Here is a 72,089-nt window from a genome sequence, read left to right as displayed (position 1 = left end):
GAACCCAAAACCGAGCCTACATGCAAAACATAATATGGTTCGAAGGGACCTCGATTCTACTCTTTCTGATGACCCCTAGAGACCTCGATTTCACTCTTTCTGATGACCCCTAGAGACCTTGACTCCGACGATGGACACCCACATTTAAGGTAAACGACCCCCACTTTTCTTAATATTTTGTTTTGGTTTCCGAAAAAATGTTAGAAAAGGGTTGTTCGATGTTCGAAAAAAAGTAAAAAAATTAGAAACTTCTGATGTTTATTGCTTAATTTTCTGAATATGGAAGAAAAACTCTAACATGGATCGTTTTTTTTAAGAATCGGGCACATGGGTTCTGTTTGTAAATTCTCTATCGGTTTCCTCTACCTCAAATGACCCCAGACAAACAATCTTTATTCCAGACGACAAGACTCGACTCCCCTACCCCAATGGAGACCCGATGCAGAACTAGGTAAAGCAAAGCTAATTTCTCTCCTTTCTCGTTCTTTACTGCTTGATTCAAAAAAGTGTTATTTACTAAGACTAACATCGATCCCTTTTCTTTGAAAACGGAACCCGACGATGATGAAACAAAGTCAACAAGACTCCCTACTTTCGCATAATCCAAGTGAATTCCTAATCCCTCTCTATTTTTAGTTTTGAATAATAAATACACAAAAAAAACATATTGGAAATAAAAAATAAATGAAAGAAAAATACCTCGAAAAAGTGTGTATTTTAATTGCTTTCTCTGTTTTTTTAATTCTGAGATTACACCTCGTTTTTCTTTTGTATTCCTTTACACTATGAAGTTGTTGATATCTAACAGGGTCCTCGGCTCTTAGTCCCTTCTTTTCTGAAATGCTTTCCTTCGTTTCTGGTTGCCTTGTTCAATTTCCCTCTTGTCTGCAGGTTCTTCTCATCGATCGTGCCCTTTTTTTTCTTTTGGTGGTTTGCTGATATATCTCTCATCCTTTCCCCGCTTGTTAACCCCCCACTATCTAGTTATTTAAGTGCTAAAAACCAACCTCAATTTTTCTTCTTTTTTTGCAAGCAACAGCTGATGACCATTGGGCTTTAGATAGGCCTTCAACTGGTTTGGGTCAGGGGATAATAGGTCTTGTAACATAGCTTGGGATTTGGACCCAAATTGGGTATATTTGTAATAGCCTACAAAATAATAAATTAAATTAATATTTAATAATTATAAAAATTAAAATAACAAAATAAAATAAAAATCCCGGACAAAATAAGTGTCTACACTGATATCAATAGTTTTTTATGAACTTCATATTCAGCCTTTGATTGAGACAACTATTGGGAAAGATTCAATAAAGAAATTAAGGGTATAGGAATTACTTAAAGTAATTCTTTATAAATTGGGTTAATGATATGTGAAGGGTTCTCGAGTCAAATATTTATTTGTATATCGTTTTGTAACTTTATCATTACTTTGATTTATAGTATCTTATTATGGAGTCCCGATTTTTTTCTAAATCACTTTACACTCTTATTCTAAAAACTAACTTTTTTAATTACCATAACTGAATCTCAAACTTTGTGACATTACAACAACTCACATGTATACGGGTAAAGTACAAAAATGATCTTTATTATAGGAAGTTATTTGTTGAGTTTTTCAACTATTAAAAGTTACATAATTGTCTCTTAATTACAGGAAGTTGCTTTGGACTCACTACTAAAAGTTTACAAAATGATCACTCGACTATTTATTATGTTTCAAACTCTTCTTTTTATGTTAAAAACTGATAGCAGTCTAAGATGGACGTTAACTTGTGTCGGAATCGTCTTTCGGTTGAGCCCTGGAATTGGGCTTCGACTTGGAATAAACGGGTTAGAGTCGCCACCGACCAATTTAGAGCGAATTTTGGTGGGTCGGACACCATCTTACCTGATCTGCGCTTTTCCAGAAATATGTCGGCTTCGGGAGTCGGTTACGGTCAAGGAAGGATTAGCACCCTTGAACCGCCATTTCGGTACCAATTAATTTGCCGGTTGTCTTTAATTGCGAAAATTGAAAAATTTAAATTTAAATTTGAAAATCTGATTCGAGTTACTTACCTTTGACCGATTAAATTTCTCTGAAGAAGATAAAAAATGTTAGAGAAAAAAAATAATAATAATGATAAAAATAATATGTATATATATACATATGTATATCTAATAAATAAAATATAATACTAAAATAAATAAAATAAGAGAGAAAAAAAGGACCAAATTAAAATAACAATAACTTAGAGGTACGATTTAAGAGAAATTGAATTAAAAGATCGAATTATGGGATCCAGAAAGGTTCTTACAAAATATGAGGGATTAAAACAACAATTTACCCTCTTTTGCTCAGAAACACGCGGGTTTTATGAGTTGGATCGGGTCACACAAGCGGGTCGGGTTGGCTTAATGGGTTGATATATAAGCCTCTCAAACCCCAAAAATCTCCCATTTCCTCTTCTCCTCTCAAATGTTATATTTCCCCCTTTCCAGAATTCTCTCAACCCACCATAGCCCGACGAGAATCCGGCCACCCCTCCGGTGGTCATCCGCCGTCGCCTCCGGCCGCCACCGTCGGCAGCCGGAGAAAACCAAAAACACCTAAAAGACTTCTCTTGACACCGTCAAACCAAAACCGTAGCCCAAATCACAAGAACCCCTATAGATCGGCGTGGATCTAGGAAAAGAGCTTCGGCTTTTTACCTTCTCCGGCGACCGTTCACCTTTCCAAACGATGCTCCGGTTGGCTTTCGGCGTGTAGTGGTTTTTTACTGCTTTTTCCCTTTTTGCATGTGCGTTTGGCTCACTATTGGTTGTTGTTTTTCTTTTGGTTTTGACTGTGTTTGATGGGGTTTTGTATCTGATGTTTCGGCTTATGATGGTTTCTCGATGATGGTGTGTTTTGGTACTGTTGGTCTTGTTGTGACCGGTTCTTGGGTTTTTACTGACTGATGATTTTCGTGAGTCTTGGTTTACTCCGATCTTGTTGAGGTTTGGTGAACTGTGTTCATGGGTTCCCGTCCTCCCCGTGGCAGTGTTGATGCCTTGATTTTATAGGCTCCCATTGGGGCCATTTCCGGTCGTGGTTGGAGTTGATCCCGGATATTCTGGGGTGGTTTTCGGTGATCTCGGATGGTTCAGTCCGAGTAGCACCGATTTTGGTGCTGCACGTGGCCGGAATCCTCAGCTGACCGGTGACTTAAGATCTTCTGGAACCCTTGATCTCGACCTTTGGATTGGGTCAGATCCAACGGTCTAAGATCATATACGGCGCTGGACATACGTGATAACCCTAATCTGCTGTTGGGTTGGTTCAGGCCCGCTTAACCAATTTTGAACCCTGGACTTGGATAGATTGGACCCCAAACGAATCTGAAACAAAAGAAATAAAATAAAAATAAGTAATAATAATAAATTAAAAAGAAAAAGGTAAATAAATTAAAACAAAATAAGAACATTTTCTAAAAATCTATATAATATATATTTTTAAAAACATTTTAAAATTATATATTATATATTTTTAAAAAATATTTTCAAAATTATATAGTTTTCTAAAATGTTTTAAAAACTATATAATATATATATATTCAAAAATGTTTTAAAGACTATATATTATATTTTATTTTCAAAAACGTTTTAAAAAACTATATAATATATAAATGTTTTCAAAATGTTTTAAAAACTATATATTATATGTATTTTCAAAAACGTTTTAAAAAACTATATAATATATAAATGTTTTCAAATATGTTTTCAAATATATTTTCAAAAACCATTTGCAAACTATATATCATATATTTTCAAAATGTTTTCAAAATTATATAATATATAAATAAAACAAATAAATAAATAAATAAAATATGGACGAAAATGAGTGTCTACAGCTGCCCCTCTTTGTCCTTTTTCGTGGACGAAAAATAGGACAAAGACAAAAAGACAAAAAGACACAAATTTTCGTTCGGTAAAGTTGAAAATTGACTCTGAAAGAATAACTCCCTGTCGAATCAGGTTGCGGATGACTCATCCTTCACTAATTCGAAATGATACGGAATTGAAACCGTAGCTCGAAGTTTGAATCGGGATGCGGCTTCTCGTTGCCCAATTGTAGTCAACCTCGGTCTTCTTCTCGGATTAAAGACCTTGGTTAAAATTCGACTGAAAAGTAGTTCCTTGACTCCACCATGTGATTGACAGGCCCTTGAGCTGAATAAAACCAAACTCGAAAGGTCCTCGTCGACATATGGCTTTTCTCGACTTAAACTATGCTGCCGAAAAACAGTTTCTTGTCACTAAGGCACGGTTAACCCAGGTCTTCTTCTCGACTTGAAAACCTTGATTGCAGCCGGACAGTAGTGTGATTAAGGTATCATTGAGCTGAATAGAGTCGAACTCGACAATTTTATTGACAAATAGCCCTTCTTGCCTTGAACTATGTTGTAAATGATATGACCTTGAAGTTGAGTGTAATCGAACCCGGGGGTCTTTGGCAGATAGCCCTTCTCGACTTAAGCTATGCTGCAAATGATGTGCCTTAGAGTTGAGCGTAGTCGAACTCGAAGGTCTTTTGGTCACAGATAACCCTTCTAGCCTTGAGTTATGTTGTAAATGATGTGCCCTCGAAGCTGAGTGTAATCGAACCCGGGGGTCTTTGGCTGATAGCCCTTCTCGACTTAAGCTATGCTGCAAATGATGTGCCTTAGAGCTGAGCGTAGTCGAACTCGAAGGCCTTTTGGTCACAGATAACCCTTCTAGCCTTGAGTTATGCTGTAAATGATGTGCCCTCGAAGCTGAGTGTAATCGAACTCGGGGGTCTTTGGCAGATAGCCCTTCTCGACTTAAGTTATACTGCAAATGATGTGCCGCTGAGCTGAGTGTAGTCGAACTTAAAGGTCTTTTGTTGGCAGACAACCCTTCTAGACTTAAGTTGTGCTGTAAATGATGTGCCCTCGAAGCTGAGTGTAATCGAACTCGAAGGTCTTTGGCAGATAGCCCTTCTCGACTTAAGCTATACTGTAAATGATATGCCTTGGAGCTGAGCGTAGTCGAACTCAAAGGTCTTTTGGTCACAGATAACCCTTCTAGCCTTGAGTTATGCTGTAAATGATGTGTCCTCGAAGCTGAGTGTAATCGAACTCGGGGGTCTTTGGTAGATAGCCCTTCTCGACTTAAACTATGCTACAAATGATGTGCCGTTGAGCTGAGCGTAGTCGAACTCAAAGGTCTTTTGTTGGCAGACAACCCTTCTAGACTTAATTTGTGCTGCAAATGATGTGCCCTCGAAGCTGAGTGTAATCGAACTCGAAGGTCTTTGGCAGATAGCCCTTCTCGACTTAAGCTATGCTGCAAATGTTGTGCCTTTGAGCTGAGCGTAGTCGAACTCAAAGGTCTTTTGTTGACAGACAACCCTTCTAGACTTAAGTTGTGCTGCAAATGATATTCCTTGGAGCTGAGCGTAGTCGAACTCGAAGGTCTTTGGTTGGCAGATAACTTTCTAGCATTGAGTTATGCTGCAAATGATTTGTTTAAAAAAATGGCTTCCCTTAACGGGTCGAAGCCGATCATGATTCTTCAGGTGGTTCCTCTAAGCGAGAACCAAGTAAGACAATCTTTGGATGACTCCCATTTTATGGGAAAGCCCGTTGATGAATTCTGACAGCCAAATATCTTCCGTTGTGGAATTGAAATCTGGCTTGAAGACATAAACTGGAAACATGTTGCTCATTGTTGAGTTGAGCTGAACTGGATTTGTTCTGAATTGGTTCTCGAACCTATCCAAAATTGATTCTGAGATCTGCATATATGTCAAGTCGGTTGAGGTGTAACTTCTTGCTGCTGAGTTACACCATCGTTCTTTAAAGGTGCTTGCAAGTCGAGTAGCCTTCATCCTGAAGTCGAAGCTTTACTCTGAAAGCTGCAAATTTATGTATGCTAAAATGATAAATGTGATGCACCTAAGTATGTCTAAGATGCATGCAACATGAATAAATTATGTGTTATTTCTTGGATGGAGTCTTGTGCTTTGTCTGCCAATCTGGTCCTTAGAATCGATCGTGCCCCATTCTCTTTTCCGGGCTTTGGCTTTACAGACCTTTCATACCTGAGAATGTCCTGTTTGAAAATGTTTTTCTCATTTTTTTCTTGTTTTAGGAGGGAAAAGGATGAAAATTCTGTAAAATATTATTCGTAATTGAATCAAATTGTAAACATGAGTTCAAAGTATATCAAAAGAATCAATAACTCTTTTTAATGCTTTCAAAGTTATAGCACTTTGACAAATGTTCGAAAGGATGAGTTGTCTTTAGGTTGACCTAAGGTTTCGGCCATAAAAAGGTCGTTTTTCGGTTATTGCAACATGCTTTGGTATTTCAATTGGGTGCGGACAAAATGACGCAACTAGCATGATCAATTACTAGAACTTTTATTTCGGTCCTCTGAAATCTTCCATTTGTTCAAGCTTTGTAGGCTCCTCTAACGAAGGTAGTGCAAAAATATCGGTCTAAAAATGAAATTCTTGAGTGCTCGTGTGTAGTTGACTATAACAGGTGTTCCTTAACTCCCTTAGTCCATCATTACCGAAAATTTCTTGCCTAGATAAATTTGATTTAATTCGACGTTATATGGCTATCTGAATCCATAAAGCCGGGGCGTTTAACCAATTGCTTTAGAGGGAAAACTTAACACTATAATCAGTTTTATCAAGTTAACTGAAGGGTTCATCTCATCACAAAGTCTTCGACCGGACAAAAGCAGTGGAGCAGACACCGAATTGCCAAGTGTCCGAGCAATGTCATGGTTTGAATGCAATCTATTCATAAAGCCAGGGCTTTCGAGTTTCCTCTATAACCAATTGCCTTAGTGGAATAACTCAGTTTTACGGATTTAATTTCTTAAGATTGTAAAGAAGAACCTGTTATAGTCTAGGTGTTTTGTTGAAAGTCAAAAAATTTAATTTTTAGAGTTCAATTTCCAAGCAACTGACCTAAACTAGATTCACCTGCTCAACTATTCCATCTGTGAAGATCATTATCATCACTGAACGGCTTAAATAAAAAGTATAGTAATCGTCATATGCAAACGATGCCCCATGTTGTTCGTACCTTATGAAAGGAAAAGGTTATATTGGTTAATTGCAAGAGTAGGGTATGGTTTGAGTATATATTCTGGGTAAGGTCAAAGTCCTTGTTTTTAAATCATGTTACTTCGTCAAAGATCTGTAACTTTGAATCATTTATAGAGTTTCTTAATTCAGATGATATTCAAAGAATTGCGAGTTTGCAAATGTGATTCATTGCTTACAATCTTTAAAGTAGCATAAATTTATTCAAATATCCAATGAAAGTTCAAAAACAAGTCCCAAACATGAAAAAAAAGCAAAAACAAATTCAAACAACATGTCTCAAAATTGAATAAGGCCTCATCAGGATACCCCACTTGCCATGACTCTTTCTGCTTTAGGAGTGTCATTGCTTTCATCGTAAAATTCCAGCTCTTACTTGTCCATCATTAGTTGGATCAAGGCTCTAAATTCTGTACATTCTTGTACATCATGTCCATCTTCATTGTGATAACAACAATAACTGTCACTTTTGGAATCTAATGTGCCAAGATGTGGTGCAAGAAACCCCTCATTTATCATTTGCCTCCATACCCAAGCAAGAGGTAACTTCACTTCGGAAACTCTGGTTTTGGCCTTTTTACCTTTTTCCTCGGTGACTGCACTTTTCTTATTCTCTTCATGATTTGGTTAGGGGTTATGTGCAACGTGGAGTGATTCTGAATTATTAAAATGAATCTAACCCCTGTTGCGCATCCTTTGGATAACCCTCTTAAAGGGGAGGCAATTTTTGATAGCATGCCCTGGAACACTGCCATGATATTCACACTGCGCATTTTTGTCATACCACCTGGGGTATGGGGGCTTTAGAGGTATCTCGAGATAGGGTGACACTACATGTGCGTCAAACAGTTGTTGGTAGAGCTCCTTGTATGTCATGGGAATGGGATCAAAATGCTCTTTTTCCTTCCTTGGTTTTTGCCTACAAAAGGGTACGACTGGAAACGACTTTGAAATGTTGATGATCTCTCTTTCTTTCTTCTTCAGGGGAGGCTTTCCACCCGTTCTACCTCCTGGGTTAATGGTAATTTCTACCCTCGTTGTTTTGACCTCTTCTTCAAATTTCGGAATGCGATAACTATCTGAATTATCTTGAAGTCCTGGTAAGATTCTGGGTGAGACAACCACTTACGGGGTAAGTGGCATGGTTACCCCTTCAGATGAGCCTGCCCCAGGCACACTTGTCTAACGTAAGCCAATTAACTTGGCAACGATCTGATCGATTAAGGACTCTTGGCCTTTCGTGATTGCATCTAGGGTACTCTGGCTATTCTGATTTATCTTTTTTTCTAACTCTCTCTGGAGCTTCAACATGTTCTCTTCGATCTGAGTAATTATGGCTTCCATCTTCTTTTCGGTTTGAATAAGGATGACACGTGTCCGAAGCTTGTGGAGGTATGTCCAGTGTTTGTACCCTTCCGTTATGAAAATATCTTATTAGTTCATGTGAATGCAGTGAAAAAAAGGAGAACTATGCGAAATATGCAAGAATGCATGATGCATGAAATGTTCGAGGCATTGATCCGAAAAATGTGTATGTTATTATAAATAATTCTTATTGGGGACAAAAGTGTTTTATCTTTTAAGAGACAAAAAAAAAATATTGACAGCTTCTGATATGTCGACTAGTCTTCTACCTTCGTCTGTCACCGATTGAATAACATGTCGAATCGCTCTGGCTTCTCTGGGTGAACCGTACAAATGTCGAGTTGCTTTTTTGTACTGGCCTAAGAAGTCTCGAATGACTGCATCTCTGGAATTTATCTTTTGTTGAATTGTTCCCAACGAATACGTCATTGGAGCCCCCAATTGATAGGAACTACGTGAAGTCATTTGTTTGAATTCGTCAGCAATGGTCTTCAATTCCAGCTATCGTTTTGCCATTGTTGTCTTTGAAGGGACTCCCAAGATCAGTAACCTTTATCTTGCCCCAACAACCTCTGCCAGTCAGTTCTTCAAAGATAGACTTTCATTGTGCTTGATGTAGACCCGCTTCACTCTGAGTCCTTTATAATGCAGCAAAGTGAAATACTCTTTAGTTATGGGCACCACGTCTTCTGGTTTGAAGGTGACACATAGTTGCCTTATCCTCTGCATTTTCATCTCTTGTATTACAACCCCTTTGTCCATTAATGCAGATTATTCGAGTTTAACAAACACGTTTTTGGTGGATCAACACCTCTTTTAGATGATGCAAATGATGAAAAATGCAAAAGAACAAAAATGAAAGGATAAAATGAAAAAAAGTTAGTGAAGTAAAACAAAACAATAATAAAATGAAAAATCCTACCCCACATGATATCTACCCGAACATGCTTAGTATTCCTACCCGGACATGATCTCTATCACGCATGTTAATTTCAAACAAATCCTAACCGCATATTTGTCTAGTTCGCATGCTTTGAACAGAAAGTAAAGTAGGAAATAAAAATAGCATAGGGTTTGGAATGAGGTTTTGGGGTAGGCTCTAATTCCATGTACTCTCCCGATTTAGGTTCTAAAAAGGTACTCGAGTTCTCCTTGCCGGTGCCCCCTTGGGCTTGCCAGACCCTTAGTCCTAAGACCATCACAGGCTTGTGTGAACTAAGTTAAACTCGAGAGGACACATTCTCTTATGCCCGCACGGTGAATAAATCCACACGAAGACATAAGGTATATGAATCCCGAAGGCTACTTGCTAGGCCCGTACGGTGAATAAATTCACACGAAGGCGTCGCTTTCACCTCCACTTAAATAGGGTTCGGAGCTCGGGTATAGAGATTGAGATGAAAACTTTGAAAAATCTGAAATCATTAAAAAATGTTAGTACAACTATTTATTTGAAAAATAATCAAAGGTAAATAACTGGAATCGAATAAATAAATTTAAATTTACCATTTTCGCATAAAAAGACAACCGAAAATTAATTTCGGCCTGACTCACTTACCTATCCCCAGCGGAGTCGCCAAGCTGTCGGAACCGTCTTTCGGTTGGGCCCCGGAATTGGGCTTCGACTTGGATTAAACGGGTTAGAGTCGCCACCGACCAATTTAGAGCGAATTTTGGTAGGTCGGACACCATCTTACATGATCTGCGCTTTTCCAGAAATATGTCGGGTTCGGGAGTCGGTTACGGTCAAGGAAGGATTAGCACCCTTGAACCGCCCTTTCGGTACCAATTAATTTGCCGGTTGTCTTTAATTGCGAAAATTGAAAAATTTAAATTAAAATTTGAAAATCCGATTCGAGTTACTTACCTTTGACCGATTAAAATTTCTCTGAAGAAGATAAAAAATGTTAGAGAAAAAAATAATAATAATGATAAAAATAATATGTATATATATACATATGTATATCTAATAAATAAAATATATACTAAAATAAATAAAATAAGAGAGAGAAAAAAGGACCAAATTAAAATAACAATAACTTAGGGGTACGATTTAAGAGAAATTGAAATAAAAGATCGAATTATGGGATCCAGAAAGGTTCTTACAAAATATGAGGGATTAAAACCATAATTTACCCTCTTTTGCTCAGAAACACGCGGGTCTTATGAGTTGGATCGGGTCACACAAGCGGGTTGGGTTGGCTTAATGGGTTGATATATAAGCCTCTCAAACCCCAAAAATCTCTCATTTCCTCTTCTCCTCTCAAATGTTATCTTTCCCCCCCTTTCCAGAATTCTCTCAACCCACCATAGCCCGACGAGAATCCGGCCACCCCTCCGGTGGTCATCCGTCGTCGCCTCCGACCGCCACCGTCGGCGGCCGGAGAAAACCAAAAACTCCTAAAAGACTTATCTTGACACCGTCAAACCAAAACCGTAGCCCAAATCACAAGAACCCCTATAGATCGGCGTGGATCTAGGAAAAGAGCTTCGGCTTTTTACCTTCTCCGGCGACCGTTCACCTTTCCTGACGATGCTCCGGTTGGCTTTCGGCGTGTAGTGGTTTTTTACTGCTTTTTCTCTTTTTGCATGTGCGTTTGGCTCACTGTTGGTTGTTGTTTTTCTTTTGGTTTCGACTGTGTTTGATGGGTTTTTGTATATGATGTTTCGGCTTATGATGGTTTCTCGATGATGGTGTGTTTTGGTACTGTTGGTCTTGTTGTGACCGGTTCTTGGGTTTTTTGTGACTAATGATTTTCGTGAGTCTTGGTTTACTCCGATCTTGTTGAGGTTCGGTGAACTGTGTTCGTGGGTTCCCGTCCTCCCCGTGGCAGTGTTGATGCCTTGATTTTATAGGCTCCCGTTGGGGTCATTTTCGGCCGTGGTTGGAGTTGATCCCGGATATTTCGGGGTGGTTTTCGGTGATCTCGGATGGTTCAGTCCGAGTAGCTCCGATTTGGGTGTTGCACGTGGCCGGAATCCTCGGCTGACCGGTGACTTTAGATCTTCTGGAACCCTTGATCTCGACCGTTGGATTGGGTCAGATCCAACGGTCCAAGATCATATACGACGCTGGACATACGTGATAACCCTAATCTGCTGTTGGGCTGGCTCAGGCCCGCTTAACCAATATTGAACCTTGGACTTGGACAGATTGGACCCCAAACGAATCTGAAACAAAAAAAATAAAATAAAAATAAGTAATAATAATAAATAAAAAAAGAAAAAGGTAAATAAATTAAAACAAAAGAAGAACATTTTCTAAAAATCTATATAATATATATTTTTAAAAACATTTTAAAATTATATATTATATATTTTTAAAAAATATTTTCAAAATTATATAGTTTTCTAAAATGTTTTAAAAACTATATAATATATATATTTTCAAAAATGTTTTAAAAACTATATATTATATTTTATTTTCAAAAACGTTTTAAAAAACTATATAATATATAAATGTTTTCAAATATGTTTTCAAATATATTTTCAAAAACCATTTGCAAACTATATATCATATATTTTCAAAATGTTTTCAAAATTATATAATATATAAATAAAACAAATAAATAAATAAATAAATAAAATATGGACGAAAATGAGTGTCTACAACTTGCTAATTGAGATATAATAAAATCTGATCTTATTATCTCAAATAATTATAATATCTCAGTCAATAGGTTAACTTCTAACTTAAACAACCATTAAATTTAATCAGAAAATGACGAGTTTAAAATATAATAATTAGTCGAATGATTATTTTGTAACTTTTAATAGTCGATAATTCAACAAAATAATTCTCATTAGTTAGAAAAGAATAATATTCTATAGTCGGGATTATTTACTTTTTTTTTTTTGACAAATGGTTAACTCTGGAATCAAGAGTACGTGGAAAGCTCGATTTGAATTTCTGGCATTACTCTTGGTGAAAAATGACATTAAAGCATAGACTTTTGCTCCTTGATTTAATTTGGTGGAAAGCATAGACGTTATTTAGTTTGTCCTATTTTGAAGGGAATTGAATGCGTTAGTACAATTGTTATTTCGAGGACAACTGAAATGTAAATAATTCAGAATTCAATGTTGAATGGTGGTGTAGTGTGCTGTCACGTTGGGTTCTTTTCTATATTTCCCCAAACATACACCAAAATAGGACAAACTTTCCAACTACTAATTCAGAACGATACTCTTGATGCAGCATATCAGGGTTTGCAACTCGGTGAGTTTCGGCGCAAGAGAGAGAGAACCAACTTGTTCATGTTTTTTATGCCCCTAAAGTAAGATTTAGACATCACAGTTATCAGCAAGTGGGATATGGAGGAAACAAAGATAAAAAGGGTAGGTCCTACGTCTATCTTAACCAAAGATAGGCCAAGAAATGACATCAAAGGTTGAAAAAGAAGTCTAAAAACCTATCAAGCTCCATAAAACACAGACAAATCCAAATGCAGCTGAGCAACATACTGCAACCAGAGCTTCATCTATTCGGATTAACGTACATGAACTGTATGCAGAATCGATATTATGCACATAGAGCACCAATGCAATCGTCTAGGATATAGCACCAAGAAGAAGGTGCAGACTGCAGACAACCTCATATTAATCCCAATCTTGTAACTACTTTGACAGATGATATTGATAGCTAAAGCACAACATAGCAGCAAAACATAAACATCAAACAATTGTTGATAAGGAAAGCTATACCATAAGAGACAGTCGTGCGAGGCCGAAGCAAATGGCATCCCTTCACCCTCTACAAACATCGGAAGCGACCATAGCCGCCCGATCATCGACGAGTATAATGATTCTCGACAACAGCTCCAATATGGGATGTCTTTCCACTCCGTCATCCCGACACCATTCATCTTAACTCCCTTAACCCCATCATGTCCAGCTCAACCATCATCAGCTTCTCAAAGCATAAGTTCAAGTCTTCATCTCCCACTTCGGCAATCATTTTTCAATCCCTCTTTTTCCCCTTAATCCTTTAACCATGAAAAGAATGACAGAAACGGATCAATTAAAAACTTAAAGCAATCCAACCTATTTGATTGCATCATTGTAAAGTAAACATTTCCAGCAAAACAAGAAATCACAATTTCATAGCATAAAGAAGATTGGAATTTGAACATCAGCTTCAAAATCAGCAGCTCGATTTTATAACAAAAAACATGGGAGCAAAAAAAAATGTTGTCGGTTATATTTAAAATCAGTCCGTTTCAAAATACGATATTTAAATTTTACTAAACATATATATTTACAAATGAATAATTGATCCGTTCATATTTTTATTTATTAAAATATGTATGATATTTTAATTTAACATTTAATATTTCTTTTATTAAAAATTTAAGTACAAACAATTTAATATGTTGTTTATTATTTATGTTATAATGTTATTTATTTTTATAAATTAAATTTATATGTTGAGTAAAAACATGCGATATAAATGAATTAGTATATGTTACAAATTTAAAAAATGAATTGAATCGAATTAGGTAACTAAAATGATTTAAACACTTAAGTGTAATGATTATTTTGAAAGAAAATATAATGGAGCGACGAAGATAAAACCGACAAAATAGTTGATTGACTAAATATTTAATTTACTTATATTATTTTTAACGTAGTTAACAATCTAGAGTAAACAAGGTAACGTTTTAAACTTTAGGGCACAAAATACCTCGAAAAATATTTTAGGAGACAACTCGATACAAATGACATACTCTACGGGATAACGAAACATTTAAGCCATTTGAAAAAACAAAAAGTGTCGTGGATATTGGTGAATTTGTTTCCCGTAGCTAGTGGTTGTGGAAAAGGATCCACAAAAAAGTAATCTTTGAACTTCATTCAAAGGATAGGAACATATAAGAGTCTTCTCCTCTGATCTAAGCTATCATGAACAAATGATTCCACTGTTCATCATTGGAGAAAATAAAGGAGACTAGTGAAGAATGCACGTATTAGTGAAGGTGAACAAATGTTATATCTGAAATTTCATTTTAAAATTTATTTATGTATAATTTTTATATATACGTATGTCCTAAAAAAATATTTTGGATTCGCTGGTCTTCATCCTACAACAATGATCAAACACAGTACGTTTAATGTGTTTTCAAGCACGGGTGGAGGTAGATAATTTGGTAACATTCGTAGAGTAAGGCCATTTCAGTAAACTCACAGCTTTTCCGTCCTAAAAATCACAACTGCTAAATCCCCCACTTATAGCGAGGACTGGCTGTGAATCCCATAATTCCCTAAAGACCCTCATAAAACACCACAAAGCTGTTATTTTTATTCATCCATTCATGATGAATCGTAAAACTCAGTAAAACCAATATTTTCGATTCTCTTCTTCTCCTTATGGCGCCATAACTTCACTATTACAACACACAGACCCTTTATTCCCGGACTCGGAGCCCCGAAACCCAAAAGGAAATAGTCATGAGAGTGATAGCCTCTGCAAGGTGTTGTTCAAGGACGAGGAGGCTTAGTTTTAGGCTCCATAATCCCTTGCGCGCTCTTTTACTTTCTCCAGTTCTATTTGAAGCGACACCGTAAAGACGCGGATGACCAGAACAATTCGGATTCCTCGGCTCAAAACCCAACCTCCCATTCGCCCTCGTTCGGGAAGTTATCGGAGCTTCCTGGGTTGACACGAATTATTCTCGGGGTTTGTCATCGCCGCGAAGTCAGCGTGGGCCAGTCTCTGTTTCGGGTCGGGTTAATGGGATTGTGTAGGGTGCGGATTCTCCGTATTATGTGGGATTGAGGCGGGCTAAGGAGGAGCCGTATGATGGACTCAGTAATCCAAATGGGGTCATCCAGCTGAATTTAGCAGAAAACAAGGTAGGTTCTTTTTTCTCTCTTTTTTTTAATATGTATTTATTGAGTGATTGCAAGGTAATACCAGTTTATAACTATTCACAAGGTACACTTGTATTTGCTTTTTTTTTCAGTTGTTATTGGATTTGATTAAGCATTGGCTAGCAGAGAATGCGGAGCAATCCATATTGAGAAACGGAAAAGAGCTGAGCATTAGCAGGATTGCCACTTATAAAGTGGTAAACATTTTTCAATTTATCTGTTTGCTTTTGTACTTTAGTTTAATGCTATCATTCTATTCACAATCAGACTATCAGCTTATTGAATTGGTTCTCCTTTTATGTTTGCTTTTTACTTTTTATTGTATGAACTTGTATTCAAACGTCAAATAGTTCACATGATTATCACACTTCACGTTTAGCCTTTTAGATGACTTTAAGATGTTTGCAGATTCAGATTGGTTGAGTGATAATACAGTTACTTAGAGCTATAGAGACTGCTTGCTTACGACTATGGTTAACGGTTTATGCTATCTGTTCCGAAATTTTAGTCGAGTATAATGCTTGTAATTCGATGAATCATGTGAGAGTGAGGTCGCAAACACCAAATCTATGAATTCTACTATCGGAGGTCTGAGTATGGGCCAAGTTTGTTTCTTAGTGAGCTCGAAGAGGACTTCTGGTTAAGTGTTGTATGTGCAATAGTAGAGGGATGAAAAACAATAAATCTTACTTCTTCTGCTCTTGATTCTTATTCAGTGATATATGTATTGTTTGTATATGCAAGAACCATCTTTAAAGCATGTAAAGTGCAATGAGGCCTTGCAATTTCCAGTTCAATGCACCTCGCTTTCTCATTAATTGAATAAATGTATGCCCTTGATCATAAAGTAACCTCTTCTCAATTGGAGAAAGAAAAAGAATACAAAAGAGAAGGGAGAAATTTATTTACAATTCATGACATGTCATTACTTTGCAGGCTGTGGCAGGATTCATGTCTCAAGTCATGGAGAAAGCTGTTTCATTCAACCCTTTACAGGTAGTGCTGACGGCTGGTGCGACTCCTGCAATTGAGATCCTTAGTTTCTGCTTACAAGATGCTGGAAATGCATTTCTTGTTCCAACTCCTTATTACCCCGGGTAATATTTCTCTGTTTTGACGCTTTTCGTTCTGGTAAGCAGCTATCTTACAAGGAAAATAATGTTCCGAACAAAATCTGCAGTTTTGATAGGGATATAAAATGGCGAACTGGGGTGGAAATAATACATGTTCCCTGCCGAAGTGCTGACAATTTCAATTTAAGTATAGCTGCTCTTGATCGAGCATTTGACCAGGAAAAGAAACGCGGACTTAAAGTGCGTGGGATAGTAATATCAAACCCTGTTGGCAACCTTCTAAGTCGAGAAACACTTTACAGCCTGCTAGATTTTGCCAGAGAGAAAAACATCCATATTGTCTCTAACGAACTATTGGCTGGTTCTACTCGTGGAAATGACGAATTTGTGAGCATGGCAGAACTCCTTGACCTGGATGAACTCGGTCAGAATAGAGTTCATATAGTGTATGGTTTGTCAAAAGACCTTTCTCTTCCAGGTTTTCGAGTTGGTGTTATCTACTCATATAATGAGGAGGTTGTGGATGCTGCTAAAAAGTTGGCGAGGTCTCATCTATTTCTGCCCCAACTCAGTGTTTGCTTATCTCTATGCTATCTTATGCAAATTTTGTTCATTGATTACCATCAACAGAGAGAGGCTTCAAACAATGTATGCTCAGTTTGTGGCTGGGTTAAAAGAACTCGGCATCGAGTGCATAAAGAGTAGCGATGGTTTCTACTGTTGGGTTGATATGAGCAGGTTAATCCGCTCTTACAGCGAGAAAGGCGAACTTGAGCTGTGGGATAAGTTGTTGAATATAGGTCAGATCAATGTAACTCCAGGTTCTTGTCATTGTATTGAACCTGGATGGTTCCGCTTCCGTTTTACTACATTGACAGAGAAAGATATTCCTGGAGTCATGGATCGGACTCAGAAAGTTTCTGAAACCTGTAAATTGAATAGATGAAATGCTGTTATTTTACTCTATGATTTCAAATAATGTGCAGATTTGTTTTTGATTGAAAGCTCAATTCTACGACACTATTGTTTGAGAATGGTAGACCAATAAACCCCATCAAGATCTTGATATTCATCTTTGGGGAAGAAACATGTTTATGTTACTGATGCTGCCATTGATGTTAACTTTTAGAACTTGCTTTCAGAGTCCAAAGAATTGAACAGATGCTTACACAAATGGATACATTGTTTTTCTTTTATTGGACAAGATTAAGAATAGAGGAACGAATCAATGGTGGCAATAGCTAAACGAATACAGAAGAATTAACTTTTTGGGGGGTCTATTATTTTTTACCTTAACTAGCAGCAACTGTGTCTGTGTCCCCTTTGCAGTATTAATCATATCTAACATTTCTTTGAACTTTAACTATGGTTCGATTCCAGATCGGATGGACTCGAGAACTTGAACAACTTCAGCCATGCTAGGTCTTCTTGAAGGAACCTCCGATGTACAGATCAACCCCAACTTCATAACCTGTATTAATTCGTTTTCTGCACCGTACAGCCTTCTATCGAAGCAAGCTGAAGCAGAGCCCCTCTCCAACAATCCTCTAACATATTCACACAAAATCACTACCTCGTTTACTGTTGGACTCTCTACCGGTTTCCTCCCAGTTACTAGTTCTAAAAGAATCACTCCAAAGCTATACACATCACATTTCTCGCTAAGTCTCAAACTTTGAGCCAACTCCGGTGCAACGTATCCCACTGCATTGTGAAATTTAGTTAAACCATAATTATCCAAAATCGGAAGCAATTTTCCCAATCCATAATCAGATAGTTTGGCCTCGTAATTCTCGTCTAAGAGTATGTTAGTTGACTTGATGTTGAGATGGAGAATTGGAGGTCTACAATCATGGTGAAGATAAGAAAGTGCTCTTGCAGTTCCAAGGGCAATATGAAACCTTCTAGACCAATTTAGTTCGGTATTCCCAACACCTGAACTAGTTCCGGGATAATTCATTCCGTGAAGATTATCATAGAGATTCCCGTTCAGAATGAATTCAGATAAAATCAACTGCATTGAAGAGGACCAGTAGTAACCTTGAAAAGCAACCAAGTTCAGATGTTGGAGGTTACCTAGGCGTCCGATTTCTTGTTCAAATTCGTCTTGGTTTCTAATTCTCCCTAGAGTCTCAAGCTTCTTTACTGCAATTGAGATCCCTCCTTCAAAGCTAGTTTTGTAGACTTTTCCAATCGACCCTCCACCTATTAGGCACTCTTTGTCGAGCAAAGCTTTGGTGCCAGCTTCCCAATCTTCATATTTAGAAGGCAAACTTTTGCTAAAGAGAACTAACTTCCCGATTATAACATTCGAATCTGATGAACCCGGTGGTGTGCTCTCAACAACCATCTCCACTTCCTGCTTTTTACTCTTGCGTGCCCTGATGTTCATGATAGTTACCACACAAACACCTGTAAGAATCACAGCAGCAGCAACAATGGCAACAATTGCGGAAACACTAAGGACCTCGGTTCTACCGGATGTGGAAGGCGTGGCACTGCCTGAACAGGAAGCCAAAGGGAAACCACAGAGCCCAGGATTGTTTGAAAATGCTGATGCACCAAACGACTGGATGGTCTGATCGTTTGGAATGATACCAGAGAGATTATTGTAGGAAAGATCAAAATGAGTTAACATATTCAAGTTCCCAAGTGAAGGGGGGATCGACCCGGAAAGTGAGTTCTGTGAGAGATCAAGCAATTGGATTTTCGATAAGTTCCCGATACTCGATGGGATACTTCCATTCAGCCGGTTGCGATGTAAGTCAAGAACTTCCAGATTCGACATGTTGTAAATCGTATCAGGAATATGTCCCTCTAGCATATTCCCAGAAACATCCCTGCAGCAGCATGATACAACTTTCTTAGAATCAATTCAAAGCAACGCCATAGAAAATCTGAAGTACAGTAGGATAGCGCTTATACTCACAGTTCACGCAGAAACCTGCAATTGCTTATATCCTCAGGAATTTCACCAGCAAAGTTGAGATTGTGCAAATCTATGACCTGTAGCAACTCAATGCTTCCAAATCCCGCAGGGATTGTCCCACTTAATGAATTATTAGCCAAGCTAATTGCCAAAAGCCTTCCCAGATCCCCGATATTAACCGGTATGGTCCCATTAAGCTTGTTGAACCCCAAGTCCAAAACTTTGAGGCTCTTACAGTTTGAAACGCTTGTCGGGATTTCCCCACTCAAACTGTTCCACGAAGCATCCATGAATTCCAATGTCCCACTACAGGTTCCGATCACAGGAATCTCTCCAATGAACTCGTTATGTGAAACATTGAAATAAGTAATGTTCTTCAATTCAAGAACTCCTAGTGGAGCCAACCCTGTGAATGAGTTTCTGCTAAGATCCAAGCCTAGTAAGCTTTGGCATTTCGATACCTCTTCCAACACACTGCCGCTTAATGCATTGCTACCAACAAATACATATTTCAATACTGAGATATCACAAATTCGAGAAGGCAATTCACCGGTAAGATTGTTGAATGAGAAATCAAACCCTTCAAGCTTACTACAATTCGCAATGGATCCCGGAATCGAACCCGAAAGTCCGTTATGAGAGAAAGAAACATACTTTGTTTTGTAGCAGTTCTTAAACAAAGCAATAGGAATTTCTCCGGTATAAGCATTCTTTGAAAAATCAAGAAATCTAATGTTAGGCAAGTCACCAATGAAATCTGGTATGGAACCAGATAATGCATTTGAGCTCACATTGATCTTCCATAATGTTTTCAGTAGTGAAAATTCTTGCGGGAGATTACCTGAAAATCTGTTGCCGAACAATGTCAAGACTCTGATGGAGCTTAAACCCGACAAGGCAGCCGGCAGTTGACCGCTTAGGCTCGTGTTCCACAGGACAATCTTGTCCACAAATCCTTGTGGATTGCAAAACACACCACTGAAATCCACACAAGGGTTACCATTTGGGACCCACGATTTCAAGCTGTTGTACGGATCATCGGTGATGTTTCCTCTGAATTGGAGCAAGATTTCCTTCTCAGTGGCGGCCGAAGAAACGGTGAAGAGGGTACTGATTCCGAAAGAAGCAAGAATCAGGAAGAGCAAAGCACGAGAAACTATAAACCCACGGATCCTTTTCATGCTCGAAAACAGCACCAACAACACAGAAAGATTGTGTCTAACCGTTGGACATTATCGAATCAGATTCAATTGCAGAGCTTGTTGTTTGCACTTGTAAAAACCCACATTTTACTTGCATTTGTTCAACAAAAAACAACAGAGCAACCCATTTTAACCCACACTCTCTTCAATGAATCAAAGATCTCACCTTTCTCTTTCTGGATTTGAGCTAAAAATCTCAACTTTTTTTTGCTCTTCCAGGTCTAGACTCTAGACAGGGTAAAGAAAGTGACAAATAATGAATAATGGGAGAAAAAATGTAATAAAAATGGCGATGACCAACAAGTGAGAACAAATGTAAGGGAAGCTGGCTTGGCTGGAAAGGAGAACAGGTGAGCAAATTTAATAGTACTAACCATATATGAAAAACATTTATATCTATAGGGTTGCCACCAACAGAAGCTTAACCACGTGCATGTCCGTTTCTTTCCGCCTTCAATCTCAGTTCTTTTCAATTCCATTACAAAAATAAAACCCTCTCATTTTTTGTTTTTGGGTTTTAACTCTGTAGAAAAGTAAACAACTTGAAATCCCCAAATTGGTCTTGCTTCACTTACCACCATGTAAAGGTAGGGTCATGGTTTTTGTCCCTGAAATTACAAGCATTTATTCTCTCACCAACCGGACCATTTCATCACCACCTAATAATTGTCAGAGAAATGGAATATGTTTAGAAGAAAAACTAAGGTGTAATGACAAAATCAGCCCTCAATATTTGTATAAATGATCACTTTAACTTTATTTTCTTTTTGTTCGAACATTTTAGATCAAATGTTTCATTTTTATCAAAATAATATATGTTGCATAAAAATTATTAATTAAATTATAGTAAACACATATTATTGATATAATATTTTTAAATATATTTAATTAGTGATGTATCAAATATTATATCATCAATTGAGTGATTTGATATATATCACGTCAATACTTTAATAATGTGATCAATAATCAAACACATATTAAAATGTCAAGTCAATAACATATGTTAATCATTAATCAATTAATAATTTTTACTTTAGTATTTTGGTGATGTGACAAATAATTAAATAATGTAAAAATATCACGTTAATAATATGCATTGATCATTAATCAATTAACGATTTCTATCTAATAAAAATTATTTTAACCAAAAATAGAGCTTTTGGAGCTAAAATATTAAAAGAAATAAATATTAAAATAATTATTTATACAAACATTAGGGGTTACTTTTGTCAATATACAAAAACGAACCATTCACGTAGAAACCCAAGGAATTTTTAGTTCTTGGCTTTTTTGGGTTTATTTTTGGTCTTTTGTTGACTCATGAGTTGTGCCTTTCTTTCCTTTTTACAGCATTAAAGACTCAAGTTCCCTTGTATCCGTTCTCAATGCGACTCATTTGTCGTTAAATTTTGTTAGAGAAGGTGTGAAATTTATTTCCATTTCCTTTTATTTGTTCCTGTATAAGCAGAAATTTTAGAAGGAAAAATAAAAAAAAAGGCTTCAGCATCTACCCTTCTCAGAAAGTCCAGATTCCTGGTAAAAATAACCGAGTTTTAATTTACTTTATTTAACTCGAGACTCTTGTCTTGTTGCATTTGACCTGGTACAAGGTTTTTGGTAGAAGAATGAATCAAAGTTGAGGAGACAAGTACAGAAAGAAAGACTAAAAAGTAAATTTTAAATAAAATAGTGAAGATTAGGTTAACGTATATGAAGAACTTAGTAGCATGGCCTTGGACCTTGTTTTAGTGCCTTTGGCTTTGGAGGGATACATCTTTTTCATGGCCATGTGAGCATATCAACGTCATTCAATACTTTAACATCATAAGTGGCATAGACAGTGCTTCGGATGAAACACTCTTCAATGGAATGCCAGACCACCATCTGCACCATCTCTTCTTTCTCCCTCAATGCCTTTGCATATTTTCATCTCTTCTTCTTACTTATATCTTTGGCTTTTTAAACTTGTACTCTCATGATTTTTTTTCTTCATATTAACGTTCCTTTGTAACAACGTTAAATAGGTGACGATATTATAACATGATATTATCATCTCAAGATTAAAAACAAATTAATAGTTAATTCACTACGAGTACTTAAACTATGATCCTTATTGCACGAAATAATTTACCTCAGTGATTAAAGGAATAGTTGTTATTGTTCTTAGATATCACAAGTTCGAGCACCAGGCAGTTGCAACATGGTGGTTGAGTATTCATTATCAAATTATTGATAATATGCCCACTAACGTTAGGAGGATAATTTTGACATTATGCCTATTCTAAATCAGTCTTCAAACTTTTGAACATTATAATTTCATCTCCAAACTATTACTCACATTCTAAATTGGTCTCAAAATTTTAAACATTTCAAATCCATCTCCAAACTATGACCCTTATTCTATATTGGCCCCCAAACTTTTGAATATTTCAATTTCATCCCCAAACTTCTAAATGATTTTAGGAGATGTTATTTGAAAGTAATGGCTGTTCTTTGCTAAGATGCTCCAATTTAATCATGTTCTTCTATTTAGTTATGAACATCGACAAATATCAACTATTTTGGGCAAAAAGTTATAGTAGCTCTTCTGTATGTCTTGTTTCAGATGGTTGAACAAAAAGAGGATAGTGTATATTTTGAAGCAATCAAATTCCATTCTTTCTATGAATATGTTGTCCATACTACTTATTTAATGTAATGTTGTTCTTCCTTGAGGACCTGAGTTCAATCATTGGTGTACGATTTCAAATAGGCTCAGAAAAATTCTGAACATATAAATCACCCAGATTATTAAAAAAAACATAACAGCTTTTCTAGTATTAATTGATATTTGACGTAGGTCTATGTTTTTTCTTTTTGATCGATGCTACCAAAGATTAGTTCTTTCTATCTTGTCTAAAAATACTGTAGAGTTTATCCTGACAAATGTGAATCTATGAATCAGGTGCTGGGATTATGCTGGTATCATGTGTCTCTCGAATTATGCTATACATTCTTGACAGATCTGCCACTTAAGCATTGTTATGACATCGTTATCTACAACTACTGTTGTTTTTGTTACACCGATGTTGTCTCTCCTGCTTATTGGGAAAAGACTGCCCGTCGATGTCATGGGAATGGTTTCTAGCATTCTGCAGATTGTTATTGCTACCATTACAACAGGATTGCTTCTGAATTGGTGATATGCTAACCCCAAAATGTGGTTGAACTTGATAATATCTTTTAAGTTATCTAATGTGCTTGTAGGCTGTTTCCCGTCTTTGTAACGCCAGGAGGCCATTTTTGCCTCTGCTTTCTGAACTTGATACGGCTTGTTCTGTTGGAGCACTGGTCGCTGTTAACATTAACTCGGTTTTGTCCCCTTTTGGTTTAACTCATCTGTTGCTCATTGTTGCATTCCATTTTCAGCATTCATTGCCGGTTATTTCTTCAATGGTCCGATGTGAAAGCCTTGCAAAGAAGTCTATCCTTTGAGACACAGGTGAGAACCCTTTTTCTTCTTTTCCATCTTGTTCGTTTGCACTATTGCTGATATATTTAGTATTGCAGGAATGCAAAACAGTCTTTTGGTACTTGCCCTTGCTAACCGGTTCTTTCGGGATCCACTTGTGAGCGTGCCTGCCTCCAGCTATCTCCGTAAGCATTTTTGTTGCCTTTTCCCCCAAGGAATCATATACAACATTTGCTTTTGCTAATATGGTCCTTTTACTTCACTACAATCCATATCCCATCTTCTCAAAAGTTCTTTCTCATGTCTATTTCGAGGGTTTGAAATGGTTAGCTCCGGTTAAAACGGATCGTTCATAACTTGATCCTTAACCGTCTCGATTTTGGGATCTGCAAACTGTAATCATGTCTTTGATGGGCAAAGAAAACTGAATAACGGGAGAATGATGAGTTCATATGCCAATCCTTTGTTATTTGATTCATAAACTTTTGCTGCAATGCGAAGTTGAAAAAAAATGGATCAGCTTCCTGAAAATAGAATGAAATCCTTGTGTACGGTTTCATTCCTGACAAGTGGATAATTAGAATCTTTTTCCTCATTTCCTCATTTCCTTGTTAGCATTTATTAAATTTGAATATGTAATCTGCAAGGAGCTAAGCTAATTACATTAGTGGAAGCAAGGAACGAAATGAAAAATCGCCTCTGAAAATTTTATGTGAAATTTGGTACGACCAAAAGTGTTGATGCTGTCATAAGTTTTAAACCACACCCTCGTCTGAACCTTATCTTCTTCAGAACTACCCCAACTATTTAATTAACTTTACTGAAACTAATGTATGCAAAGTAAATCCGCCCAACTAAAGAAATCACAGCCAAAATCTCCAACAATGGCAAACGTGACCGTACTCTGCACTCCTAAACCCATATTCAAACAGATTCATACTATTCCAACTCTTCGTCACCCCGAAATTCCTCAGAAAACCAGGCCACGGACCCGAAAGCTGTCAACAGAGGGCTTAATTTTGAACCCGAAACCAACGATTGGCATTGTCGGGTCAGCTCTGGCCTTGGCTCTTGCGGCTTCGGCTTCGGCCTCCGAGTTGCCGCCGTTGTTGCTGGGCACTTCTTTGCAGCTCAGTGAACCCGCCAATGCCTTGTCTCTGCCCACTTGGGCCATACACGTCTCCAGTGTTGTTGAATGGTGAGGATATTTTCTTCTCTTAACTTCGGATATTTGGTTTCTTCTTCATGTGCTCTGTTTTCATGGGTACTTTGTCAATCTTGGGTCCTTTTTTTCTTAATGGGATTATCTAAGCTTAGAAAGAAAGGGATAGTCTGTGGAACAAATTAAGATTTGAAACATCATTGTTAGAGAGGCATCATAATAACTCCTTGTAAGGCTCTCACTTGATGAAACACTATTGACTATTCTGATTCCCTTTGTATCCTCTGAATTGAAATCATTGATGAGGATGCTAATGAGATTGTCTTGACAAAAGGATAACAGCAATGGCTTTGGTGTGGGAATATGGAGAGAAATCTGGGTTTGAATCATGGAAGGGTCTCTCTTGGGGTATGGTGAGTTTTTCCTCTTAATCTTGTTAGTCCGGATACTTTCTTATAGTCTACCATTGTCTAGATAAAGATAAGTTTTTTAATTGACGCATTAATCGTCTTGGAACCAGTTTTTTTGTGCTCTCATATCCATTGGTAGTTAAGTTTCTGCAATGACATTATTCTATAGCATTTTTGTTCTTTGCTCTTGTTGGGAAATCCTTCCAACAGATTCATTTATCAATTACGGGGGATGGAGTCATATCTATTTATACAACTCAGTGTGATAGGTTTGAATGATATGTCATATCAAGCATCTATAGGCTAAGTTTCTACTTTTGTCTGATTTAATTATTTGTTTTAGGTACCTTTACTTGGTGGAGCATTTTGTGCATGTACATGGCATTTCTTTTACAATTCCGAATCTCTTGAGGTGAGAACCGACAAGTTACTCTGCTTTCTTATCCTTCTTTATGGAAAAATGCAAAGACTAGTTTGAATTAATTGAGATACAGTGATGAATTGATAAAGAAACACTACAATGAAAGATTTGGCTTATATTGTCGGTTTTGTAGTTTTTGCTCCTGTATGTCCTCAATGCTTATCATGATGAACAAACAAACTTCATAAAATTTTATATTCAAAATTGTGAACCAGAGATTTAATGCATAATACTAGTGTTACTGAAACGTTGAATATAATGTTTGATAAACAAAATGACTGAACACAGAGCCTGAACTTTGGGGTTAATGAATTGGATTTTTCTAGCAAGAAATATGCTTAATAATTTCAATATGCATATTCTTATCATTACCATAAATTAGTATTAGAATCCATAAAAGTCACATTATTCATGTTATGGATGTGCTTTTGTTATGCATTCTTATATGTGTTGCCAAAAAGTATTTGCATAAGATGATCATACTCCTGCTCAATAACAATTAGACTGCTTTGCTGATGAGTGATGACTAATATTTCTAGCTTATGAGCTTGTGCGTTTGATTTGAATAGGATGAGTCTGGAAACAAAACGTCTTAAACCACTCTATTCTGCCAATAAATTGCAGGTATTGGTTGCTCTCCAGGCTGCGTTGACAGTAATAGGTAACGCCACTATGTGTTTAGCTGCATTTCGTATCTGCAAATCGTCAGATAAAAGTTCCCAGAAACAATGAAGTTTCCACTCCTATAATCCACTGAATGTGCCCAAAGGAATATTCAACATTGCACTGCTGTGTGTTATCCTTCTATTGGAAAGCTCAATTAGGCCAAGTTCCACTTGATAGCTACAACAATAGACCTTTCGCAGAAAAGAGATAGAAAGATGGAAGTTTCCCCATTGGTGACAAAATCAGATTTCACAAGGGAAAAAGTAAACATTACACTATCTAAATGTTAGGCATTTTCCTCTCATGCTTCTCTGGGAATGGCTATAAACAGCCTGAGAATAAAATGTTATCACTGTATCTATTATGAAAAACCTCTCCCTTGTTGCACCTGGTCAGTTTGTTAACCAATTGGTTTGACTTGAACCTCTCTTCTGGGATTTAAATTATAGTTTCTTGAAAAATCTTTTACTCCATTAACATGTGACAGTTATTGTCAATATATATTTCTTGTTCTCTGAGCTACTTATCTTTTATGATTTTCTTGTTGAACAATAATCATAGATTTGCTTGAAGAGTTTTAAAGGGCAATCATAGTTGAGTAATAAAAGCAAGAGATATTAATGTGATAATTTTTTTCAATGATAACATACCATTGTACATTTCAGCATCACCGTTAATTTGATAATGACAGATGACTAAAATTGAAACCAAAATTTAACGTTAGGGATGATTATGAAAAATAAAAAATTAGGACAACAAAGTGAGACAAAGATGCAGATTACAGCCTAATAAAGAAAACATTGAAATTTCATCATTTATCTTTAATCAGGAGTTGAACAAAACATCAAGCTACAAAATCCCATGTTGCTAACATACATCCATTATCAAAGAAAGGCAAGGGTGAAATGTTTAGGGAGACTAAAAGGGATTCATCCAGGATGAAAATAATCAAGTATTTCTTAAGCTTCACCATGAATGCTTTTGTTGCAGAAGAAGCAAAAGGGTAGTCGGAAAACGATCCAAATGAAGGAACTTCTTCTGGTACTCAGACATTAAAGCTAAGTTTTCTTGATGAAGAAGATTGACTTTCTTCCTCAACTTCTCATTCTCTTCAATAATGCTTTGGTTCTCCAAGTACAGCTTCAAGTTCATTAGTTCCACGTTTTTCTCCACATTTTCTTCCGACTTTCTCCTACATATGTTTAGCGTTAATTAGAACCATCAAAGCATATATTCATGCATATACAAAAAAACACACATGAAAAGTAGTAGATGAAAAAAATAAAACATACATATGCGTGTCTACCTGGAAAGCCTGTAAATTTGAACCTTGGATTGTTTTGATCTATGCCTTCTCTTAGAAGAAGCAAAGGTGGGATGAGGAGGGCATGGGCTCCAAACCATGTTACACATCTTGTTATGATTTATTTAATTTCTACTAAACTTTAATAAAATGATCATCAAATGAATGAAAAAGTAGTTAAATATATCGAAAGTGAATGGGGAAATTGAGAGAAAGAAGAGGGGTGTAAGCTCCTATAGATAATGTTTGGTGTACTGAATAATTTGCAACATGTTATAGGCAGCTGGCTGTGGCTATGTAATAATTATGAGATAAAAGGAAAGTAAAAAGAACAAGATATTAGATTTCTTTTCAGTTGTAATGATGGCTGGTGAACTCATGATTGCTAAGGTAAGCAAACCCCAAAATGTTTGATGACAATAAAGAAACGAAGGTACATGGAAGGTTCTATGCATTCCCTTTTCCATTTAACGCTTAACAAATGTAGAATTTTACGTTAATAAACGAATTTTTAGAATTTTACGTTAATAGACCAAATTTTAAAATTTTAAAAAGAAATAACAATAAATTATCAAAAGAATATAAAAAATATTTAAAATATATGAAAATTTAATTTTTTTTCAGAGGAGACTCATAACTCCGACCTATCCCTTCTTTCAACTCCATGAATAACTAGTCTTAATTATGTGGACAACAAAATTAAACTCCAGTCAAATGGCTTATATCCTAATGGACAAATCCCCATGGCAAACTCAAATGGCTCCATGAACATGACCCTCATGAAGAGAAAATATTTCATATCGGCTCGTGCGTATCAGCAAACCCTTTTCTCACACTAATTATCAGTATTCAACAGATTTGGTAATTTTCTTTGTCCAACTTATCAGTATACCTACCATTTTGGCAAAACTTAGACCAAAAGCCTTGACCTTCCTTGTAAATTATGAACCAAGCAAGAAGGTTAATATATTGTAAAGTTTTTACATTCTTATGATCTCCCAGGGCAGAATATTATATAAGCCAAGTGATTTATAGAGTTGAGTATTATATTTAATTATAATAGACGTTTTTGTTTAAAAAAAAACCCAAAAATTCATTTATTGGACAAATAACCTCCAAACGACATTAATTGGAAAAATACCCTTCAAACTGCACAGGTAGAACTACAGTGCATCCTACAGAACGCATGTAAAGTATATAATAAAATAACAAAAAACTCTATTGTAATAAATAGACAAAACTTATTAAAATTAAAATTCATTCTAATGTAACATGTAACAAAACAAAATTGCTCCATGGTTCTAAAAACAATAATCATAATAAGTACATAGGTTGTTACTTGGTTGCCAAACTTGATCGATTGAATTACATGGACAATTGTTATCACAATTACAGTATTCGATTAGTTCTGGAAAGGCAATGTTGTGACGACTCCATGACATTAAGCATGCAAACACATTGATCTTTGAACGAATAACATCTAAATTTATTTTTTTTAAATTGGTGAGATCAAGAGTTTTCACGATTTGAAGTCCTTCGTCTCTTAATTCACCCCAGAATAAATTAGAATAATTACATAAACATATATGACCTTGATATTATCTTTATCGACTGCTATCTTCAAACAATGCAGACCAAACTTTAAATTTCTTCCCTAAAATAATCATGCATGCCTCCTCTATATAACGCTTCGTGATTATTACTGGCTTTGCATATTTCTTGAAAACTTTTCTCGGTTTTAGTCCAATAAATGACGTTGATGTTCTTAATCGAAACGCTTTCAAAGATGTAATTGTGCTTCGATACTTCATTAAAAGTCTTGTAACTCAATCGTGTATTGAGAAAATCGACGATAGAATTAGACACCACATGCACAAGAATTTTGGATAACACTTCTCTTGGGAATAACTCCACAATATCACTACATATTTTACCATTTTTTTAAATATGTTGAGAAAACATTATAAATGTACCCCTATTTATAAAAGTCATCGCATCATTTTTGAAGCGAGGAATCAATGGACTTCGCGTTATACAGGACGCGAGGTCTCTTGAAAAGACATGACTTTCAATTCGAATAAAATTCAACTTGTCAGAACGAACCTCACGGTTTGTAAAATGCGAGGTCCTAGCATTTCCAAACCATCGATCATTTGTTCATATGCATGTTCGAGGTATTTTCCCAAGTCCTAAATTGGATTTTTTTTTTATAATTTATAAGATTAGTGGCGCAGTACTTGAGCTTATCTTTCAGTTGAGTGTAATATCAACACATACGAGACATTACAAGTAGGATAAAAATCGCATTCAAAATGATTCCAAAGCTTGGAGGCGTAGTATTGCAACTTATCTTTCAATTTTTGAGCTTAAAGGTATATTATTACAACTTATCTTTCAATTGAAACTGATATCGACACATACGAGAAATTGTAAGTGGGGTACAATTCGCGTTCAAAATGGTTCCAAATCAAAAGAAGTAGAAAACTAGTGAACATATTTTGTAAATAACTTGCAGTGGCGTAAACAACTCAAAAAATGCACTTATCGGTGCATATCTTAGCATGATACTACTATTGAGGAGAAGTAGATGTTGACACTAGAAGAGAATGGTTTTTATAATAAACAAATACAAAGGAAAAAGCTCAATAGGTACGCTAGAGTTTCTCAAAGGGTGGTCACTTGATCTTAATTGATGGAATGGGAAGTTTCTCACAAATGCCAAATGAAAATCTAGATACCACAAAAAGAGGATGCCTTTTATAACTTGCAACAATGTCGCGTAAACAACTCCAAATAATATATGAAGCTGTCGAGGCACATATGGGGCCTATATTAGCACAAAGAAAAAAATAATGTCACCAGAAGAGGATGCTTTGTATAAACTAAAAGTTTCCTCAGAAGGGATAAATCATTTATGAAGTAATAAGAAGGTTTCAAATAAGATTAGGTTTGATGGAACAAAAAGAATTTAAATAGGCAAGAAAATCACATCGTGCAAATTCTTCTTGATGTGACGTTGAAGGGAACTCACGCCTTGCATAACGCGAGGTCCTTGCCATTTCACATCCAATTGCCACGTCATAAATCTCTACAAAAGTCATGTTCTGCAGAACATGAGGTCATTGCCTTGCCATGTCATATTAAGAATCTCTGTAGACCCATGTCCTTGTCACGTCATGATTTCAAGAATCCATATAGATCTTTTCTATAGAAAAAAACACGACTTCCATTAGAATCCTTATTTCAAGTAAGTGAAGGAAAACAAACAAACCATACAAAAGTGAAGACAAGGATAATGGAATCTATCAGCATCTGTTTTAATTGTTAGTTTATGTGACGCTTCTCGATTATTACATAGTTTGAAGTCATTACAATTTCGCTAACGTTTGTTCTTTTATTTGCATGATCGTAGATATTTTCAAAATTTGTTGAGAAGAGGAAGTATTACTGATTTGGTATACTACGATGGCAAAATGATTCATGATGCATCTCTCGGTGTTGTCTTTCATTCCACACATACTGTGACGATAACGTTGTTGAGTAAATTAACGTATAAGAAGTTGATGAAGGAAGTCAAGAAAAATGTTCCATATGGTCGAGAGAAAAAACTTGAACCGTTGAAGTATCGACTACCGATGCGTTGGAACCATTAAACTACTCAATATATAATGTTGAGGACGATGATGATGTGTACATGATGCTTGATTCTAACTTGCAATATTCATTAGGAGGGCCCCTTGAGCTACATGCAAAATTTTCTAATGATGATGATGTTACCAGTGTCCCAAATTGAAAACGGTCAGATTTTGACTTCAATCCTAATGTTCAAAGTTCGATAGTTAATTTACGAAATGATTTCAGCTTATTAAGTACACAAAGTATACGCAATGACTTTGGTGCCTGACAAGCGTGGTATATTATCAAATAAATAAGCAAATAATATAGTATAGAGAAGAAAAGATATATCCGTAGGACTAAAGAGCTTCTGATGTTGAATGGTTATGATTCTGGTTTAGGCAAAAAAGCAAATGAAATGATGGGGTTTTAATTGAAAGAGTGAAGTAAAAATAAATGTGAAAATAAAAGTACTTATGAAAAATTAATCTAATTTCGAGTTATCAGTTTCGCTTTTTGTTCTCTCATTTGTTATTTTATGTTCCTGTTTAATACCAATCAATTTCTCTCATGTAGTTCTATAATTCATTTCTCAAATTCCCTTCTCTCTTTTATTCTGTCAAATTTTGTCGGATTTGCTCACTTTTTTCTCATCGATTGACGCTGATCTAAAGAAAGAATAAAACGAGAAACAAACAACCTCCGATCATCATATCAACGAGGTATGCTTGTTTTATTTTTCGATTTCGATTTCGATTTCCTGCTTCTGGGTTTCATGTTCATCGATTGAAGAAGTGTTACGAAATTATCATTTTTTTATAATTTTATTATTATTTTTGACTCGTAATTACTGATGACCGTTCGATTTATTCCGATGGACGGCTGATAGTAAGTAGGAATTTTTAACGTGTTAATTTAGGTTATGGATTGGAATATTATGATTTAACTGTTGAATCTTATAAGGTGGCGTTTGGTTCGCAGGAATCCCTTGGAATTAGGAGGAATTGGAATCTATCACTTTCCCATGTTTGGTTCAAGTTTTAAAAGGGAATTGGAATCCCTCGTGACTTCAACTTTCTATCAAATAAGAGAAAGTGAATTACATCCATTCTATGATGGAAATCAATTCCCTTGTTGGAGAGAATTGAAATTTGACCATACTATCCTCATTAGGGGTGTGCATTATCGGATATCGGATATTATTCGATCCGAATTTTCGGATATCCGAAAATTTCAGATACCTAAAGTAATGATCCGTATCCGATCCGAAAAATTCGAATATTGGAATATTCGGACATCCGAAATTTCGGATCAGATATCCAAATATCCGGATCTGAATCCGATTTTTGTTAGAACAAAAAATTCTCCTTTTTTCTAATTTTTTTATTTATCTTATCCACCCAAACACTTGAAATTAAATCAGATAATTAACAAAATACTTTACTATTACTTGTTACGGGATCCTGATCTTATTCTCAAACGAAATATATTTGATTAAATATGTAATATTACCATTTTAAAAATTATTATTTTTATTTCTACTAGTGTTAATTCCCTCGTCTTTTTTTAGTTGTTCATAAAAAAATAACAGAAATTAAATACTAATTTCAAAATTGATGAATGTAAAGAACATTATATATATTCCAAGATATACGCACTTCTCATGCCCTAATGCACCAATCAGTATGTGTCCTTCGAAATACGATGGCACCATCATAAATCTTGGTAGAGTTATATTTCAGTGAATTAATCACATAGTATTCCACTGTTCCGTTGACGAATCCTGTGGCATCATTAGCAATTCCAGCTTGATACAATTGGTGCATTCTTAGTTGCATGGTAGAATGGAGATTTTACGTGGCAATTGTTATGGAATACCTGGCTTTATTCGTAGGATTTATGAGAAACATTTGATGACTGGTGTGATAAAAATGTAAGCTGAAAGTTTCAGGATCTTCTTTTGTAACTCTTTTTGCTTCTTCTGTGAACATATCAACGCTTTGTGTTTGTGGAAAGTCCATATAACATAGGATGTATAATATAATTATGAGTCTAAATTATCGGAACTCACAACGAAACAGAACCATTCAGGCAGAGAATATGAAAGTATTTCTAGCAGATAGTTTTATTAATATTACGTATCATAAATTTATTCAAATTTTTCAAGGACATGGTTTAATCGGGATTAACATGTCATTTTTGGGTAGCGCTAGTATTTGATCCTTGAAGAGTGCGGCAAACGAAGCAGGTAGGAATTATGACAAAATGAGTTGAAGGATGTCCCTGTAAAACTTGAATGATTTATGAATTTCTTCCAAACAACAGGTCTTGTCATCTCTAGAAGCAAAAAAAGGAAATGGCAGAACAAGGTAATAGCCCAAATAGCTCTTAACTAATAAATATAGTCCAATTTTTTTTGGGTTTTCGAATAATCCAAAATTAGATTTTGATCGATCCGTATCTAATCCGAAAATCCAAAAAAATATCGGATACCCGATCCGAGCTATCCGAAAATTAAAAATCGGATTGGATATCCGAATTTTCGGATTGGATCAATGGATCAGATCGGTCGGATTGAGTTTTTTTGCACACCCCTAACCCTCATCAATCTTTTGGTAACTTATTCATATATTGAATAAAAATATTTTTTTATTATTTCGGGTCGGGTCGGGTTTCTAATTCATATATTCGGGTCGGGTGAAACTTTATTTTGATCGGGTCGGGTTGGTTTTTTTAAGTGTGATATTCGGGTCGGGTCGAGTTCGGGTTTAGGGTGAAAAATATCCGACCCGTTTCGAAAATATATATAATTTTACCTCATATATTTAGGAATAATTACAATAATACCCCTCTATATATAATTTTTTTTCCAATTAAGTCACTGTTTTTATTGAATAAAATAATTTTTTTATTATTTCGGGTCGGGTTTCTAATTCATATATTCGGGTCGGGTCGGGTGAAACTTTATTTTGGTCATGTCGGGTCGGTTTTTTTAAGTGTGATATTTGGGTCGGGTTCGGGTTTAGGGTGAAAAATACCCAACCCGACCCAAAAAATATATAATTTTACCTTATATATTTAGGAATAATTACAATAATACCCTCTATATATATAATTTTTTTCAATTAAGTCATTGTTTTTATTGAATAGAAATAATTTTTTTATTATTTTGGGTCGGGTTTCTAATTCATATATTCGGGTCGGGTCGGGTATCGGATGGAGGTTCCCTTGTTCTCGGGTCGAGTCTCGGATGGAGGTTCCCTTGTTCTCGGGTCGGGTGGACCAAAAACTCGACCAAACCTGACCCATGACCATCCCTAATTGAGATGATTTTAACTTATGATGTTTATTAGCATGTTTTTTATAATTTATTGAAATGAATAATTAATCAATAAAATTAAAATTTAATATTTTTTAAAATTTTATAATAAATTGCTACATGTAATTTATAAAACAAACTAAAATTAAGCAAAAAAAAACATGAAGGGTAATCTTGTCATTTTACATTACTGCGAATCAAACAGAATATGGAATTGGATTCCAATTCCTGACAGATTCCAATTTCTTCACCGATTTCAATTTCCTCAGAAACATTCTAACGAACCAAACGACACCTAACTCCCTTCCTTGTCGGCCGGCGTTTGATAAAGCTACGCAATCCTTTACATGTGCGATAATACCCTTAATAGGTCGGTTTAGAAAGCTGTAAAGAACATGTAGGGAATAGGGGTATATTCGTTATTATCTAAATTAAAGTTACATTTATTTTAGGATTAGGAAAAATAATCAAAATCTATACATTTTGATTATAATTAAGGTTGTTCATTCGGTTAAAATTGAATCGAATTAATCATAACCGAATTAATTAATTTTTTTTCTTTAACCGTTAATCGAACCGAATTTTTTTCGAAAATATTAATCGAACCGAATAAATTTCCGTTAATTTTCGAATTAACCGATTTTTTTTTAATTTTCTAATTTATATAAAAATTAAATGTTTTTAATTCAAAAAAATTATAATTAATTTAAATAATATATAATTATAAAATAAAATTTTGAGATAAATTTTTTAATTAATTAATATTGATTTAGGTTTAAAAGTTATTGATCTTAAATTATTAATTGGATTTTAAATGATTTGAGCATAGCTCATATATTATATATAATATATTTAATATTTTTTAATTAAAAAAAACAATTTACAATTAATTTAGAGGCGAATCCAGTTATTAAAGGCCACAAAGTGGAGAGGTTCTGAAAAAGCTTGGAGGGGCAGTTTGTTTTCGTCGTTGGTCTTGAATGGATTTCCTTACCGGATGTTAGATTTAGTGTGACGGGAAAAATGCGGCGTTTGATTCCATAATTAGAAAAAGGTATCAATGAATGTTTAGTGTTCAGTTTCCTTGAAATATTACTGGCTTGATCTTTGCATTTTATTCATATTTCTTATGTAGTTTATGCAATCAACTTTCAAATATACACATTACCCGAACATACATAATACCCGGTCCCTAATTGAAATAATTTAAGATCACTACGACCGGTAAATAAATTAGGGTATATTAATTTAAAATATTTTAATCATTTAGATACTAACAGTAGCTTCATAACATGATAAGAGATTAGTTTTTGTTTCATCTTTGAATTTTACATAAAATATTATTTTAATTTTTAATTTTTAATTTTTAAATAAAATATTTTATTTGACTATAATTTTTTTTAAAAAAAATATTAATTTAAACTCTTGAATCAGATCGAAGTCTTATAGAGGATTATCAATCTTCACTCGTCATTGTTGATCACAAACCTTGAAATTTTCAATTCCTTAACGTAATATGGTATTCATTTAAAAAAACACCCCCAACAATTCTGAAATACGTCAGACAAGTTATAAAGATTGGACAATGAGTCACCCGAATGTGATCATACGTTGATCTTCTAAGTCTCTAGTAGAGGTTTCAACGTTCTGGACATATCATTAACACTCGTACAAGAATTTCAATATCCGAACATTATGAGTGAAATAAACTAGACTAAGAAGACTACCTCCAATAATGTAACTCAGCAATATCTGATCAGTTGATTGATGGATTAAATGTCGATAATTAAACTTAAAAAATAACTATAAAATATTTGTTCATATACTTATTTATTTAACTTAATAAACTCATGAGAAATTCATCAAACCCTCTCTTCATTTAATCATATCATGCTAGACTGGGAACAAGATATCTCAACAAATTAGGGCAGGAGACGAGCACTCCAGCTTAATGGGTAATAAAATTGCAGATAGATAAGAGTTTTCCTCCAATGAATAGTCATTCATGCATTTTAATGCAATACTGTAAATCGACTGACAATTTGTATTAGACCTACAGTCCATATGGTGGGGGAAATGATAAAGAACACTAACCGAGGCCTGTTCCTGCCTCCTTACGAGGTGCATCAGCCTTGATATGAGGCGGTCTGACTATACGATCGATAAGCCTGTATTCAAGAGCTTCTTGAGCATTGAAGCGTTTCATCCTACTTAAATCCGTGTTGATCTGCAAATGCACAATCATCGTCACTTCGGTTTCAAGGGATAAAAGTAAAACAAAATGAACTTTCAGCAGAGAAAGCTAATGAGAGGTTTGATGTAAATGTTTTGTGTTCAGAAACTGCTCAAGCCAGTAAGGGAAGTGCTGGCTATACTCAAATGAGCAAAAAGAAAAGGAAAACATTAGCTCGAGCTGTTAACATCACCTTCTCAACAGGCTGGCCTGTGTTCTTGGCTAGCTCACTGAAAAGGTAATCTCTTATTCTAAGTTCATTTGCTTCATTCTGGATATCATCGGCCTGTCGACATCAGATAATTTTAATATCATCAAAATCATAACAATTGAAAACTTTAACATAATTCACAACAAGGTAGCCTGCAGTCGTACCTGACCACGAGCTGCACCAGCTGGAGACTGTAGAGCGATTCTTGAAAGAGGCATTGCAAAGCGATTACCCTTCATGTATAGGAAACATGAAAGAATTATATCATATTTCTGATTTCAGATTCAAAAAACAGATGCATCACATAAAGCATTAAATAAAATTTCATTATCTAGTAGAGGCTAGGGAACTGTAACGATCCACCTATCACAGTTTACAAAATCCAAATTAGGTCAAAAGCAACAGCTTTTTTTTGTTGCTATCATTACATCGAGATACCTTTTCGCCAGCTGCAAGAAGGAAGCCTGCTAGATTATAGGCATAGCCCACACAGTGGGTGCCGACAGGACTCTTCAAGCTTTGCATGGTGTCATAGATAGCCAAGCTTGGAGTAAGCTGTAAACAAAGCCAGTCTATATCAGATGGTGACCAAAGATGAAGAAACTAGAGACAGAAATATAAAGATCAACAAAGGATTTTAAGAAAAACTTACATCTCCACCAGGACCATTAATGTAAAAATAAAGCCTTTTATTATCATCAATACTATCAAGGTATAGCATCGTTGCAAGTATTTGGTTGCTAAATTCCTCATCTATATGTTGTCCAATGAAGATAACTCACTCTCGATACTGCATTCAAAGTGTGTCATTAGGCTCTAAAAGTCACATAATAGAATTTAAAGCTTGTTCGAAAAAGATTCAGGCAACAATGAAACTAAAGGAGATGCTGTAACAGATTATCAAACCACTTTTTAAACTGAAAGGTATTCATATAACATTACAGTAAAAGAAAGATTATAAGGTTACATTGGAATCATCTCCAATATAAAAACACCCTGAACAGAATGCATGCTACAATCTTTTAAGTTTAACATTAGGTTCTCCGATCTTATAACGTAGTATGAGCTAGGTGTACTCACAAGGGCATTCCATAAATCAACCCACTGCCAAGTTCCTTCACCCGGTACTCTATAGGGAACTTTCGGAGTTCCGATAGGCATCATACCTACTCGAGCCCTCATTGCTTTACAATTTTGCGTTCTGCAGATAAAGAAATGCACAATCATCGGTATATTTGAAGAACTAATTCGGAACTTGAATTTAGAGCTTCCATGTATCACATAGTCGAGACTACATCAGATAAAGCTCCCCCTTTTCCATGAAAGAAAATAAGCAACTAAAATACAAACAAAAATCAAGGTAAAACTCAGAGCAAGGAAGACATAGCATATACAAAGTAGCCACCGAACATCCCACAAAAACCTTAAAGGGGCAAGCTTTGAATCAAACACAAACATCAAAAGCTGCATTTTTGCTTTTTCTGGGAACCAAAAACATCAATCAATCAATTACACGTGATTTTCACCGGCAAGAAGCACATTGTAAAATCCAAAAATCAAAATCAATGAACTGCAAAGTTGCCCAAGAGAGTGTCATAATCAAAATAAACAAGAAACAACTCAAAATCTCCAATTACAAGCCATTATACACAATTAATAAAAAAACTAATAAATTAAAACTACACCAGTTACCTGCATTGGAGACTCGTATTAACTCTGGTATAGAAATCTGCAGTAAAGTTTGGTCTCCCAGTTGCAAACAAACCTTTGAAATATTAATAATTACAAAAAAGGGGTCAAATTTTAGGGTAGATGTTTAAAAAAGAGTATGGATAGATTATAGAGAGGAAGACGAGCATAAAGGGAGATTAAAGCTTCAAACCAGAGTAAAGCTTAGTCCCACAACTGCAAAACAATAAACGAAGAAAAATAGAAAATACCCATGTCATGTATATACGTATAAAGGACACCGTTTGTGTTATACAGAGAGATAAAACCTGAAAGAGGGCTGATAAAGAATTGTATTAAGTGAAGCGGCCATTGTTTTTGGGGTTTGAAGAATCCGAAAACAGTTCTATTAGACAAAAGAAGATTGAGGGCGTGGATGATATAGTAAGGATCTGCTGGATCCGTTACTATTGTAGTCTTGTTCACGAACAAATCGTTGCCGGTTGAATTAGGTTTGATGCAATAACCAAAGAAATTGGACAAAGTGATCCCACTAAAGAAAATAGCAATTGAGTCTATCAAGTTTGAAAATGGGCAATCAAGGACATTTAACCACAGTTTCAATATTTTCCATCGATTCTACATAATTTTAAGGGTGAACCATGTATTAAGTCACCTAACTATTCTTGTCATTCCATTTTGGTCACCCAATTATTTTTTTATTAAAATCATATTTGAACTAACGTTTTAATTATCCACTATTAAAAAGTAGTTGTGATATTGACGTATCAACATAAGATAATGCAATACCATTGTAGACACACATTTTCGTCCGGAGCTTTTTTATTTATTTATAATAATATCGTATAGTTTTTGAAAGATTTTTTGAAACATCGGTTTTTGAAAATATATATAATATAATATATAGTTTTTGAAAACATTTTAAAAAATATATATAATATATAGTTTTTGAAAATATTTCGAAAATATATATATAATATATAGTTTTTGAAAACATATATATAATGTATAATTTTTGAAAATATTTTGAAAACTTATATATTATATAGTTTTGAAAATATTTTTTAAAATATATAATATAAAGTTTTTTAAAACATTTTGAAAATGTATATAATAAATAGTTTTTAAAAATATTTTGAAAATATATATAATATATAGTTTTGAAAATATTTTTGAAAATATATATAATATATAATTTTTTAAAATATTTTTGAAAACATATATTATATAGTTTTAAAAACAATTTTTTAAAAATATATTTTATATGGCTTTGAAAACAATTTAAAAAAAACATATATATGATATATAGTTTTAAAAATGATTTTTTATTTTATTTTATATTAATATTTATTTATTTATTATTTTATTAATATTTTTCCTTCTTTTTTTTTTTCAGGTCCAATGAAGAATCCAAACAGTCCAATGAAGCCGGTTTTGGGCCTGATCCAGCCCAGTAAAGGTTAGGGTTTGTGAAACCTAAAATAATATCATCAGGCACCACAAAGGAGTTATCATCGGGCGCGTGAGACCATGCGCTAGTGCTAAATCGATCGTTTCGACACCAAACAGAGGAACACAAAAGGAAACAACCCCTACTTTTAGCAACAACATCCCGGCTAAATCGGAACTGACCCATCCCATTTTAGCCGGTCAAATAAACAACATACCGAAAAGAATGGGAACAACCCGTTGAGGGTGGAAACAAACCACTGGCGGTGGGTATAAATACCCCACCAAATATGTCACAAAGGGAAGGGGAAAACAAAGCCGAAACATCGAAACCACAACAACATTGAACCACAAAGGAAGCAAACACAGAGCAAAAAAAACAAATCATTTCGAAACATACAAAGCTGCAAAGCAAAGAAAAATCATAAAAAATATAACATTGTTCAACTGAAGAGTCCTCGGAGAAGAAGGAGCCGCCGGAAGTCGAACAGTCCGCCGAGAAAGGTAAAAACCAAGTAAAACTTAGATCTACACCGATTTGTATGGATTTTGGGGATTTGGGTTTTGGTTTCGGATTCCTGAGGTCGAGGGCTATCGAAAGGGGTAAATTTTGATTTTTCTGGCCACCGGAGGCGGTGGCAGAACTGCGACGGACAACATATTTATCACCGGTGGGTGGCCGGTTTTCGGTCGGCTAAGGAAAGGTTTGAGAGAGGTTTTGAGAGGAGAGGAGTTTTTTTTTTGGTAAAAATTATATTTTTCGGTTTTGGGCCATTTATAGGGGAGAGACCACTGCGTATTAACCAATAGTTAAATTATTTTCGCAGTCCCTCATATTTTGAAGTGTAATTCGTTTCGGTCACTTGTTACAATTTTGTCTCTGAATTTTCAATTTATTCAATTTAATCCCTGTTTACATTTCTTATATTTTGCAATTCAGTCCCCTAACTTTTGTTTTTTCTCTTACAACCCATTTTTAGTATTAATTTAGTCCATCGGTTTCAATTTGTCCCAATTTGATCACTTAAGTCTTATTTATTTTCCTGATTTTATTATTTCTAACGTTTAACGTTTTTATTTCTTTTTTTTTTTGAAAAATAACATTTTCTTTTTTTCCTTAATTTTTCTTTTTTTTTTCTTTTTAACATTTATACATTTTATTTTTGTTTATTTTTCTATATTTTTATGTTTTTATATTTCCTTCATCTTATTTTATTTCATTTTCTTTTAACTTTTTTTTACCTTTTTTCTCTTAATTTATTTATATTTTTCTCTTTGATTTATTTAATATTTTTTTTAATCTAACATTTTTTACTTTCTTTTTTAGGGACACTTTTAACTAATCAAAGGTAAGTGATTTGAATAGAGTATTTAAGTTTCAATTTTCGCAATTAAGCAACCGACAAATTAAATGGTACCGAAAGGGCAATTCAAGGGTGATAATCCTTCTTTGACTGTAACCAATTCCCGAATCAGACATATTTCTGGTAAAACACAGATCAGATAATATGGTGTCCGATCAACCAATTTTTCATAAACAATGATCGGTGGCGGGTCTAACATTTTATTCAACACGAAGCCCAATTTCAGGCCCACCCGAAAGATGATTGTGACAGCTTGGCGACTCTGCTGAGGACATGTAAGTGAGTCAAGCCAGAATTAATTTTCGGTCGTCTTTTTTTAAAGCGAAAATTGTAAGTTTAAATTTTATTTTAACTTTTCGATTCTTATTATTTATCTTTGATTATTATTTTTAAATAAATAGTTATACTGACGTTTTTTTCAATGATTTCATATTTTTGAAAAAGTTTTCATATCTGGCTCTATATTGAGCTTCGAACCCTTTTTAAGTGGGGGTGAAAGTGACGCCTTCGTGAGAATTTATTCTCCGTGCGGGCATAGCAAGTAACCTTCGGAATTCATATACCTTATGTATTCGTGTGAATTTATTCTCCGTATGGGCATAAGGGAATGTATTCTCTCGAGTTTAACTTAGTTCACATAAGCTTGTAATGTAGGGTAGATATCATTTTATTTTTATCATTTACATCATTCAAAAGAGGTGTTGATCCACCAAAAACGTGTTCGTTAAATGTAAATAGTTTGCATTAATGGACGAAGGGGTTGTAATCCAAGAAGTGAAAAACATAAAAGTCTGGCTATGGTCAGAAAGGACCGGGATTTACACCGAGCAAATCAAAAGTTAACTTTTTAAGTTGACAAAGGTTGCAGGGGCAAGAAGAAAAAAAGTTACTGACCAGGAGAGTCCATTCAAAGACAACAAGAACAATATGACATCGTGATAGCTGAAACTGGAGGCCATTGTTGACTAATTCAAGAAACAAGCAAATGAACTTCAGATAGTTCCCTTCGATAGAAGTTTTCAATGGATCTTTCGTTAGGAGTAGGCTCAGTAGAGAGTGAAAGCCGGAGATGCAGTCATTCGAGACTTCTTGGGAAAAGTACAAAAAAGTAGTTCGTCACTTGCACGATTTAACCAGAGAAGCTGGAGTGGTTTGACAAGGTATTCAACCGGTGACAGACAAAGGCAAAAGATTAGTCAATCTGTTAGAGGTTGTTCGGGGTCTAGAAGACTTAGTCAGAATACACCTTTAAGATGTTTTTTGTCTCTTAAGAAACAACACTTTTGTTCCAATATTTATAATAACATACTTGTTTTTGGATCAATGTCTCGAACATTTCATGCATCATGCATTTAGACATATTTTTCATTTTGTTATTTTCATTTCTTTATATTCACATTAACTAACAGAAGAATGTCTCATCAAAAAAGGGAACAAGAACTAGACATACCACCCTGAGCATTGGACTCACCTCATCCACATAATACTCGTTCAAAGAAAAAGAAGATGGGAGCCAAAATCGCTCAACTCGAAGAGAACATGTTGAGGCTGCAAAGAGAGTTAGAAGAAAAGATAAGCCAGAATAATCAAAGTACTCTGGATACGACAACTAAGAGCCAAGAGTCCTTGGTCGATCAGATTGTTGCCAAGTTAGCTGGCTTACATTAAGCAAGTACGCCTGGGGTAGGTTCGTCTGATGGGGTAGGTATGCTTACTACCCCACAGTTGGTTATCTCACCTAGAATTTTACCAGGACTACAAGGGGACTCATCCGCTACAAAAGCGAAAGCTTAATCTGCTGTAAAAGGTACAAACTTTTGTATCCAAACCTGAGAATAATCTGGATGATTATCATATATCAGATTTTGATGAAGAATATAAGGTAAAGAAGATGGAAGAAAAGATCAAGCAATTGGAATACCAAATGAAAGTGGTTAAGGGAGACCATGATTATTTTGGAGTCGATGTCGCGAAACTCAGTTCAGTCCCAGACTTGGTTCTTCCTCCGAAATTTAAGTCCCTAGAATTTGATAAGTTCGATGGGAACAATTTCCTGTTAGCCTACATTACCATGTTTTGTCGAAAGATGATAGGATATGTAGGAAATGACCAACTCTTGATCCATTGCTTCCAGTAGAGTCTGTCGGGCTCAGTCATCCGGTGGTACAATCAACTAAGCCGATCCCATATAAAGACTTGGAAGGATTTAGACAAGTTATTTTTTGAACAATACAAACACGTCAATAACATGAGGCTAGATCGAGTTATGCTACAAAGCTTGGAAAATAAGCATAACGAGAGTTTCAGGCAGTATGTACAGAGATGAAGGGATTTAGCTGTGCAAGTTCATCCACCCTTTGATGAGAAGGAAACCAAGAAGCTCTTCATGCAAACACTGAAGGATCCTTACTTCGGGTAGCTAGATGCAATCACATATGGAATTTTTTCTGACTTAGTCATGGCCGGTGAGATGGTAGAAATGGCCATAAAGCAAAGCAAGATTAAGGAAGGGGAGGCCAATAAGAAATATTCTATGAAAGAGAGGGATGAAAAGATGAACAACATCAACACCTACCATACCAATAAAGGTGTTACAATCTCCAACCCAAAAACAACTGCAGCTGTACCATCAGGTACTTCTAGACAAGATTCAAGAGAACCTAGGAAGAAAAGGGAACATTTCGACCTTATTCCCATGACCTACAAATAACTTTACCAACAACGCTTTGACACACACGTAGTGTCACCATACCCGGTGAAACCCATGAAGCCCCCATACCCCAGGTGGTATGATGAGAATGCTCATTGCGAATAGTATGGCGGTGTCCCAGGGCACACTATCGAGAACTGCTTCACATTCGAGAGAATCGTGCAGAAAACACGTAACAAAAATTGGATCGACTTCAACAACTCAGGGGCATCCTAACAAGGAAGAAGATCATTCCATCATGAAGATTTACTCCATTTATAGCATTTTGTTTGAATTTGTTTTTCATCTATTCTCTATTTTTTGTAAGGATATTTAAATGAGTTTATGCTACTTAAGGATGGCAAGTAATAAATCAAATTTGTAGACTTGAAATTCTCTTAATATTAACTGAATTAAAAACTCTGCAAATGGTTGGAGTTTTAAATCTTTGACAAAGTATTAAGATTGAAAACTGATAAAACAAAGACCTTGTTCTTACCCTAGAAGATACACTCGAACACCATACCCTTCTCTTGCAAGAACCAATATAGCCTTCTCCTCTCATAAGGGAAAGAACAAAAGGCTTGGTATTTAGGTATGTATAGGAGTAGACAACATGAGGTATTTTTTGCATATAACATTACAAAACTTATTAGACCATACTTTTGTTGACGACGTTCAATGATGATTATGATCCTTACAGATAGAATAGTCGAGTAGGTGAATCTAGTTTAGGCCAGTTGCTTGGAAATTGAATTCTAAAGATGAGTTTTTTTTACTTTCAAGAATACCTAGACAATAACAGGTTCTTCTTGACAATATTAAGAAATTGAATATGTAAAGCTAAGCTATTCCACTAAGGCAATTGGTTATAGAGGAAACTTGAAAGCTCTGGCCTAATGAATAGATTGTATTCAAACCATGACATTGCTCGAACACTTGGCAATTTGGTGTTTTCTCCAATGCAATTTTCAGGTCGAAGACTTTGTGATGAGATGAACCCTTCAGTTAACCTGATAAAAGTGATTATACTATTGAGTTGTCCCTTTAGAGCAATTGGTTAAACGCCCCAGCTTTATGGATAAGATTCAACTAGCCAGAAAATGGCAAATTAAATCAAATTTATCTAAATAAGGAGTTTCGACAAAAATGGACTAAGGGAGTTAAGGAACACTTGTTGTAGTCAATTTCACACGAGCACTCAGGAATTTCATTTTTAGATCGATATTTCGGCATAGCCTTTGTTAGATGAACCTACAAAGCTTGAACAAATGGAAGATTTTAGAGAACCTAAATAGAAGGTCTAGTAATTGATTATACTAGTTGCGTCATTTTGTCCGCATCCGATTAAAATGCCAAGCCAAGAAAAAATGGCATGTTGCAATGTTCAAAATGACCGAGAAAGAAATGAAATTTTGATGGCCGAAACCTTAGAAAATAAGAGGCCAACCTGAAGCCAACTCATCAATTTAGATATTTGTCAAAGAGCTATAACTCCGAAAGCATTAAAGAGTTATTGATTTTTTTGATTTTCTATGAACTCATGTTTATGATTTGATTCGATTGTGAGCCTGAATTAAGGGGAAATGTTTTACAAAATTCTTATATTCTTTTTTTCCTAAAATAAGAGAAATGAGAAAAACATTTTCAAACAGGACAGTCTCAAATGTTAAAGGCTGCAACCCAAGAAGAAAATAGGACATGATCGATTCCAAGGACCAGATCGACAGATAAATAACGAGACTCCATCCAAGAGATAAAACAAGGATTAATTCATGTTGCATGCATCTTAGACATACTTAAGAGCATCACATTTATCATTTTTTTCGAATATATGATTTTTCAGCTTTAGAGTCAAGTTTCAACTTCAAGACGAAAGACATTCGACTCAAAAACACCTTCAAAAAAATTGACGGTGGTTGCTTAACTCAGCGGCGAGGAGCTACACCTTAATCAACTTGACATATTGAAAGATCGTCAGATCTTAGAATCAACTTCAGACGGGATCGAGAGCCAATTTAGAATAAATCCAGTTCAACTTACTCAACAACGAGTGGCTAGTTTCTAGTTAACGTTTTCAAGCCATATTTTAACTCTCCGAAGGATGATATCCGACTGACAGAATATATCACTTGGCTTTCCCGCGAAGGGCAGCCATTTAAAGAATTATGACCGGCTTAGACCCGTGAAGGGGAGCTATTTTTCACTTAAAGAAACTATTCGCAACATAGCTCAAGGCAAGAAGAGCTATCTACCAGCATAAAAACCTTCGACCTCAATTACATTCGGCTCAAGAGCATATCAAATTTAAAGTATAGCTTAAGGCGATAAGGGTTATATGTCAACAAACCTTCGAGTTCGAATACATTCAGTTTAAGGGCGTATCAAATTTACATTATAGCTCAAGGTGAGAAGGGCTATCTGTCAACAAAAAACTATCGAGTTTGATTCCATTCAGCTCGATGACATATCAACCGCATGGTAGCAGCGAGGAACTACTTTCTGGTTGAAGTTTAAACCAAGGTCTTTAAGTCAAGAAGAAGATCTAGGGTAATCTCTCAATCTAGTACAACATAACTTAAGGCGAGAAGGGTTATCTGTCAACAAAAACCTTTGAGTTCGATTCCATTCAGCTCAAGGGCATAACAAATTTACAGCATAGCCCAAGGCGAGAAGGGCTATATGTCAATGAAGACTTTCGAGTTCGATTCCATTCAGCTCGAGGGCGTATCAATCGCATGGTAGCAGAACTACTTTCCAGTTGAAGTTTACACCAAGGTCTTTAAGTTAAGAAGAAGATCTGGGATAATCTCTCAATCTAGTACATCATAACTCAAGGCGATGAGGGTTATCTGTCAACAAAAACCTGAGTTCGATTTCATTCAGCTCAAGGGCATAACAAATTTACAGCATAGCTCAAGGCGAGAAGGACTATCTGTCAATGAAGACTTTCGAGTTCGATTCCATTCAGCTCGAGGGTGTATCAACCACATTGTAGCAGCGAAGAACTATTTTTCGGTCGAAGCTTAAATCGAGGTCTTTAAGTCAATAAGGAGATCTGGGTTAGCTGTGTTTTAGTGACAATAAACTATCTTCCAACAACATAGCTTAAGTCGAGAAAAGCTATCTGTCAACAAAAACTTTCAAGTTCGATTCCAATTATCTCGAGAGCATATCAACCACATGGTAGTATCGAGGAACTACTTTCCAGTCGAATTTTCAAACGAAGGTATTTAAATCGAGGAAGAGACAAAGGTTGACTACATTTTGGTAACAAGAAGCCACCCCCGATTCAAATTCCGAACTACGGTTTCAATTTCATGAATAAGGATATCATTTCAAGACTGACTCAACTTTGCGGCGGAGGAGTCATTCGCAACTCAATTTAACAGGGAGTTATTCCATAGTCCCTCATATTTTGAAGTGTAATTCCTTTTGGTCACATGTTGCAATTTTGTCTTTTAATTTTTAATTTATTCAATTTAATCCCTATTTACATTTCTTATATTTTGCAATCCAGTCCCCTATATTTTATTTTTTTCTCTTACAACCCATTTTTAGTATTAATTCAGTCCATAAATTTCAATTTGTCCCAATTTGATCCCTTAAGTCTTATTTATTTTCCTGATTTTATTTTGTAACGTTTAACATTTTTTTTATTTTTTTATTTCTTTTTTTTTGAAAAATAACATTTTCTTTTTTTTTCTTAATTTTTTTTTTTTTTTTTTATTTTATACATTTATACATTTTATTTTTTATTTTTTCTATATTTTTTATGGTTTTATTTCCTTCATCTTATTTTATTTTATTTTTCTCTTTAACATTTTTTACCTTTTTCTCTCTCTTAATTTATTTAATTTTATTTATTTATATTTTTTAATCTAACATTTTTGACTTTCTTTTTTAGGGACAATTTTTACTAATCAAAGGTAAGTGATTTGAATCGAGTATTTAAATTTTAATTTTCGCAATTAAGGCAACCGAAAAATTAAATGGTACCGAAAGAGCAGTTCAAGGATGCTAATCATTCCTTGACTGTAACCGACTCCCAAATCTGACACATTTCTGGTAAAATACATATCAGGTAAGATGGTGTCCGATCAACCAATTTTTCATAAAAAAATGATCGGTGGTGGCTCTAACATTTTATTCAAGTTGAAGCCAAATTCCGAGCCCACCCGAAAGACGGTTGCGACAACCATCATCGCCAAAAAATACATCAATAGTTGTGTCTTTTTTAAGGCCAAACGGAATTAAAACATAAGTTTAGGTATGATTTTGAGAAAACTAGTAGAGTGACCAAAATGGGCCCATATGAATAGTTGTGTGACTAAATACATAGTTTACCCTGATTTTAATTAACATACTGGTAATTTTATTCCTTATTGTTTAAGCATTATTCCAATTTGGTCGTTATTCTAAAAATTCAATACAAAATTTACACATTTTGTAAAGGCTAATGGCTAAATTTGTTACTTTTTAAAATTATGACTAAATTGGCAGAAATATTTAATTGTCTTTTCTTTTGCAAAATTCAGCACAATTGAAAATCAGAAACAAAAATTGCAGGGATGGATGTCAAGAGGATACTCAATTCTTGGCAAGGAAATAACAAACTAATTTCAATAGAAGAAATGCAAGCTTGTTAAATTAAAAACTGAAAAAGCTGCTTGTTTGAGCAAAACAAATATCAGATGACTAAATTTACACCTTGAATTTATGCTATATGCCTATATCAGTTTACAACAGACGCAAGTTAAATAATGCCAATGTCCAATGCACAGCAGCAGTTTGAGTTAAGAAAGCTGCCGTCTCCGATTAATCTTCCATATCATCTAATGTTGACCAGATCATCCTATCAAATACATATAAAAGTTCCCATGTTAGCAGCTCAGAGAGTAAAAGTAACATGTCTAGAGGCAGAACACAGTGTTTAAGAAAACAACAAATTACCAGAACATGGAGAAAAAGAGGAGAACGATAACGTAGCCAAGCTTAAAAAGGCGCTGCTTCTTCTCCCAGGGAAGCATGTTAAATATCTCCGTAACATCTGCTAGGTGCTTTCTCTCCGTGTAACTGATAACAAGAGAGCATATACAATTTCAAAAGCACTTGACAGATATATAACATAATTGCAATACACTGCTTTTCATTTCCCAGCAGAGTAATTTTCAGATGCTCGCAGCCACGATTGATATTATAAACAAAACTTAATTTAAAACATACAAATAACTACAATTACATGAGAGACCAAGATTCTGGCATGCATGCAATCTTCGATAGGTAGGAAAAAGAAATTTTTTTTTATCATAATGTAAATTCTCGAATCCAACAAACTTGGCACAAGGGATGCTAATACTTTTTGGGACCAATGAATTTATTTGTTACCAAATTAAAGTGAAAGTCGTTAGTATGTCTGCCAATCAATCTTCAAAGAAGATCACTAAAACATTCTATTGTTTACTTCGATCAATGGAACATTGCCCGCAGCACCATACATGTTACCCTCAGCAGATGAATCACACTTTTCTTTACAGTTAGTGCCTGATAGCATGGGTCTTTAACCTACGAGAGGCTGAAAGGCTAATGGAGCAAACAATCAATACTCATATTCACCACAAGGACGTTCACAATACTGGAAAGTGTAGACATATAACACAAATCTTTCCTTGATGCATCTCTTTGCACGAGTTAGAAGTTACAAGTTAAGAACAAAAATTCCACAACTCATAATTCACGTTGTCAAACAAGATCAAGGAATTAAATAGACCAGTCAACCAGATGGGCTTAACCTGACAAGACATAGGGTTGCAATGCAAGCTGAATATATAAAGTAACTGTGGGGAAGGAATTTGAAATTAAACAGTGAATCAAAACCAGGAAAACTATCATTTGACCTTTTCCTAGAAACAGACTACATTAACAATAAATGGTAGAATAAGAAGATGAGAGAAAAACTTACAGTCTCACATTGTAGTATAAATATGGAGCACACAAGAGCGACATGACCCAATGCCCCGTTAATAGATAGAATACGCACAGAAGCCCTTGGATGATAAATTCTGGCAAGACAACTTTATTGATCCGTGATGAAGAGTCATAAGGATTGATGTAATCGAACTCTAAATCAGCCAAGCACATGAGCTGCAGAAAAATTTTGAAGCTGTTAAATCCCTTTACCGTTTTAAGTACATAACCAGAACAATCTTCAGATGAATAATAGCATCACTAATTAGCTTAACATTGTCAAGGCTTTAAAATCCAAATCAAAGCCCCAATTCAATAAACCCAGATGAATTCACCCCAACAATACTACACAAAGACACGATTTTTAGCATTCATAGTGGTTTTCCTGCAGCTAAATAGAAGAGCCAACTAACTAATCAATACCCAGCAAGTTAATAGCAAAAGAAACATGTAGTTCAAACAAAAAAAGTAAGAAATATAAGCAAAATTCCAAGCATAGATTCTAGGGTTTATGAGGGAATTGACCTGAAAAACAATGAGAGCAATAAGCGCAATGAGAATGAAAAAAGACGTAAGCCATATGAAAATATCTCCCATGACCCTTCTTCCTATATCTTCCCGTTTCCTTATTAATAGCTTGAAGCCCCAAAGACAGAAGAAGTGAAACCTGGATTCGACTGTGCCGGAGTATTGGTGTTAGCTTGCTCTGAGTTCTGAAACGTCCAGAAGAACCGACCAAAACTAGCCTACAAAGTACTGTTTTTGACCCTTTGAAAGTTTCGAAGTTTATTGTTCTACAGCAGGTAATAATTTAATTTGGAATTTGAACAGATCAGAGAACTTTTATAACAAGTTCACCCTAATTTCCTTGTCCAAGTAGGAGAGTATTAAATAAGTTGAAATATTGTAGGAGATCATCAAATAAGTTGAAATATTTTTTTAATAAAAGTTTTATTTAAAAATTTATGAATAAATAAATTTATAATTTTAATTAATAATTTAATTCAAATATTCTTAATTACAAAATTTTTAAATAGTAACCCAGTTGAGATGTGAGAAATTTATTAGATCGTAAATTTTTAAATCATGGTAATATTATATTTAGAAATAAAAATAATGTTCAAAAGTGTTTTAAGGATCAAAAGTACTTTTGGCTTTTAAAGTACTTTTAGATTAGAAGTATTTTAAATCAAAAGTACTTTTTTATTTGGTTTAAGAAATGTTTTTGAAAAGTTGAAAGTTTTAGGTTTTAATTTTTTAAGTATTTTAATCAAAATTACTTATTCATCTTTATTTGTATCACTAATTTTTATATTTTTAAAAATAATATCTACTTAAAATTATTTTTTACATCAATCCTTTTAAACAAACCAACTCAAAATATTTTTAAACATTTTAAAAAATTAATTTTCTATTACACTCTAAAAATATTATCTAATTGATAAATATTGTTTAATTCGCAAGGAATCAATTTATTATATAAATTATAAAATATTAAAACTTGTGAATATCTGATGAACCTTCAAAATAAAAAATAAATTTTTATTTTTTAAAATTTAATTAAACTTTCAAATTAAAATTTAATTAATTAAAAAATATTCATCCTTATAAAAGTTCAATGATTTTCTGGCACCCTTCAAGCGAGAAAATGTTGAAAATTTTTAGATTCTACAAATTAATCAAAATAAGTTAAGAGGGGTGAATAGATCTCTCGAAAAATTTTGGAAATGAAGAAAATAGATATACAATAAGGCATAAAGATTTATAGTGATTCAGCTTCCTCAATAAAGTCTACATCCACTATCTTACCTCAACAATAAGGATTTTTAACAAGTTCGCAAATTTGTTCTTTCTTTTTTAGGATAAAGAGTAACCTTTATAATTTCTCTAGTTTTTCAAAGGCTAAACTACAATCACTTCTTTTTCACAAAAATGATAAATAAGTAAAGAAGAAAATCTTACAAGGTGTTTACAAAATTAAACTCACAAAAATACTATGTACATGAGAAAAAAAGAATAAAGAGTGAAAGAGTTTTTCCCTTGATCTAGATTCTTTGGATAGGTGTTGTAACCTTCTTCAAGTGTCCTTAACTTGTTTCTATATGTTAGAATTAGTTTGTAGTCATTTCTATGAGTTGAAGATTAATTTTCTACAAAACAAAATAGCCAAGAACAGGGAGTATCGATACTCAGGCTAAGAGAGTATATGTACTTCCTTTGTAATATTTAAATAAACTAGTCGTTATCGACCAATGAGCTTGACTAGTATCGATACTAGGGTTTCATGGTATCAATACTACTATTTAAAGTAGTATCGTTACTCCTAGAATATCGATACTCCTAGAGTATCGGTACCAATTTTTCTTATTGGAATTTGAACAAATTGGAGAACATCATTTAGTATCGGTACTACTAGAAAACAATTTTGTGTTCAAATTCAAATTTTATGGATTTTGAAAACCTTGAATAATTTCAACCAAGTCCAAAAAAAGTTTCCCTTAATTTTTTATATCAAAAAATGTTCAATAATCTCCCTTTTTATATAATAAACATTTGAAAAGGATTTTGACAAAACTCCCCTTCTAATATAACATTTTATGTAAAAGAGAAATATTTAGAAAATATTTAAGCTCTCTTTTTTCATGTTTGAAATTGATTTTACCAACATATACTTCTCACCCTTTTTGTTATATAAAAAAATTCAAACTTTTAAGTTCAAATAACAATCGAGAGTAGGTAAAAAATTTTGTAACATAAAATAATTTGAAAAATTTAGAAGTCTCAATTTTAAAAGGCGTAGGGCGCACTGAAGCGCAAAGGGTCCCTAGAGCCTAGGTGCCGGACGTTGGGAGAAAGCGCTCTCTTTTCATATGTGAGGCACACTTTTATACTAAAAAGCCTATAAATCAATTATATAACATATTTTGTACACAAAACAACATTATAATCATATTTTTGAACACTTAAATATTAAAATATTCAAAACAATGCATTAACAACACAAATTAATATGAAAGGATAGTTCAAATAAAAAAAGAGAAAAAAATAAAAGGCAAACAACATGATTGTTGAAGTCTTGAAGACTTAAAGTTCTTAATGTTTTGTTTGTGACACACAACACAATAGATTTAAACATTAAATACTTAAGCACTCATAGTCTAATAGTAAATACTCTAAATCATACTCAACATAACTTTCATCTCCGTCATGTCCACCATAATCTTCATCTTCACCAATATCCTCTTCTATCTCATCTTCCTCATCATTCATGAAGACTTTGTGAGAATAGCTAGTAGTTGTGTCTTTTACTTTATCAAATCTAGAAGATGGTCTAGACCTTTCGTCATTGATCCTTGATGCTCTAGTCAAATAGTTAGGATCACGGGCTCTGACAGCTTTACCTACTTGACCCCATGTCAGACCATCACTATCATCAAACACAAATTCATCTTCAACATCAGAAGAGTTGCTCTCCATTAAGCCAAGTAACCACTCATTGCTTTTATCAATCCTCTAGAGAATAGGATCAATGGTGTCTTTCTTTTGATATCAACTTCTCAATGCACAATCATTTTACAAAGACTAAATCATTTGATCAATCTTGTGTCAATATGTTTATTTTCTTTTTATAAAGATGTAAGAAATAAAAAATTTAAACAAATTATTAAATAGTGAAATATTAATAAATAGTTATGATATGAAAGAAAATATGTAAAAAGATAGTTTCTTACAAGCTGAAAACACCTTAATTCCTCTCACAACAAGTAGTTGTACAAGTGAGACTAAGGACTTCGATAACAAAAGTTGAAGATCCAAATGAAGACCACCACTCCACTATAAAAAAAATATTATAAACCTGTGAATTAATAATTTCAAAGAAAATAAAAATATAGAATAATGCACCAAATAGTTAAGATAACTGATTTTATATATTTTAATAATGACAAAATCAAGTATACCTAAAATATCCATGCAAAATACAAGTCTACTAGTGCTTATGAAGTTTACCAGCTTTATATATTTCAATAAGCAAATGGTAGTCCACACTATATATGAACATATTTAATTAAAAAACAATAAAATATTATAAGTTAAAATTTGAGAATTTAGTCTTCCTTAACCTAGTGACCATCAGTAAGCCAAAAAGGCCCTGAGCGTTTTGATATATCTTTAATGTTGTGAGGATTTTGTCTTGAATTCAATCTTCAGATTCAACCTTGTAATTCAATCATATAAATCCTTCATAACTTCTTCACAAGATGAAGTCTCAATATTATCATAATGGAGCTCTAAGTTTAAAAGTAGTCGGCCACATGCAAAGGTTGGTGAAGTTGATAATGTCCCGTCAACTTGAGTGCGTAGAGTACATTTCTTCAAAAGGTATCTTGTAGAATGTAGGATGTCACCTTTCTTTACTCCCTCTTCCTATGGTCACTTAGATTCACTCCATTCTTGAGAAATAATCATCTTTCTTAAGTTATTTCTTTGCTTATGGAATTGATCAAACGTGATGAAAGATGTCGTAAATCTAGTGACTGTTGGCCTATGCAAATTTCTTTGATTTTTGAACCTTTTCATCATGTTCACAAGAGAAATGTGACTATAAATATTCATTCATGAACATGCACTTTTTTAGTGCATTCTTCGCCTTTGAAATTGTTTCAATATCCTCCAACATTAGATCGATGCAATATGTCGCACATAGATTCTAATAAAGATTTAGTCTTGTGGCCATTAACAATTTTCCTATAAGTTAATAAAACAATCAATTAAACTCAAAATATTTCAATAATAAAGTAATTTGACTAAAATAAAAAAATAAAAAAAATTAAATAATTCAAATTTCTTATCGGCTTTGACATAATTAGATGCATTATCTGTTACCACTTGGATCACATTTTTCTCGTCTACTTCCTCCACCATGTCATTAAGAACTTTAAACAACATGTTGACATCCTTAAAAATCTCTGAAATATCCATAGATTTAATGAACATCATCCTCTTTGGAGAGTTGACAAGGAAGTTCACAATATCCTTTTGGGCCACCGAATCACACCATTCATATGATAAATTGAAAACCCTTTTAGTGCCCATTATATTTTGTGATCTTCAATAATCTTTTGGGTGTCGTCCACTTCTTTCTTAAAGAGAGAAACTCTAAGCTCGTGTATAATTGGTGGTTTCAATATGAGACTATATTGTCTAATACTTGCACACATATTCTTAGGTTAATTGCGGTATTAAATGCAATTTCGTCATCATAAAAAATCTAGTAATCGACACACAAGTTCTCTCCCTTCTTTATTTATCACAAGGTGCATGCACACCTCCATCTTTATTTGGATTAGCTCTAGGAGAAGAAACGAACAAATCCATTTGACCCTTAAGCCTGGATTTTTTGGGTAATTATCTCTCACTCTCTTGACTTGAATTACCGCCACTTGTGTTCAATATCTCAAATTGTTCTTCCTTTTTATCATAATCATCTATATCATGTAAAGATTCTTGAGATATATAATTAAATTTTAGGCCTTTGCCTCAACCTTCTTCGTCATAAAATCCTTCACATTTTCCCTCAAATGTTCAAGACATTTAATGTATTCAGTTACATTTTTTAATCTTCCAACTAAATGTTGTTTCATCAAAATTCACATGCAAAATTGTTCTTATTTGTAGGATATGGTTTTTCATATTTTCTTGTTGGATTTAAATTACCCGTTGATCCAGTAGAAGCTTACCCTGAATCTATTTTTCAACAAGTTACAATTTAAGAAAATATAAATAAAATTCATTAAATATAAATTGGGAGCATTTCAAAATAATTGTAGGATCTACAATTCTGTCTCTACATGCATACACAATAACACAAAATGATATAAATGTAAAATTATGTAATGAACTCATGATAAATTAAAAAAATAATTCACTATATACATTTTATTCATCCCAAAAATAATATATTAAAATATCAATAATTCACTATATACATTCTTTAATCAAAATAAATTTCCAGCCATATATACCCTTTAATTAAATAAAAGTTATAGTCTTCTAGACTCTAAATTTCTAGCTATATATGTTTTGTAATCAAAAAGTAAATTTTCAGACTTCAAAATTCATCAAACAATCGATTGGTGATTTGGTTCCGTACTTTGAGGTTTGAGTAGAGATTAGAGAAATAGAGAGAAAGACCACGGTTGAGAGAAGAAAGAAGACAACGACTGCGAGAAGAAAGAAGATCTAAAGATTTGTTTCAAAATAATGAAAAAAGGAAAAGATAAGAAGAGATTAAAGAGACATACCTAGTAGTGCGATGGATTCGCTGGTGCCTGGTGTTGTCGTGGTGGTGTTGGTTGCACTAGGTTTCGAGATAAATTTTGTTTTATTTTGACTTTTCAAGGCTATGTAATGGGTTTAGAGCATGGTTTTCAGAATCGGACCGGTTAGCGAACCGATCATGCTACCGGTTCACTTTGTTCAATCAGTCGAACCGGTCCGACCGGTCGGAAGAACCGGAAGACGTCATAATTATTTAAAAAATTAAATAAAAATATCAAAAATATTTAATAAAAAATAATTTTTTATATCACAAGTCATATTCAAAGCAAATCATAACATATATAAGTTAAAAACCATAAAATCAAGTGAAACAAAATGATTCAAATTAACTACAACATAATATTTAAGGTAAAACATATTAAATAATAAATATAATTATATAACTATAATTAAAAAATAAATTTGTGGCTAAAACAATCATAACAAAATGATATTGTTTGGTTTAATTTTTTTTAAAAACAATCCCACATGGCTAAGAAACATAGAAGAGCATCCCAAAAGTCTAAAGAGTAAAAATATGAGAACAAAACAATCCCACATGGCTAAGAAACATAGAAGAGCATCCCAACTAACTTCTATAAATAATAGAGGTAATTTGGCATTCAAAATCATAGAGCCTTTTGGTGAGCATTGAGTGAACTATTCTTTCACTTTAATCAAGCTCGAATTTTAGGCTTCAATCGAGCTTCTAAATTTTTTTTTAGTTCAAGCCTTTTCGAGTTCGAGTTGAACTTGATAATTTTTAGCTCGTGAGTTTGAGTCGTGTTGAGCTTACTTTTAAAGTTTTCAAATTCGAATCGAGCTCAACAATACTCGAGTTCGACTTGGCTCGTTTAACAAACGACGTCGTTTGGTTTAATTTTTTTTAAAAAAAACAAAATTGACGGTTTTTTCCGATTTTTTTTCGGTTTTTAGCCGATCCGGTTCAAACGGTTCAGCGGTTCCGGTCAGTTCACTAATAGCAGTTTAACCGGTATAAATTGAACCAGACTAGACAGCGATTCCCGGTTGAACCGACCGGTCCGGTCCAATTTTCAAAACAATGGTTTAGAGTTGAAAGTTAGGTAAGTTTTATTATTAAATCAAAATATATTATTTTATTAAAATTTATTAAAATTATTTTAAATTGATTTTGTTCACCCACACAAGATGCAGAAGCGCCTGCGCCCTTCCAGAAAAGCATCAAAAGCACAGAAGGCATGCGCCCACAATTCATCACCTCGCCTGTGCCACCGAAGGCGATTTTTGCGGCTCCCCTTCGCGCCCAACGACTTAGGTGCGCCCAGGTGTGCCTTTTAAACTAAGTAATAAAAGCTCCCCTCAATAAATCATTTCATGAAAAAGTTTAACATAAAAACTCTCACACTTGAAAGGTATTGAATTTCAACAAAGATGAACAAATATGTTAGTAACATGAAATTCAATAAATCCAAGTCTATCATAATTTATGCAATAATTAGAAATAAGTCATTAAATTTCACATACATAAATATTACATAATGTTATGCGTTCAACATAGATATCAATTGTTAGAAAGATATCATAGATAATAAAGAACATATGCATAAACATCCAAATTAAGATTAAGATTAAAAAATTAAAACATAATTTGACCAAAAATCATTATGATGAGTTAAAACATTGATAAAAAAACATTTAACTTTAAAAACATGTTTCTCATAACACATTTTCAACATACATAAGATAACAACCATCAAGTAATCACTCATGCTCATGCATGCAAAAAAAAAGGCAACCAATATTCAAAATTTAAAGGCTTTAAGGTTAGAGGTTACTCATCATTCTTTTAGTGTGACTAAAGCATTTGGAATCCATTATCTTTATCACCGTTGCTCCAACAAACCTACAAGAGCCATTTATTTGGATTTTAGTACCCAAATTGTTTTGGGTCCTTGAAGATTAGTACCAATGTCTCTAGTTCCCAAATAATTGTCTAGATTTAAAATGTTTTCTTTACTTTATAGAACAAGTATGTATATTGTGACCATGAAAATAACAATATGAGTATTTTTACTATTTTTAAAATAGATGAATTGCATTTAGAAAATATTTAGAATTCATGGTCTCAAATTCCAAATACAATTCATCATTGGCATCTTGTAACTCTTTAAAAAAAATAAGAATTTAAATCATAAGAGTTAACAGTTACTATTAAATCTTCTTCGATGATCATGAGGTATAGGTTGACTACATTGTCCTCATCATTAGAGACATCTTCATTGCTCCAAGAAGCCACGACTACCTTCTTTTCACTTAATCTCATCTTCTTTATGAGGGGATAATCATACTTGACATGTCTCATTCTTTGGCACTCAAAGCACACCGGGAGTAACACCCTGAATCTCAGGAGTAGTTTTGGGTTGACCTAGAAGTGTTTTAGGTAAAACCATAAGCCTTGCAAGAAAGCTTGGACCAAGTGAGTTTCGGTTTGGGCCCAATATATGTCAAGAAAATGTATTTTTAAGTTGTGACCAAAGTTATATTTTGGGTATAAATTGCCCTAACGTTAATTATATGAATATACGATATCATGGCTGAAATAAATGATACTATATGCCCAAGTAAGTCGTTGAAGGATAGGGTATAGCTGCCATGCTATAGAGTATAGCAGCTGCAGGTTTATATCAACACTATATTGTGTAAAGACACTTAGTGCAACTCTATAGTGTGTAATGGTACTAAGTTCATATGGTGGGCACGACCTTATGTGTATGAGCACTTCGGTACATATATTACTCGAATACCTATGGTCTTCATAGGTTTACGTTTGGGCTATAGTTATTGGTAAAAATGATTATATTTATATCATATCATTTTGTTTATGGTAAGACATTGGACATGCAGGTAAGGTGATTTTATGACATGGGAAAATGACATTAAATTTCTTGCATGAGTTGTATTTCACTGTTTATTATTTTAATTGCCTCACTAAAATATATACTTAGCGTGTGATGATTTTCACGTGTAGGTAAGAAGCATGAGTAGGAGTAAGGAGTATTGAGCAAACCAAGCATTGAGGAGTATATTACAATATCAGTAAGACATCATTTGATGTGATTTTGACGTAGTTAGTGGCATGTACTTATAAATGTCCTAGTTGCTCTGTTGAACTATCTTGGAAATGGTTCATAACGGCTAAACTAAATTGTTTTACTCTATTTCACTATGGATAGCATAAATCAGTATTATTATTATAAATAGATGTATTTTATATTAATATATGTTTTAAATATAATGTGATAGTTTTATGTGATTTAATATTTTTATATTATCAGTCACAATTTGAAGAAAATAAATTTTAAATTACTTTTGAGTTGGTAAATGTTTTAAGTAATTCATGTGACATCTATGACCTGTATTGGCATAAATATACGGGTTGTAGGTGTTATAGAGTTTTTCCCGAACACAAACCAAAAAAATATACCAACAGATGCAGCAGTCGAGGAGGCAATCTTCTTTAGGGACCTAATATCGGCACGTAGTCAAATTGTTATAGATATACCTAGTGCCTCATGTCGTAGCCGGTTTTCGCCCGGGCACGAAAATTTTTACTTGGCGGGAAAAGTGATGTGAATAAATGGTTTTTAAAATATTTTGGGAGTCGCCATCGACCTTTTGGATCAGGTAGGTCAAATACCTAAAAATTATCTTTTAAAAGAGTTTTTAAGAAAACATCAGTTAAAAAATAAACTGGTCTGCGTTTTAACCAAAAATTCGTTCTTTTTAATAATAAAAAGGGATTCGTGGTCGATTATATTTGGGAAAGGATTAGCACCCCTACAACGCCCAAAAATTGGTACTTATTAATTATAAATTGTCTCTATTATTGGAAATTTAAAAATACAGTGGCTAAACATGCTATCTTACCTATTTATTAATGTAGTGACTAAAATAAATATATATTGAATTCAAATATTAAATTAAAAAAAATTAAAACATGCTGTTTGTGATTAAAATAATAATTACTAAACTATAAGGGACTAAATTCAGTATTCACCCTAAATATATAATTATACTGGACATGACTGAAATAAAATAAAATAAACTTCGAAAACTAAATTATAATACTAAAAAATTACTTTCAGTGACTAAATTGAAAGGTATACAAACTTGGAGCACTACAGACGGGGTTTACCCTTTACCCAAAACGTGCAGTTATACCCATAAAACGACGTCGTTTCATATTGGGTATAAATACCCTATAACCAGCCGGCCCTAAGGGCCATTTCTCATTTGCTTCGTTTCTTTCTCTCTCTAATCTGAGAGAGAAATTTTTTTTCTCTCTTTTCTCTCTTAAAGCCTCCGACAGGCCGCCTTGTTCCGGCGCCGACGCTCCCCGCCGGCCACCACTCACGGTGGCAAAAATATACAAAATACCCTTAAACTAAAGCCCCGATTTTTCTAAGCATAAATCCAAGGTTGTTTTCGCATAAAGTCTTACCAATTTTCGTAGATCTAAATGAAACCGAAGTTTTATCTTCGGTTCTACAATGGTTCAGGCGACGCTTCGAAGTCCTCCGATGATGGTAAGTCTCTTCCTCTTCTCTCGGTCGATTTTCGTTGCTTTGTGTATGGTTGTTTTCTTTTTTCGTGGCTGTTGATGTACTTGCTCTTGGTTACTGTCTGTTTCCTCGTCATTTTTGTTCTCTCCGTTCTTGCTCGCCTCCTTTTTTTTGTTTGCAGGTGAACCGAGGCTTTATAGCCATGATGAGGTTCTCGTCGGACTAGTTCAAAGGATGGAAGCCTTGGTGAGTAACCAAAGCTATGTTGGGGACTCACCGTAGAGGCGACGTGTGCGGCTGGCATCGTGGCAGCAAAGCTTCTGGAGTCTTCTGGCAAGGGCGACGGTAGCTGGAACATTGGTGGCCAGGTGGTGGTAGCAGAATCGTCAGCTGGGAGCTAGGGTTTAGAAACCCTAGTTAAAACCCCAAATATTTAGGGTTTTTATCTGGTCTGGGCCGGTTCTTGTAAATGGGCCTCAGTTTTAGGCTTTGTAATATTTAATAAATAATATATATATATATATATATAATATTAATAATAATAATATTTATAATAATAATCATAATAATTTTAATAATAATAAAAATGAACTGAAAAGTTATTGTCTACAATTGCCCCTCTTTGCTCATTCCTGTGTTAACAAGAATAGAGCAAAGACGAAAAAAAACAATAATTTTTCATTTGGCTTCTTCTGAGTAGGATGGAAATGTTGAAAACATTTTGCCTAAAAGTCTTGTTATCTTGCATTGTAGGGCTTACAGATGACCCGAAGGTTTTGAAAACATCATGCACTGAAGGACTTACAGATGACCCGAAGGTTTTTGAAAACATCAAGCACTGAAGGGCTTACAGATGACCCGAAGGTTTTTGAAAACATCAAGCACTGAAGGGCTTACAGATGACTCGAAGGTTTTGATAACATCATGCACTGAAGGACTTACAGATGACCCGAAGGTTTTGAAAACATCAAGCACTGAAGGGCTTACAGATGACCAGAAGGTTTTTGAAAACATCAAGCACTGAAGGGCTTACAGATGACCCGAAGGTTTTTGAAAACATCATGCACTGAAGGGCTTACAGATGACTCGAAGGTTTTTGAAAACATCATGCACTGAAGGGCTTACAGATGACCCGAAGGTTGTTGAAAACATCAAGCACTAAAGGGCTTACAGATGTAGGAAATAGTTTACTAAGTAAGAAACTATGAAAATCGTTTTCTTACTATTCAACAATTTTATTTTTAGAAAAGATTAAATGAGAAATTTTTGTAAATCGTTTTCACATTGAAATAACTGGTTGATTGGGTAACATGCCCCAAAATAAAGATAATGCTCATTCTTGTGGATTGCGTCCATCTATTCTTCAGATGTTTGCATGATTCCTGTATTTGAGGTTTTGAATTCTACCTTATTCTTGTAAGGTATTTTTCATCATGAATATTCTTGTTCATACGAAGATCTGTAAAACTTCATGTTTGAATGCACTCAAATGTATCAATGTAATGCATTGTCTATTGTGTAAATGATGTTCTTATGAATGCATGAATGTTGATGCAATCTTCATTTGACTTCAAAGTGGTGAACTCGGTCTTCCTTCACTTCATCTTTCATTTCCAGGGTTACCTTTGGATATCAGTGTAGCAACCTATGTCATAAAGCTGAAGAACCATTTGATCAACTTGTATCTTCGTTTCTTCTTTGTTACATGAAAGTCTCATAAGAAATATTTCATTTATAGAACTCTTGCCGTAATTATGACCTTGATGCCCCATTTTTGTCTTTGATAACATCGGCTTTCTTTGCTTGGAATTGTGTAGAAATCCAATAAAGCTTTCATCTTTGAAAAGAGAATCTATCATCTTCGGAGAGAGAATCTATCATCTTCGAAGATGTAGATGTAGATATGTCTGATTCAACAAATTAATTAGGAGAGTAGCGTCTGTTCTGGTTTGACTCTTGAAACACATCACAAGGAGGATTTATCCCAATTCCTTTCATGTTTCCACATCTAATCAGATCTCGAACAAGGTAATTTGGACCATATCATGTCAAGATGCTTAACAACAACCTGTCGTTCAACCTTAGTTGGCTCCACTAGTTTCTTATTGTTAAAATTTCTGGTTCCCTTCTGTGGAAAGAAATCTTCATCATATCTCACTTCTAACCTTGGGGTTGGAGAAGACAAACTTTGATCAACAAATGGAAATACCATATGATTGCAGTATTGGTTCAGCACCATAATTACTGGCTCATAAAATACTTGACAACACATTCATCCAACTGTGGTTTCTGCATAGATGTTCGTAAAACATTTGACAAATATTCATCCAGCTGTGGTTTCTACTCAAATTTTTGGTCAGGGAAGCTCTTTGCACAATGTTTAAAGCTTTTGTATGTTATCACAAGACCACTTGAGAACAAAATTCAATGGGAATACAAATGATATGTTGGCATGTTTCATGTCCAAAAAGTTGGTCAAATTCATAAGATATGCTAGTGTCAAATTGAATAAGAGATACCAACTGATCTTGATATTGTCTTGGGCAAGGGTGATATTGATCACCTTTTCTTTCATAATGAGTGTTATATGAAGTAGAAACATATCAACTATAGGATCTATGTATAAAAAGAAATTCATGGAATTCTCGCTGCTGTAGATTAAACGCACATGATAAACCAAAATAGATGAAAACTCAGTTCACCTCGACTGGCAATGATAACCCTAGCAACAACGGGTATAAGGGTAATATACGAAAACTCAAGCATCCCTCTTCAATGTCATTAAGTAAGAAAAACTGATGTGAAAAATGATTTTGTAGCCTCAGCAACATGATTGAAACTAATTGTCAGGAATCTCAAAGAAATATTTCCAATTATCACTGACACATAGAATATAAAATTCAAAACTGAGATTTTGAGGAACTGAACCCTGGATCGAATAATTATCTTGGGGGACCATATTTATTCATGCAACCGTGATGTAGCTTAATAAAGAAAACGCTGTCATGTGATACATGGTTAAGAATATTGGGTATTTGAAACCATACTTGCTGAATAGATATTTGTTCAACAATAGGACCTTGATATAACTCTTGATGAACGAAGCAATTATATATAGTTAGCTCTACTGTCATTGTTTCACCATTTTCATTCTTTATACTATCTCATTGGAAATATTTGCTCAAGTCAATAATCTTTAACACATGATGATGTGGACCTTCAGTATGCCCCAACATTTACTGATATGAACGTTCAAAATGCATCAACATTCCTGATTCTGATTGAGATGGGTTTTCAGCATGCCCCCAACCTTCTAAACTATAAGGCTTACTTTTAATGTTTTGTTTGATTTCAATATCATGATCCCCACGAGGTCCAATTTTGACAATGTATTGTTGTGGGTACTTGCGGCTTTATCCGTGCCTCAAATCTGTTTATCTTGAATACTCTCATTCTGATGTCACTAAACAACAGTTGTTAAGTAACTTGAGGAATTCTCTTCATGTTGTCACAAACTTTAAGAAGTAATCAATCATTTTGACGGAAATGTCTGAGATATGGCCTCTTCTAAAAGATGTGCCTATTTTTTTTGAATCTGGATGGATCTAGTCGGACAGAGTGGTATAAATCGCTTGGTAATTCATTCCAGGCCGACACAGTGAACCTTGTTTCCAGTGAAGGTTATTTCTGGAATATATTTTTCTGTTGGAGATAAACCAATTTATATGAACAGTAATATTACTTTGATGAAATAGCAAGACTATATATACAGTGATACAGGTTCTTGAAAAGTCCACACCCATGCAACATGTTGATTCTGATAACTACTCATCTGATTATGAAGCGATCTTTCAGGATGATTTCACATATATTGATAGTTCTTCTGATAACGAGGAAATCCTGAATTCTGATTCTGATGAGGAGAATAAACTATTATACTTGACGAAAACGGGGTACTTAGAGGCTGAAGCTTCAATAGCCATGGAGAGATGTGTTCCGGATTCATCAATTGCAGAGTTGACAGATTTTATATGTGCTGCTCAAATGGCTAAGGCTGCTAACACACTTCTTCCGGTAGAAGATAGGAAGTCATTATGCAATGATCTCAATTACAAGAAAAGGCGAAACTCGGGATATGATTTTTGGAAAAGGAAGAAGCAGAGGAAGCTTGAAAAGAAGCTTCTTAATGAAGATGATCATGCAGTTCATCTTTCAAATCCAATGATTGTTTTTGGGGTTTCTACCGAATCCGATTAGATAACTCAAAGATAACTTCCAGAAGATCCCCAGCAGAGTCGTCAAGCTGTCGTAACCGGTTTTCGCCGGGGCACGAAAATTTTTACTTGGCGGGAAAAGTGATGTGAATAAATGGTTTTTAAAATATTTTGGGAATCGCGATCGGCCTTTTGGATCAGGTAGGTCGAATACCTAAAAATTATCTTTTAAAAGAGTTTTTAAGAAAACATCAGTTAAAAAATAAAATGGTCTGCGTTTTAACCAAAACTTCGTTCTTTTTAATAGTAAAAAGGGATTCGTGGTCGATTACGTTTAGGGAAGGATTATCACCCCACAACGCCCAAAATTGGTACTTATTAATTATAAATTGTCTTTATTATTGAAAATTGAAAAATATATTTAATTCATAATCCTGTTATTTCAAATTTATTATTATGATTTTAAGAAAATCTATTAATTTTTATATATATAAATAAGATATTTATTTATTTAGAAATATCAGAAAAGGGCTTCTAGGTGCTTTAAGACAACTCTTTTCTTAATATTAAAATAGAAATAAATATTAATAAAACATTTATTAAAAATATAATTTATAAAAGTAAAATATTTATTTATTTATTTAAAAATATCATAAAATAGACATCCAGTTGCTTTAAGACTGCCCTTTCTTAATATTGAAAAATAAATATATATTTAAAATATAATTTTTATTAAGAGTAATTTATAAAATTAAATTTATAAATCGGATAAAAATAAATAAATAAATATTATTTATTATACATATATTTATAATAATAGTGATAAAAATAATAAATGTATCAAAAATAAACATATAAAATTGAAATACAACTAAATAATGACCAAAATAAATAAAATTAAAACTATATAGTTTAAAATATAAAGCAATAAAGCTTGTAATTGAAAATATTAAAGTAAATGAATAAATTAAAATATATTAAAATTTGGTATCTTAAATCATAATTAATTATTTAAAAATATAGTGGCTAAACATGCTATATTACCTATTTATTAATGTAGTGACTAAAATAAATATATATTGAATTCAAATATTAAATTAAAGAGAAAATAACCTCGGTGACCAAAAATGCCTTATAATATATGATTTTAACAACCTTTTTTTGGATTTGCCAAAATGACCAACTAAATCGCAATGCGATCGATAATTCACAACGCGATCTCCGGTATCGCAAATCAGTTTCCAGATTCGCAACGAGATTCTGACTATCGCAATGCGATTACGTAAATCGCAATGCGAATACGTAAATCGCAATGCGAATCTGACTATCGCAATGCGATTTACATAGCGCCATTCGTATTAACGCGTATTTTTTTTCAAATTCTAAACACGAATATATTAATATATCGGAACACTGAACCGTCCACAGTATATCCCGTAATCGTAACTCATAACCTAAAACCCTAAATCACAACTCAGTCTCATCTCCATCTCACACTCTCTAAGGCGACATCCGTCCCCATCTCCGACGAAATCAGTCCCCACGACGATAACAGTCTCCATCTCCGGCGAAATCATTCACGGTCAGAAATGGAAAATCAACCAAATCAACCACCGAGGGTTAGTTTTTTTAATTATTTTTATTTTGAAATTTTTGCATTATTATTAGATTTTTCATATTGAAATTGATGATAAGTTTACTGGTGTTTTCAATAATAGATTAGCCATTTCACTTAGATTGTTTATTATATTCATTCGATTGCTGCCAATACTGCTAAACTGTTTAGTATTTAACCCTGTGAAGTTAGTATTTGTCTTTGTTTTGTCTTTTGGTTGAATTAATGCAATCCATTCAAGTTTCTTTCAATTTTAGTATTTGAAACCGAGAATGACTATCGCAACGAGTGAATCACAACGCGAAAATGACTATCGCAATGCGAATTTGACTATTGCAACGAGAGAATCGCAATGCAATTTTCATTTCGCGTTGCGATAGTCAAATTCGCGTTGCGATAGTCATTTTCGTGTTGCGATTTTCATTTTCGTGTTGCGATTTAAAGTTTCAGAAACTATTCTTCTTCTGCAAATTGAAACTTGAATGAATTGCATTACTTCTACCAAAAAACAAATACTAAATTCACAGTGTTGCAAATTTAAGTTTGAAGAATAAACTACTACTCTTTATGTTTATTGTTCATATCTTCACAGTGTAGTTTTTGGTATATCTAAATTGGTATGTTTATTGTTTTTGCATAACTTTTATTCGGCTCAATTGACCTTAAGAAAAAAAGTAAGACTGGCCAAAACAATTGCGTCGAAGCTTTCACCTGCACAAAGAAAAATATTTGAGGATACTTGCTTCGGGCCATGGCTGAAAGTACAACATCCGGGTGGAGATGCTATGTTGACCCATCTGTTTCTTCAAACCATGACTAGCGATCTACCAGAGACTATACAACGTCGTGATGAAGAGATATGGTTTGATTTTCCACTGGCTTATACATGTTTTGGGCGGGAGGAGTTTTGCTTAATCACCGGTCTACGCTTCGGACATGATGATTTAGATCGGTACACTAGACATATTACCCGCCTATCATGGTTTTCCCGAGTTTTTCCTGAGCAGTCAACGGAGAAGTTGAATTTATATGTGGAAGACTTGACGAGATTATTGAATAAGAAAGATGGTTTTACTCGGATGGATGACGTCGATATTGTCTGAGTATGCCTTCTAATACTTTTGCAAGCCGACTTTTTAGGTAGAGAGGCCCGACAACCTATTCCTAATGATCTAATTAAATTGGTAGAGGACCTAAATGCATGGAACCTGTTTCCGTGGGGTTCGTATCTATGGAGAGCTACATGGAATAAGTTGTCGTATGCCTTTAATGATCGGAAAAGTTTGCGTGGCGATGGTTCCAAATACACTTTGTCAGGCTTTATTTGGGCCTTTAAGGTAATAATTTTTATATAATGTTTCCAAAATTATAATTAATTCTTTAACAATTACTAATGTTTGTTATTATATTGTTTGTAGATTTGGATATTTGAGGCCTTTCCCGCCATGCGGACATATGCATTAGAAACTTCTAATGATATTCCTAGGGCTATTTCCTGGAAGAGGAAACGGTCCTTGCAGCAATGGGAAGATTTAGTACAGTATACTACAATAAATAATGTAAGTTAACACAAATACTACCATATGTTTATAAACAAGTTATTACTAGTACACGTTTAACTTTGTTTGAGCTTTTATATTGTTAGGATGCCAACACTCAAATACAGAGGCTGACACCCACGGAAGCTGAGCTTGTCACTGATTGGTGGCAAGCTAGTAAGTTTTTTTTTGATGGCACGGATGATGAGCAGCCACCACTTCGAGAGCCATCACCTCACCCAGAGCCATCACCTGATCGACCCGAATATACACCTCCACAACGAGAGTCATCACCTATTCTGTCACATCATCGAGCCTCTTCTCCACCATCACCTCATGATAGGCGACCGGCAAAGATGCCATAGGGGAGTTACGTAATGAGGTCAATGCCTTGCGTGAGGAGGTCGGTACTTTACGCGATGACAATGGTGCATGGCGTGTTGAGGTGTCTACTTTATGTGGTGAGGTAGCAGCTCTACGTGAGATTATAGCATCGTTGCAGAACGAGGTTCATACTCTACGCAACGAGGTAAGTTTAATATTTTTCATATTTAACTTGATGATAAATTTACTCGTAATTTCACTTAGATTCCTTAGTAAATTCATTCGGTTGCTGCCAATACTATTTAACTGTTTATTCTTTAACCATGTGAAGTTAGTATTTGTTTTTGGTTGTCTTTTGGTTGAAGTAATGCAATCCATTCAAGTTTCAATTTGCATAAGAAGAATAGTTTACTATCGCAATGCGAAAATGACTATCGCAACACGAAAATGACTATCGCAACGAGAGAATCGCAATGCGAAAATGACTATCGCATGCGAAAATGACTATCGTAATGCGAAAATGACTATCGCAATGCGAAAATGACTATCGCAATGCGAAAATGACTATCGCAATGCGAAAATGACTATCACAATGCGAATTTGACTATCGTAACGAAAGAATCGCAATGCGAAATGAAAACCGCATTGCGATTCTCTCGTTGCGATAGTCAAATTCGCATTGCGATAGTCATTTTCGTATTGCGATAGTCATTTTCGCATTGCGATAGTCATTTTCGCATTGCGATAGTCATTTTTGCGTTGCGATTTTAAGTTTCAGATTCTATTCTTCTTCTGCAAATTGAAACTTGAATGAATTGCATTACTTCAACCAAAAGACAAATACTAACTTCACAGTGTTGAAAATTTAAGTTTCAAGAATAAACTACTACTCTTTATGTTGTCATTGAACCTGCACTAAACCTATATGTTGTCCTTTTAAATGTTTATATAAGTGCTTACTTCTGGAATGTTATCTGATGCATTTTGTGAACAATGATATAATAATGACTTGGGTGAATACCGTGCAAGTTTGAAATATATTTGTCTTTGTTCTCACTGTTTAATATCATGTATGTTTATTTACTGATTTATGTATTAATTTATTTTTAGCGGCCCGCTAAGGTGGATGCTCTACGTCGGGTTTTTCTTGCAAGATGGAGTTCACGCATCAGACGGCGTGCACGTGCCATTACGTCTCCGTTCACCCCAATAGTGCAAAGAATCCGTAAGAAAAAGCCCAACTCACCTGTCATCATTCAAGAGGCCTCCCCTATCGTTCAAGAGGCCCCTATCATTCCTCAAGAGTCCCCTCCCACCGTTCAAGAGGCCACTGTCATCGTTGAAGAGGTCCCTCCCAACATTCTAGAGCCTGATTCACACGGCGTAATATATCGAATTATTGAGAAGCCCCCTCACGTGCCGTACATGATGGATGACTGTTGGCTTTCGTATAAGTTACCGGGCAGTACCATTCCGGCAGATGAAGTGGAGAGGAAACAACTACCGGAAACAATTCTGGATAATACCCTTTGGGCTAAGACCGTAGTTGATTTTTATCTACATGAGCGGAGCCAAGGGTGTTACGCTGACATATACAAACTCAACGATGATATGAATTTGTTGATTGAACGGTCTTGGTGGGGTGTATTATTAGGGGTTGAAGACAACGACTATTTCGATGGGGGGTAAGTCTTATATTTCTTATATTTCAGTTTGATTAATTTTTTTTAAAATTTATGTAATTCACTAATATATATATTTTTTTGTAAAACAACATATTGATGCATGGGTGACACGTCTTCTAATTGTAAGTAAATTGAAGAAAAATATTAAAAAAATGCGATATACAATTATACCGACTTCTTTTCACGTAGTTCACTTGAAGAATCAACGATAGGAATCATATGTGTTGGCTAATGGACAAGCTAAACTTTATCCTGCATGGTGGGAGGTCGATAAGGTTAGTATATTTGTTTAAATATTTTAAGGGTGTTCATAAATAAGTACGCAATTTGAATTATTACATTTCGATGCAGGTGTTTATCCCTATTTTGGACCGTACTCATTGGCTTCTCATCAAGCTTCAGCTCCCATCCCTAAAGACAATAGTATATGACAACATGATAAATTACATATCATTGTCTGATTTGAGAGATATGATTAAGGGATGGAGCTCTCATTTGGCTAAATTCTTGGATGCAATTGATTATTGGACTAAGTCTGGAAACAAGAAGCCAAAGAAGTTCAATGTTACAGTTATCAGAGACGAGACCGCGCCACAACAAACGAAGGAAGCTAGAGGGGATTGTGGTCCTCTCGTTTGCATGTGCTTGGAGCGTTTGACGACAGGAAGTACACATTTTCTACCTCCCACCGATAGAGATAGAGGTGCAGTAGGCTTGTGGTTTTGGTATTTATGGCTAGAGCGATATATGCGAGACGCTGCTACTGCATCCGCGTTATGAAAGTGTCCATAAACAATTTGTAAGTCAAATGCAGTGTTGTTAAACATATTTACTCTTTTTGGTTTGAAAATGTTTGGTTAAGTAGCTAGAATTCAATAATTTGTTGTTTGTAGGTTTTAGATGTGTAGAAAGTGTTGTTGATTCAATGTTTGGTTTCTGCATGTTAATCCTAAAGTGAGCTGCGTGAAATGGATGTATGGGTGCAAAAGTTGATTTCATTATTATTTTTTGATTGTTTAATTGTTTTGTAAAGATGATTTGTAAATGTGATTTGTTTAATGATGTGTACATAATATTTGTGCTTGTTTAATTGATTGAAATGTAATAGTTGATTTGTTGATTTCAATATGCATTATGTTGAATACAAAATAGACTATTGCAACGCGGAAATGACTATCGCAACGAGAGAATCGCAATGCGAAATGAAAATCGCAACGAGTGAATCGCAATGCGAAAATGAAATTCGCAACTCGAAACTAATTTCGCGTTGCGATTTTCATTTTCGCATTGCGATTCACTCGTTGCGATTTTCATTTCGCATTGCAATTTTTATTTCGCATTACGATTCTCTC

The 72,089-nt window shown here is 34.6% G+C and overlaps 3 protein-coding genes and 3 pseudogenes across 4 annotated transcripts; 3 read left to right on the top strand and 3 right to left on the bottom strand.

Annotated features, from left to right (window-relative positions):
* The first annotated feature begins 14,920 nt into the window (after nt 1–14,920).
* LOC120173831 lies at nt 14,921–17,362 on the top strand (annotated as a pseudogene).
* Nucleotides 17,363–17,680: 318 nt separating this feature from the next.
* Nucleotides 17,681–20,622, bottom strand: LOC120173824 (probable LRR receptor-like serine/threonine-protein kinase At1g12460). The gene is made up of 2 exons (XM_039180890.1): nt 19,346–20,622; nt 17,681–19,256 (listed from the first exon to the last, which is right to left on the bottom strand). The coding sequence occupies exons 1-2, from the start codon at nt 20,524–20,526 to the stop codon at nt 17,780–17,782; spliced, it is 2,658 nt and encodes an 885-aa protein (XP_039036821.1). The 5' UTR covers nt 20,527–20,622; the 3' UTR covers nt 17,681–17,779.
* A 2,863-nt stretch (nt 20,623–23,485) lies between these two features.
* Nucleotides 23,486–27,876, top strand: LOC120173837 (annotated as a pseudogene).
* Nucleotides 24,848–27,047, top strand: LOC120173820 (ycf49-like protein). Its single transcript, XM_039180889.1, has 4 exons — nt 24,848–25,199; nt 25,498–25,576; nt 25,917–25,985; nt 26,619–27,047. The coding sequence occupies exons 1-4, from the start codon at nt 24,886–24,888 to the stop codon at nt 26,724–26,726; spliced, it is 570 nt and encodes a 189-aa protein (XP_039036820.1). The 5' UTR covers nt 24,848–24,885; the 3' UTR covers nt 26,727–27,047.
* A 4,802-nt stretch (nt 27,877–32,678) lies between the features above and the next one.
* LOC120173856 lies at nt 32,679–39,500 on the bottom strand (annotated as a pseudogene).
* Nucleotides 39,501–49,295: 9,795 nt separating this feature from the next.
* Nucleotides 49,296–51,316, bottom strand: LOC120173827 (probable protein cornichon homolog 2). Of its 2 annotated transcripts, none has more exons than XM_039180894.1 (4): nt 51,167–51,316; nt 50,495–50,676; nt 49,486–49,608; nt 49,296–49,387 (listed from the first exon to the last, which is right to left on the bottom strand). In XM_039180894.1, the coding sequence occupies exons 2-4, from the start codon at nt 50,671–50,673 to the stop codon at nt 49,351–49,353; spliced, it is 339 nt and encodes a 112-aa protein (XP_039036825.1). In that variant the 5' UTR covers nt 50,674–50,676; nt 51,167–51,316; the 3' UTR covers nt 49,296–49,350. The 2 variants fall into 2 exon arrangements, with proteins under 2 accessions (XP_039036825.1, XP_039036824.1); XM_039180893.1 differs by lacking the exon at nt 51,167–51,316 and adding an exon at nt 51,025–51,096.
* Between the last annotated feature and the right edge of the window lie 20,773 nt (nt 51,317–72,089).

The sequence above is a fragment of the Hibiscus syriacus genome, unplaced genomic scaffold (assembly GCF_006381635.1).
Source record: "Hibiscus syriacus cultivar Baekdansim isolate YM2019G1 unplaced genomic scaffold, ASM638163v2 tig00111989_pilon, whole genome shotgun sequence".
Classification (NCBI taxonomy): domain Eukaryota; kingdom Viridiplantae; phylum Streptophyta; class Magnoliopsida; order Malvales; family Malvaceae; genus Hibiscus; species Hibiscus syriacus.
The sequence above is the reverse complement of the archived record's forward strand: the minus strand, read 5'-3'. Positions and strand labels throughout refer to the sequence as shown.

Coding starts and splice junctions, on each gene's coding strand:
- LOC120173824 (XM_039180890.1), bottom strand. CDS start 20,526: ATGAAAAGGATCCGTGGGTTTATAGTTTCTCGTGCTTTGCTCTTCCTG. Junction 19,257..19,345: donor TGCAGGTTTCTGCGTGAACT/GTGAGTATAAGC, acceptor ATGCTGCTGCAG/GGATGTTTCTGGGAATATGC.
- LOC120173820 (XM_039180889.1), top strand. CDS start 24,886: ATGGCAAACGTGACCGTACTCTGCACTCCTAAACCCATATTCAAACAG. Junction 25,577..25,916: donor AGGGTCTCTCTTGGGGTATG/GTGAGTTTTTCC, acceptor TATTTGTTTTAG/GTACCTTTACTTGGTGGAGC. Junction 25,986..26,618: donor ACAATTCCGAATCTCTTGAG/GTGAGAACCGAC, acceptor AATAAATTGCAG/GTATTGGTTGCTCTCCAGGC.
- LOC120173827 (XM_039180893.1), bottom strand. CDS start 51,096: ATGGGAGATATTTTCATATGGCTTACGTCTTTTTTCATTCTCATTGCG. Junction 50,677..51,024: donor TTGCTCTCATTGTTTTTCAG/GTCAATTCCCTC, acceptor ATTTTTCTGCAG/CTCATGTGCTTGGCTGATTT. Junction 49,609..50,494: donor TTATACTACAATGTGAGACT/GTAAGTTTTTCT, acceptor TCTTGTTATCAG/TTACACGGAGAGAAAGCACC.